At 34.2% G+C, this 72,089-nt stretch overlaps 1 pseudogene; it reads right to left on the bottom strand.

The window, feature by feature from the left end:
- Window positions 1-19,923: 19,923 nt before the first annotated feature.
- On the bottom strand, window positions 19,924-57,753 carry LOC105881207 (14-3-3 protein zeta/delta pseudogene; annotated as a pseudogene).
- Window positions 57,754-72,089: the final 14,336 nt, after the last annotated feature.

The following is a 72,089-nucleotide window of genomic DNA, read 5'->3' as shown; positions in this document are numbered from 1 at the left end:
AAGGTATTTAATACAAAGAAATTGGTAGTATGCTTTGGAAATTTTACAAGAGTTTGAATCACTATCACTACTCATTTCTCACCTACACAGGAAATTGAAACCATGCTGACTCACTTTTCTTCAACTAGCAATATTCTTAAATGTTAAATCAATTCTTTATACATTTAACTAATTGTTTATACTATGGAGTGACCACAGACAGTAATCTGAAGCTGAAAATTCTTAGAAGATGCATCTGTTTACCAAATCACAGTGAAATAAACAAAAATTCACAGAAGAGTTAACATGAGGATGAAAGCAATGGAAAGTATAATATGTATAGGAGGAAAGAACCATATTAAAATGAGCTCATTTTTATCAGAAGAAAATGGTTCTTATTTTAAAACAGATGCATGTCCTTTTACAATTACAGAAGCTGAAATATAACTATAATCTACAACCATAAGGTAAGATTTCCATCTTTATGTGACATGAAAAATGTACCAAGCCAAGACTTTCCCATAAACAAAATTGCTTTCTTCAACTCACACTTTAATGCAAGATATCAATCATATGGTGGATTTTATTACTCAGAATTTAGTGTTGTTTTTTGACAGATTGCTTGCATTCAGCTTGAAGTACAATTGTATATCATCCCTATTATATACACATCTGAATCTGTGAACTCTTTTTTATTTTAAAAAGAGTATTATAAATGGGAAGAAATACCTGGTGAGGCAGAATTAGTTTGACATCGAACATTTTAACTCAATGGTGTGGTTTTGATAACATGTCATTATTTATCCACAGTAGGTCTGAGGCTGCCAGCTTTATATTATATAAGACATCAGGGGACAACAATGTCTCATGACTATATAAAGGATCCCTCTATTCTGATATCTGTTTATTTTTCCTTTTTCACATGCCTCTATTTGCAATACCATGCTCATTTTTAATAAAAAGGCAGTAACTATATCAACATGATACACAGACTAGACAATACATTTATAGGATGCATATTCATACAGCAAGACAATCAAAAGTATATGAGTCTATATATATATTTTTTTATGTGTGTGTGTTAGAGCAAATTTGTACTTTTTTTTCAGCGTATTATGGGGGTACAGATTTTAAGGTTTCAATAAATGCCCTTTTCCCCCCTCCCCCCACAAGTCTGAGTCTCCAGCATGACCATCCCCCAGATGGTGCACATCTCACTCATTATGTATGTATATACCTGCCCCCCTACCCCCTGCCCAATACCCTATTACTGTAGTACCTATGTGTCCACTTAGGTGCTGCTCAGTTAATACCAGTTTGCTGGTGAGTATATGTGGTGCTTGTTTTTCCATTCTTGGGATACTTCACTTAGTAATATGGGTTCCAGCTCTAACCAGGAAAATATAAGATGTGCTATATCACTGTTGTTTCTTAGAGTTGAATAGTACTCCATGGTATACATATACCACATTTTATTAATCCATTCTTGGATTGATGGGCACTTGGGCTGTTTCCACAGTCTTGAGATTATGAATTGTGCTGCTAGAAACATTCGAGTGCAGGTGTCTTATTTGTAGAGTGTCACTGGATCTTTTGGGTAGATGCCCAGTAATGGGATTGCTGGATGAAATGGTAGATTTACTTGTACGCTTTAAGGTATCTCCATATTGCTTTCCACAGAGGTTGAACTAGTTTGCAGTCCCACCAGCAGTGTAGGAGTGTTCCCCTCTCTCCGCATCCACGCCAGCATCTATTGTTTGGAGACTTTTTGATAAAGGCCATTCTCACTGGAGTTAAGTGATATCTCATTGTGGATTTGCATTTCCCTGATGATTAGAGATGTTGAGCATTTTTTCATATGTTTGTTGGACATTCTTTTGTCTTCTTTAGAAAAGTTTCTGTTCAAGTCCTTTGCTCACTTTTTAATAGGGTTATTTGATTTTTTTCTTGCTGATTTTCGTGAGTTCTAAGTATATTGTAGTTATCAGCCCCTTATCAGATGGGTTATATATATATTTTTAATTTTTTTTTCATAAAAGTAAATCTACTATGACCTATATGGAGAACTGGAAGTAGTAAAAACTACACTTAGGCTCCTTGTGGTTGGGATTTCTCACACTCTATAGGTAGCCCCAGTTTAAAAGGAGCTACAATGACCTACCATTCACAATCTACCTGAATTTAGTATTTCTTGGGCATGCAAATAAAGAACGGCAATGCATATTAAAATGAAGATGTAGAAGCATGAAATGAAGAGTTCACAGCTAAAGTTGCCATAAAATTTGCAATCTTTTTCAAGGTAGGAAAAGTGTAAAGAATCTCTCTAGTGCTGTACTTTACAGAGGGCCACATTGGGAATGATATTTTCTGAAGTCATGACAGATAAGGAATCCTACTGGATTCCGGCTGCTTATGAATAAGCAGAATACTTTTAAAACCTCTAACCTATCTGTGATGAAAAATACATGCTGGTTCAAACTCCCTCAGTACTTTAAATTAGCCACTGCAGCATATTTGGCTGCACAGCCCAGCAGTCCCAAAACCAACAAATGCTAAGAAAAAAATAAACTCTGTGATTCTAAAAAAAAAAAAAACCCAAAAAAACAAAACAAAAAAAACCACCAAACAAAAACACCCTTAACTGAACCATTTAGGAGGCTTTTCTTCTTCCCTGAAAAATGCTTAATTTCCAGAGCTGTCTTAACTGTCATACTGCTGGATATGATTTTTGTTATTGAAAATAAAGGATAAAAGCCTGATCCCAGTGCAATCAAATTTAACTTAGGATAAGTGACTAAGAACCCATTCAAATGCTTAGAAATGCTTAAAAGTGGAGATACTTTTAGATAACTAGTCTCTGTGTAATCCCTACTTAAACGTGCTTATACAGATGAGTCTTATTTCCATGGCTTTACTTTAATATTCTTCTAACAACCCTAAAATGAAATGAAAGAGCCACTAAACATACTCAAAACATCATTGTTTTGAGAAGCCTGGTTTAAACACTCGCGTTGCGCAGCACCAGGGGCTCACTGTCTGCACGATCAAGTGTTAGCTTTTCTTATGGCTGAATCCCATCAAGCTTAATGTTCAGTCTTGCGGAAATTTGGCCATAAAGGATAGGTCCAGATTATCTACAACTGTTTTCCTTTCTACCCTCTGAATAAAAGTCAAGCAATTGTTCTCTTATCTAATTTGATAAGAAGTATGTTTCTTTTGTTATTTTCATAGTCTTTTGAAATCCTGATCTCCATGAGAAATGAATATATAGCCCTGTTATTAGTGGCCATAGGATAAAATTTCCACAACAATCTTATACCCTCAAGTTCATCTTAGGAAAAGCTCTCCCATTAACTCCTCTTGATCATACATGTTGTTATATATGATTTAACCAGAACACTATTGTTAGTGGTCATTTGCCAATGTTTGGAATGAGCATATGGTCTCTTAACGTTACCTGGACTAAGATATGATCTAGCTAGTATTGAAGTTGGAATCAACACCTGTTGCATATAAAGTGTTGAATAAATATAGGCCTTGAATGTTCACTTGCTAACTATAGTGAGTATTTTAACATAGATCTCAATATCAAATAAATCCACCTTCTCTGTTTGGATTTTGTAAAGATTATAAATAATATTCTTAGTGTCATGTTCATTATTGTGTTAAACACTGTTCTAAGCTTTTATACATATTATTTCAGTAGATATATAAAGTATCTAAATAGTACCTAACATTCAGAAGGAAATAAATAGTAGTACTTATCATTATCTGCCTACATTACACATTTCCCTTTGTAAATTGACCTGCTTAGAATTACTTATCTTCAAGGTGAGTTAATTACATACTGCACTGCACAAAGGCATTGGTGAAGTACCATTCTATGACAGGCCAGGATACTCACCAGTGGTACATGTAATTAGATTTAACCTGTAATGCTGTGTTTGGTATAAGTCTCTAACAGGGCACACCTGCATAAAACTATTCTTGAAGAGGTACAACAGAGTAATCATAATAGCAGGTATAAGTGCTATTATTTCCATTTTATAAATGAGAAGACTGAGGCCAAGAGGGTCTAAATAACTTGCCCAGGTTCAAGCAAATAACAAGTGGCATAATGCATTTCAAACCAACACGCCCTGACACACCCACCCTGGAACTTAACTACCATGCTATACTGCTTCCTATTTTTTAAAGCAGTGTTATAATTTGAAGGGCAAGGGCAAGTTCCTAGCCCTTGGAATAAGTCTAAAAGATTTTATTATTTTTAAAAATTAACTTTATATGACCTCTAATGTGGTATTGGGGAAAAAATTAACTTCAGAGAGCATTAAAGTCTTTACAATATTCAAAGATTTCCTATCTCAAAGCAAGTCTTAGTGAAAAATATTGCTGGAACAGTATCAGGGTTGGCAAATGACATTCCCCCTCTCCCCTATCAGGCCCATAGTAAATATCAGTAATAAATTCCAACACCATTCCACTGAGCTTCAATGTTGCCTTAGACTTCCTGTCAATACTGTGGTTCAGGCACCTCCTCAAACAGTGAGAACTAATACATAAGTGAAACCTTTTCCCATTCTGGCCTTAGGCCCTCTCATTTCTGTGAATAGACTAGAAGGAATTACCGATATTTATCCAGGTAACATATTTTTGTAGATCCACTACACTAAATACTGGACTAAAACCATATCAGGCATAGTACTTGCCCTCAAGGAAAACAGACTGAAAAAATAGAAATCAACCATTATAATGCTGCTAAAATAGTTACATAGAAAAAGCATAGTTGCATATATGGAGTGTAGAAGAAAATCAGACCTCAGAGCATAGGTGGCTGTAAGGAACAATTCCAAGGGAAGGTGATATGTGAGCTAATCTTCAAAACACAAACAAAAGTTAGTCCAGGAAAAATCTTGAGAAATGAGTCATCCGAGGCAGAGAAAACAGCATTCAGTAGGTTCCTTAAGGATGTATGACAATATGTCAGACTGGAAAGGTAAACAAAGCCAGATTATGAAGAGCTTTGCTTGACTTGTGAGAGTCTGTCTTTTTGTCTGAAAGAGCTGGGGAGACATTTAAGTATTTTAAACAGGTACATGACAGAATCACTTTTGTGTTTTATAAAGTTCTCTAACTGTGGTATGGCTAGATCCATTGGAAGGGAGCAATGTTTGAGTAGGGGACTTTTCTGAGGATAGACCTGTAATAGTTCAAGCGAAAAAATGATGAAAACCTGAACTAAGGAAATTGCAGTGAAAATGGAGAGGATAGAGCCCTATCCTCTAGAAAGATACTGAAGAAGTAGAATCTAATTTAAGTCTAGGACATTTAAATTACTGGGAGGTGGTGGAACATGAGAATAGTAGGAATTTATCAGGAAATGTATATCTGTAGTTTGAGCAAATTGACCTATGATGATTCCATTTAATAAAAGAGGGACACGAGAGAAGGCAGGGTTTTGAATGGAAGATGATGAAGTCAGTTTTGAATAGGTTAAGTTTGACATAGGCATTGTGCCTCCATATAGGATTACACACTTTGCAGTTCAAAATAAAGATCTGTAGCACAGAAGATAGATATGATACCTAATTGATAGTTCAAAACAAGGGCACAGAAAAACTCATTCAAAAAAATATGTTGAGCTGATGAAAGTTCCTATTTTAGATTGTAGGAGACAGTGTAACAGAGTTATGACAGTGATAACTGCAGCCAGACTGGCCAGGTTCAAATCCTGGTTCCAATTCTTGTTACGTGCTGAGGAAATTTCTTAATCTCTCTATGCCTCAGTGTCCTCATATGTAAAACATGGGTGATAGCACTTACCTAATACAATTATTTTGAAATGTTAATACATGTAAAGGCTTAGAACACACCATATCACATGGTAAGCATGTGATAAATATTCGCTATTACAATGATAAGGATGGTTGTTGGTCATACATAAAATTATACAGCCTTTCCTCACCTTGAGACCTTTCAATTTAGAAGAGAAATACAAACTCACATCTAAAGGAAATAATAATGAATGATAGGATAGCTAGTATCAAAAGAATGTTATGGTTTCAATTGATTAATGAATGCTAGGATGGATGGAGATGTTGGGCAATGAGGCTGTGCCTCAAGTGAGACAGTGGCAATTATTGGTACCAAGCATAGGCACCAATGTGGAAGCCCTAGAAAGTTTTTAGTAAAGACAAATTCTGCCTGCTAAATGATTTTGCTAAAGGTCCATCCTGCCCATAAAACCTCATTTCTTATGTGGTACAAAAGACTAAGCCCAAGATAAAAAAAGTTTTTCAAAACATGATGCCTTAAATGTATGACAGGCTGTCCTGTGGAAGATGGATTCAACAGCTGTTATTATAGTTCTGATAGATCTAACCAAGAATACCAGGTAGAAGCGATAGGAGACAGACACTTAAGAGAGCATCTAAAATCAAACCTCTCCATAGACAGAGTGGACAGTCTTAGAAGGTGATAAATAATGGCCCTTTCACTGTAGGTTTTCTAGCAAAGTTTGGGCTGTGCTTATCAGGAGTGTTATAGAAATGATGCAAACACTAATTTGTGGATCTGACTAGATGATCCTTTATGACCTTTTCCAATCTTAAGATTCTATGATAAATCCAACAATTGAATACACTTTATATCCCTAATACTCACAAAACAGGTTGGGGTTACTAGGGAATACTATTATCCCCTAGTATCATCACTAACTTTTTTTTATTGCAAACTAAGCTGAAAATGCTCAAGGTTCTTATAGGAAACCCTATCAAAGGAACCTACCCTTTCTCTTTCAAAAGAGATGAAATCCCCATGGATATGTGTTATTTTAGCAAGACTTTCCTGCAAGACTTTCTCTAATCTGGATTTACTATGTTTTGTAGAACTACTTAGACAGTTGACCAGATTTATGCTATTTCTGACTCCTTTTACATTGGTGACTCATTTTTATTGTTTTTTTTTTGTTTTTTAAGAAAATCTCTAGCTTTGTTTCCCTCTGTGCCACACAAAAAGGATATTATCCCAAGTACTTAAAGAATAGTCTAGGGCATATCTATATTTTTACATGATTACCACTATCCAAAGTCCCCCACTCAAAAAAAGGCATTCAATTAATGATCTATAGATATAAAGAGAAATATTTACTCTTTAAAGTTATGTTAAGTAAATAAATATATGTTGTACATGATATCTAGTGTATTTTATATTTATTAATGATTACATTATAGCATCACTTTTAGTGAAAAAAGAAATAAACATTCTTTTAGGGATAAAATAAATAAATGTAAATTACCAAAGAATTTAAGATGAGATTCTAGACTTTTTCACATTATAAAAGCTTTGCATGCTGATAAATAAATACATAAAATACGCATAGGCACAAAGAAAAATGTAAATAATCCAGGTTAACTAACTAAAAATAATCACTAAACATAACTGTTTTCAAATATATTTTCAATATGATTTTAGTGCCTGTATTGCACATTTTATAACAAATAATGCAGCTATGAACATCCTTTTAGTTATCTGTATTAGATTACTATCAATGAGTAAAATATTACCACAAATTTATCTGATTATTTATTTTTTCACAAATAATAAATTTTCACAAATAATAAATAGGTCTAGAAGCCCAGACATAGCATGGCTAGGTGCTCTGCTAGGATAAATCAAGGTGTTTTCTGGAGCCACAAACTTACAGGAGGCTCAAGAACCTCTTTCAAGCTCAATGGTTGTTAGCAGAATTCATTTCCTTGTAACTGTAGAATTTGAGTTTCTTATTTTCACACTTGCTGTTGGCCAACAGCCACTCTTAGCTATCAGAGACTGCCGATATTTCTTTGCCATGTGGCTGCCTCCATAGGCCCTTTCAGGCATTGGTTGTGTGCTTCTTCAAGGCCATCAGGACAACATGACACTTCAAATCAGGAAGCACCCAGTTCCTTTTAAAATATCCCCTGATTAGGTCAGACCAGCCAAAGATAATTTCTCTTTTGATTAACTCAAAAATAAACTGATTTAATCACAAAGTAAAATCCATCCTATTCATAGATTCTGCTCACACTCAAGGAAAGGAGGTGATACAGGGCCTGGACACCAGGCAGGGATTTAGGAAGCCATCTCGGTATTCTGTCTACCACAAACTCCAACTATTAATATATGTCTTTTTCCAAATATTTAACCAATTTGCCAACTGAGTATTGAGTAATCCATTCTTTACCCACTTATTCAAAATTCTAAATCTCTGATTGATTTGATAAATACGTATCTGCTAAACACATATGAGCACACACACTCACATATACATGGGCCCATTTATGGACTTCCTGTTCTTTTTAATTAATCTCTGTATGTTTTCATTTACTACATCACAATTTTAAATTATTATAATCTCATAATATATTTTAATATCTGGAGATTCTAGCTTATCTTTCTCACTATTCTATTTCAAAAATACATTAACTATTTTCTTGAATTTAGTCTGCAATGTGTTCTTTCAAATTATTGGTCTGTTCCCAAGAACAAATTCTATTTGACTTTAATAGGAATCATGTAGAAATTATAAAATAATTGTGAGAGAATGTATAGCTTCACAATATTGAGTCTCTCTGGGGCATTGAGTATCTAAATTTTTCCAAATCTCTTTATTTACATTCCACAGTAAAGCTTTGCACTAATTTTCATGAATGCTGTTAGTGATTGCTAAAATATTTTTTAGATAAACTTTTAAAAAATTATTACCATAAATATACTTTTCTCATGCAGGAGAAAATGAATTTTAAAAATATTCTATAATATTTATGAATTCTTAATATTTCTAATTTTGGTTGTTTTTCTTGGATCTTACAGGTAGACAAAAGATAGTTGTATAGATTAATAATACTCAACTAATTATATCTCTTTTGTTTCTCCTCTTATTTCATTGGTTAAATATCCAGAATAAGGTGAAAATATTAGCAATAGCAGCATCCTAGTTTGTCCTAATTGGAAGAGAAAAGTCTAGAGTGTTTCAATAGTAAATAAATATAATTTTGGAAATTGGTTTTAGATAAGCCATAGAAAACCAAAACTAAAAAGTAGGAATAGATATTGTATTCTATTATATTTTTATTATATAAATCAAGATTATCTTACTTTTAAAATTTCTCCATAACTTTTTCATATGCTACATGTTCTATATTATACCATTCTTATAGTTTTTGATAACTTTATTTGGTCAAAAACATATATTTAAGATATATATTTTTATTAATATATATAGACTTAATTACATTTGCTTATTTTATGTAGGGGGAAGGGAAAGAAGTGAGGTCAGGAAAGGATGTAATGACATTATATTTACCCAACTTTTTATTGGGATGATACTGGTTTCATAATATATTTTTAGAAGTTTAACATCGCTTCCTATGCCAGGGAACAGTTTAAACAGCATGGTAGTTAACTGTTCTTTGAAGGGCTGTGATAACTTTCCCACATAACTATCTGAACCCAGTGATTTTTTAAAGTAGTTTTTGACAATTTTTAATATTTTATGGTACTTTAATAATGAAGTTTTAAAGTTATTTGATTCATTGTTGGTAATTTTTATTCCTCTAATAAATTATCTGTTTTCATTAAAATTGCCCATAACATTTGCTTATGATAAAATCCTTGTATCGTTGTTTATATCTCATTTTCATTCTAAATTGGTATATTTGTATTTTCTCTTTTTCTTTATTTTTCCTGATTTACTTTATTCAGGGGTGGTGTGGAGAATTTCAAAAAACAACTTGCATTTGTTATATATACTTGAAGCATTTGCTTAAACACAGACATCATTCATTGTGCAAGTGTCGCTAAACAAATCCATTAAATATCTGAGAGTTTCTCTCATTTTGTAACAAATATATTCCAAAAAGAAATTCTCTTTGGTTCTTGGATATGCCTTCCAACTTGCCCAGTAGCATCTTTTAGTAATTCTAGTGATTTTGCTCCATTTACTGATTAAATAGGAAGTCCAATCAAGTGCCTTTCTGCTTATTTGAGCTACGTACTCCACCACAAATCTCTAGCAAGTCTCCAACTTTCTTTCTGTGTTCTATTTGCTAACCCAAAGCCTGCTTTCTGACCTATAAATCAGGAGCTGTTACTGTGGCCACAACAAGGTATCCTCCTCTTTGCAAAGCTTGTCTGCCAGAGGAAGGACCTGATTCCCCTTCTCTTATACCTTCTTTTGCCTTTAGTCTAGTCCATTCTGCCCTCTCTCTAGCAAATACGTTTTTACATCTGTTTGTGTTGATGACCTTTCTGAGTGCTCAGTATTGATTCAGGTTATCCCATTTTGATACTTTTTGGTTATTTTAATAGGAATTCCTAAAGGGAAAAGTAAAAATATGAGCTTACTTTGTCACCTTACTTATATGTTCAGGAATTAAAAATATAAATATATATGATGTAGCCACCTTAACATAGTCTCTAACTCAAAACTAATTGTTAATATTATTTCATAATTTAAAATTTTTCCATTATTTAAAATTATTATTAGGGAATTATATAACAAATAAATGCTTTCCCATTTCAAATATTGAAAACACTAATATTTTACAATATTTTAGTCCGTTATTTTGTCAGATATACAATTTCACAGATATTGTTAAGGCATTCTCCACTCCTATTTCCCCTCATGTCAGAAGTAACCACTGTACTGATAGATATATCCACTTCATATATGTTTCCATATTTTATATATGTGTGGACATAAATAATATATATATATATATACATGCCACTCTTTCATGTATATTTAAGATTTAAACAATGGTAAAATCCTTAACTATATCATCATCTTGCAATGCATTTTTTCAATCAATGTTATTTAATTAAGATTTATGTGTAGTAGCACAAGTACATAGTATATCAGTACATGAAGTTACAATTTGTATATTCATTTCCCTTTTGATGGACTTAAGTTTTTCCTAATTTTTCAATGGAGAACAATATTTCCTTAGGCATACATGGGAAAATTCTGAGGAATATACAAGAAGTTGAATTTCTGGATCTTTGTGGACATATCAATTTTACTTTCCAAAATGATCATTTCTATCTATGTTCCAATCAACAGGTTTCAGAATTATTTTTCCACATTCTCTCCAAAATTTTGATTGTTCAAACTTTTTAGTTTTGCTCATTTAAATGGTGTGAAATAGTATTTAGAGTTGTTAGAATTTTCATTTCCCTAATTGCTGTGCAGTTGCCTTTTCTGTTAATTTCTATGCTTAAAAACTTTTGTTTGCGTATCCAGTCATTGTCCACTCTTATCTAAAGCTTTCTCTATACCCAGATGGCTGAGCAATAGGGACTACATCAATGGACTTCTATGCCCTCTATTATCCAGTTGTTTTTTCCCAATGGGAGTAATTAGCAGAAAATTCAGAAGGGTAGTGATGCTGGATATTCGTCCCATTAGCATTCTCCCTGCTGGTTGCCATTGGTGGTTGTGTCCCTCTACCAGAGGGACAGGTAGGCCTGTCAAGTAGGCCCTCTAACCCTTTTACCCTTGTTATGTTCTAATAACTTCTCTTTCCCCTTACCTCTTCATCTTCTTCTCTTCTGCTGCTGGCCCCATGGAACTGGTCCATTCCTAGTTGGTTTCGTAAATCCTGACCTTACGTTTGTAAAGGGCCCCTGTATTAAACTCTCTTCAAATCTTCCATTGGAGTGTACCATATGATTACTGCTGAATCATGATTGATATAACATTCTTCAGTCAATTTTCCATTGTGTTTTTTCTCTTATTGATTTGTTGAAATTATTTTCATATGCTGGTTATCAACTTTTTGTTGGTTATATGCATTACAAATGTTCAATCTGCCACTTGCTTTGAATTTGGGGAGATCTTTTGTAATACAAAAAGATATAGGTATAGATGTAATTTAAGATGTGAACTATATTAAATGTTTGTCCCTTGTTTAAGAAATTCTTCTCTATCCCAATTTTATAAAAAGATGCTCTTACAATTACTTTTAGAGTTATAGGTTTGCTTTTCTAAATAGGTCTTCAATTTATTTTTGTGCATGACAAAAATATTTTTATTTTTTTTCCCACTTGGTTAGCCAATTCAGTAACATTTATTGAATAAACCATCAATTTCCAGTGTTTCATGAGGATCAGCTAAAACCCTGCCCCTTTGATAGTTACCATTTCACTTTTTTTGCCTTAATTAGATTGAACTGCTTTTCTGTTGATTGCAGTCAAAACAATCTTGATTCATATTGACCATATGATATTGTCTAAAATGATAAAAAAAAGGGGCTAAAAAATTAGTAATAATGAATAAACGAATAAAGTATGTAATTGATCAAGCCCTTAGGAATCTCCATGAGATCAAAGATTCAATTAAGTAGGAAAACAGCAGTAAAAGTGGTAGCCAATAGAACATTACGTTATTAATAACTTTAGAAAAACAGTAATTCTAAATGGTGACAATATCCAATATGCAGTCATGGGGCTGGGTAGTTGAGATGGCATGAAGGTGAAGGTTAATGGAATTGAGGAGAATAGGAAAGTTAAGGTAAAATATTTATAAATATCCACAGTTTAATGTTGACATTAGTCAGGAAAAAATATCAGAAATAGCTAGCTATTTACCCCATCATATAAGAACACATATTAATTAGGAAACTGGCATGGAATAAAGTTTATAAGTGGGATAAAAATATACATTTTCAAAATCCACTAAGATCTTCAAATTTACTCCAGATTTTAAAATGAGAGGATAAATACTAACCAAAAACATTTTTAAAACTTTATGAATGAAGAAGAAATAAAATTTTAAATACAAAAATAAGCAGTGTTATTGAGTATTTATCCACTTTCTTTACTGTGTGATATACCTTACATATATAACCTCATTACTGAATGAGGTAGGAATGAGGTAGAGCAAGGAATCAAACCCCAAACTGATAGACCACTATAACACGTCTCTGATACTTTCCCTACATTCCTAATTTCATCCACAATAAAAATGTTACAGAATAAGCTAAATATAATGTTTTGATAAATAGAATTTTCAGTTATTAAAACATATTTCCATATTGCCTTACAAGCTTATTTTATTTAGGAGTATATCAGAACAAATTGTAGCATTACCAAACATATTCACAATTATTTTCCCTATTACACCTCTATTGAACTTCTCTCTAATTAATTAAATTCTCATCAGGAGATAACCTTTACTTTGACACAGCATCTTTCAAAATATATTTCTGAAACTCCATTTATTATGTGTTCTAATATATCAAGTAAGAAAAGCTTAGACTAGAAATAAAACGGTTGAACTAATTAGTCAACAGTGATCAAGTAGACATTTATCCATACTGAGAATTCAATTCTCTTTATTCCCTTTACTTGATGCCACATTTTGTTTTTTAATGAGAACTCTGTCTTCTATGAAGCTATTAAGAATTTAAAATTATGTCACTTTGATACATACATTTATTCTGATAATAGTTGGCAATGACAGTAAATTCTATGTAATCTTTTAAGAAAAATACTACTTATTCCTGTTCTAAAGCACATCTTATGAGATTTAAGTATCTAAGATAAACTATGTTAGATAGTTGATCTTTTAAATAGATAAATTTGATGTCTAAGTAGATAAATATAGATCATTTTTCTATGAGTCAGTCTAATTTAGAGTAGTAAAACATCTTTTAAGAATATAATAGAATTCTTTTGACTTGATTTGCACAACTACTGCATAGATGATGAAATTCCTAATTACACAAACAATCATTGACTGAAGAATAGAAAAACTTTGTGCATAAAGATTGTTGTTGTGGTTGTTGACTATTTAATCTCACAGCTGTTAACATCATTTTGTTAATATCTTTCATATTCTGCTGAAACATTTACATATTTCATCTAAATATTTAGGTTTCAGGAAGAATTTTCCCTAGACATATTAAATGGTTGGCTTCCAAGTTAATTTTCACTTCTTAATCAGTTTCTGCTTCTAAGTTTTGACTTCATGATGTCCATTTATATTAATATTATTCCTCTGTCTTCAATGGTATTGGAACATAACATAAAATCAAGAGCTGTTACAAATTCAATAGTTTAAGACTATAAATATATATAAAAAATAAAAGTAGGGATGACTTATAATTTAGAGTTAATCCTCTATTTAAATAAATATGCCATAACTGCCTTTCTGTTTTAGTTTTTTCATTCTTCTGACATTTTAATTTATGCATAAGTATATTGGCTTACTAGAGCTGCCTCAACAAATTACCAAAACTTGCTGGCTTAAAAAATAAATAGAATTTTATGCTCTCACAGTCCTAGATGCCAGAAGTCAAAATCAAAGTGTTGGCAGGACTAGTTGCTTCTTGGGGCTCTGAAAGAGAATCTGTTCCATGACTCGTGCCCAGCTTGCTGGCAATTCTCTTCTGCCACACCTCTCCAATCTCTCCTTCCATCTTCACGAAGCTTTATCCCATGTGTCTCATAAAGACATGTTTCGTTGGGTTTAGGGCCCACCTGGGTAATTCAGGATGCTGTTATCCTGAGATTGTTAACTTAATTACATCTGGTAAAACCATTTTTCCAAACAAGGTTACATTCACAGGTTCTGGGATTAGGATCTGGACATAACTTTGTGGGGGCCACAATTCAAGCCACCATATCATTTCATTACAAATTATTTTAAACTACTTTTCTGAATAAAATGAGGTACCTAGTGTCAAACACATTATTACTATGCAGTACAAAACCATTTTTATTAGGGTCATTTCCTCTGTTAACTCTATATATGAATCACTAATCAAATAGACTTGTCCTAATTGATATTTCCATAGTAACACTCACAATATTGTTTCAGATATTTGTGAATAACATTTTGCCTGTAGATCATCACATAATCAGTTATTCTCTGGTTAATTTTACTAAGGTGGTGATGTGATCAAAATAAACACTCCAGAAGTAATATCATCTTTAAAAGCAGAGAACACGACTATATTTCCATTCTTTTTCAAAACAATCAAACATTTATCTAGCACTTGGATTATTTCAATGAATATTTGTTTCTATGCAGAGTTGAATTATCATCCAACTCTCTATTCAATCAATAACATACACTTTTGACATTGATTCATTTTATTAGTGATTTCCTGATATCTGGATAAAGAATTTGCAACTGTTGGCGCGGTGGCTCACGCTTGTAATCCTAGCACTCTGAGAGGCCGAGGCGGGCGGATTGCTCAAGGTCAGGAGTTCAAAACCAGCCTGAGCGAGACCCCATCTCTACTATAAAAAATAGAAAGAAATTAATTGGCCAACTAATATATATATATAAATTAGCCGGGCATGGTGGCTCGTGCCTGTAGTCCCAGCAACTTGGGAGGCTGAGGCAGTAGGATTGCTTAAGCCCAGGAGTTTGAGGTTGCTGTGAGCTAGGCTGACGCCATGGCACTCACTCTAACCTAGGCAAGAAAGCGAGACTCTGTCTCAAAAAAAAAAAAAAAAAAAAAAAAAGAATTTGCAACTGTTTATAATTAGTTCACTCAACACATCCATGAGAATAATAAATATATCCCTATTATAGACCAACCAAAGAGTGATGAGAAAATTAATTAGAAAAAGTAAGTGGCAACTAAATAACAAATTAATATAGCCTTAAAGTCAAATTCCTGGGAAAAAAATCAGGTTATGTTTTGTATGCTCTGTAGATAGGCACCCAATTTTCTTAGGGTGGAAATATGATGTTTAGTGGTCCCATGGGTATAATGATATTAAAGTCAAAGTAAAGGACTTTGGGGAAGCAAATGCTAGCTCACAGATCTAAGAAACCATATAACTAAAGGAAGGCATTAGGAAAACCAACTTGCTGCTTAGTATGCAAAATATTTATTTTAAAATTTTACAGGCTGCTGAGCACGGGTATGAACCCATTTGTTACGTGTGGATTTCCTGCTTCATTTTTTTTATTACTATTTCTACTTTATTCACTGTTTTCAGTCACTAGACCAAAACAAAGAATGAAAAAGTAAAGAATTCAGAGTCAATTAATTTATCCACACAAAACTAGGAAAATTAGACTAATCTCTGTTTTTAATAAAATTGACAAAAGGATTGGCTGTTTTGCCATCGACTAGTCAAACCTATTAAAATTTCTCATTTATTCTCAAGATAAAACCACAGATTGGCTTTAGGTATCAATAGATGTTTTACTAATCCATATGTGTTTGTATTTATTGTTACTGTGAAGACTAGAAAAAGATGAGAACCACTAGTGAATCCCTGGATTTCCTGATTGTAACGTACATGACCAGGTGTTTTCATTTATGTTCTTCTTTTACAGCCCCTAAGAAAGTTCTTATGGCACTGACTGATACAATTTGTATTTGAACAAAATTAAATAATAGTCCAGAAGAAAGCTCCATGGAGACTTTTATAAAGTTAAAGGCATCTGTTATTTTAACATAAGAAAATTAATGTATTACCACTATAATTGATTTTAAGACAATAAATATGAATGCAATAGTGTGAGTTTATGACTCTTAAGGCCAATCCACACTCTTGAAAAAAAATATATTTAAATATCAAATTGTTTCAGCTATACATTAAAATGAAACAGCATAGTGCCCCTGGCTCTGTAAACTCTAATCATCTTGGCATCTATGAAAAGATAATTGAATTCTTATCCAAATATTGGTATTCCTCACCAACTAACTTAAAGTCAAAATTCTTTTCTGAATAAAACTTTAAATTATCAAGTATGATCCTGGGTTAATGACTCAAAGGACCACTATAAATTATATACTGAAATAATTTTCAGATGATCTTGGCTACTTTTAAAAGTATGAATGTGAAAATCTATATTTCAACATCAAGAAATGGCTGGAAAGCTAGTGTCTATATTAAAACTGACTGATTCTCAATATCTAGCTGAGCTCCATCAAATTTTTACTGCCTGACATGAGATTACTTAACTTCAAGTACATTATACTCTAAAATTACTAAATATTTAGAAATCATAAATGAGATTGCTTGGATTTTGTAACTTTCAACATCCCATACATTTATATTTCCAGAAGTGAAAATATATGAAGACCACCCAAATGACAACAAGCAAAAGGCTATTTATTCAGAGCTGGCTATAGCCAGGGAGTCGGCTGTTATCACTAGCACCTGGCAGAAATTCAAAAGCCTGTGGGTAGGGTGTAAAAACTCTAAAGTGAAAAAAGGGTAAGGCTTCAGGTATGCCCTAATTGGATCTTGTTAAAGTAGGGATGCTGAAGGCTGGCTAACTAGAAGGGACATCCTATGTTGGTTATAGGAAAGCATATTTTTTTCTCTCTGGTTAGTCATAAGTTAGAAACAGGGCAAAAATTAAGGAAGCTGGCAGTTACTGACCAAGTCTTAACCATTCAGGGCTGATTGCTGCAGAGGTTGTGGTTTGGCTTCCAGGCCTGGTTACCAGAGAGGTCGTAGGGCAGAGTTCTATTTTTATTTACAGCCTGACCATTGTCCATTTACATATTCAGAATCTTACAGATATATATACATATATATATTTATTATAAAATTATTTTTACTATAAAGTCAATCCAATATTAAGCTGTAGTAAAAGCTGTTGTTTGACTTATCAAAATCCTGAAATATTTACTTATGTTTTATATATAAATTAAAATGTAAAATAAGGTATGGGTTTTCTTTTAGATCACATTTTTCAAATAAAATTCAGAGATCTTCCTCTAATAATTCACAAAATAAAAAGTCCTAGTATTAAAAGACAAAGCTGTTAATCAATTAACAAGTATTTAAATATTCAAAATATGGTTCAGAAAATTATCACTTAAAATACAATGACCCTAGCTTTCCTACCCAAAATTAGTCAGTATTTGCATCTCTTGGTCACCTCTGATAATTAACTTAAATGCTTAGGACAGGATTTTTCATTTTCTACACTGACTTGCTGGACTCAGTCCTCTCCAGAAGCTGCTCCTACTACTGTGATTCTAGCTTTAGCAGAAAAAAATATATGTATCTTCTATCTCTAAACCTTCTACTGATTTAATCCTCCAGTATTTATTTCTTAAATATATTCCATCATAATTGTATGTTCAGCTGCTCACCGATGAATAAGACAAGTTTTGAATCATGCATGAGCAGCACTAAAATTATTTCTGTTAGAGTTAATAGCTAAAATTTTAAAGATTACAAATCAATAAATAATATAGCAAAGGAAAGGAATAGCAAAAAGTATATATTAAAATCATTCCTTTCAAAAGTACATCCTGAAAGCAGGAGAAGAACTTAAGGGAAGTACTTTCTAAGTTAAACATTGACACTAAAGAACATAAAATATATTTCTTAACATTAAAATTGAAGTGAACAATAAAGTTAAAGGAAAATTGAAAGCGCATCTTTCCATTTTTTTCTATTCATAAAATGTTTTTCTACTTACATCAATTTAACATACATAGTCTTAAAATTATGCTTGGATTATTCATGTAATTTTAGCAAGGCAGTAAACAAAATTAGCCACCATCTCAAGTTATTTTCCTGTTAATTGTTTCTATAACATGTTCATATTAAATAAATATCAAAAAAATAACAAAAGCAAAAATCTAAAGAAAGTGAAACACATTGTTTGTTTTACTGGTACACTTGATATATAAGAAGTAATAGATATTGAGCAATTCATTTTTATTGCATCTTTATTTGTTCATTTGTTCTTAGGTTGCTTATAATATTTAAATATAAATAAGATTAGTATTTCAAAAATAAGAGAACAAACAGGGGATTTTACAAATAAAGGAATATGAATTATTTCTACCCTTCTCTAGATGAAACTAGGTCACAACTTTTTCTAAAGGAACACTTCTGCAGCTGTAGTCAAAGGTGTGCACATTAAAACTGTGTTCTACAGATACACATGGTTCAACACGTAGAGCCCATGGAGTATCTATTTCTCTCATGGCCTTGTAAGTATTACCAGTGTTGAGGCTCAAAATATGATACCCCAAAGTATGACGCCTTGATATTTTGAATACTTTGAACTTAAGGAAAACAGCTCAGAGACAAGATCTTCTGATCTCTTGCCCTTCTTTCTGCTGCTCCCTTTTCTCCACCAAGGCAGGCCATAGTTCCTGGAATTCCTCTTCCCCAAGGTAAGTCATAAAAACCAGAATCCTTTTTCCCCCAAAGCTAGCCATAAAACCTAGAAATATTACCCTAACCTTCCCCTGCCTTTCTGTGTAAGAGCTGGCCATGAAGAAATTCTCTTAACTACTTTGTCTGATAGTAGGTCATAAAATGCTCATTTCAGAAGGGATCCTTATATCTTGGAGGAAGGAATGCCACACTAATAGGCCAAGAAGATTCCAAACACACATACCTTGCTGGGTTTCCCCACTCAGTCCGTTAGCATTAGATCATTCCCCTTTTGTCCAATCATATTTCTACATGAATGTCCACTCTTCACTGAATGCAAGCATAGAAATGGAGTATTCTCTTGGGTCTTTGAGTCTTCAATCTAAAGGTTCTCATGTCAGGTAAAACTTTGATTAAATAAAATTGTTATGCTTTTCTCCTCTTAATCTGATTTGTCAGTTTTATTTCAGACCTAGCCAGGAACCCTAGAAGGGTTGAGGAAACTTCCTCCCCTACAGTATCCACAATAACCACATCTATGACTGGAACCAATTATCCCATTTATCCCATACTAGGACAAATCAAAATACAGTCACTTTTCTTTCTTTGTTTTGACACAGAAGTAGTTTTAACAAAGGTCTTTGTGAGGCTACAATGTAGCTTGTATAGAAATTCCACATACTTATATTGGCCACCTCAAGGTGAAAAATGTAACTCTCTAAGTCTTAATTGGCTCTATTTTAATATTAAACATAAAAATCATATAAGAAAATAACAGAAATTCAAATAGAAGTAATATGCCTGTCATAAATCATAAACAACCAAAAAAACTATTTGTGTTGCACTATGGATGACAAATAGTCCACTGTATAAGTTTGAGAATGATGCAGACCAGAGTTGGAAGGCCAGGCAATTTTGCCCTCCTTCTGCTTCAGCTCTGTCTCCCTGGGTATCTGATGTGCTAAATGTCAAGTTGTCTCCCAGTAGTTGCGTTATTAGCAGGCTATCTTTGTATGTATGACTCTACTTTATGTATTGAGTTCCATAATGGCTTCATCAAAAGCTATCTCTGCAAGACAGCAAGCTTTTTCCAGGGAGTTAAGAATCTCGCAATAGAACACAGAGAATTTACAGTCCAGACCCTATCTGATAGGAGGTGTTAATTACACTTTTTTTCTGATTTCAGAAGCTTCTTGGTAGGCTTGTTGTGACTGATCCACAATCCTGTTCTTATTGTCACCAGCAGCAACTTGAACCAAATAGCAGTAGTAGTCTCTTTTCATTTTAAAATAGAGGATTTTGCTCCGTGCTTGTGGAGTGTTAGGGATCAAAAACTCTTCCAAAAGAGAAAGTATGTCATTCGCAGATATCAGTTTCCATTTTCTCTCTGTATTCTCAAGCCATCTGTTGTTTTTCTCACACCTTCTATCATTTTCCCAATGCTTGACATGACACTCCAAGATGACCTACAGGCTCCTGCAACATTTTTATAAGCAACTGAGAGAAAATTCCTGTCCTCATTAGATATAATAATTCAATTCCTTGCTCAGGTTCAGAGGTTATGCAGTCCATCATGTCAACATATCTCTCAGACTGCTTGGTCCATCTAACTTTCTGCACCAGCATATTTTTACCCAGGACTGAATATTCTATGTCAGAAGTAGGTGGCAGTGGACAAACAGGAGCTCAGCAGTCTTTGGGTGGCGGCAGTGGGGAAGCTGAAACTCTTTCCCCAGATCTCCCTGCTCACAGGCTCTGTATTTTTATTAACAATTTGTGGTAAAATGTATTTAAAAAGTGCTATGAAAGAATTACTTGTATTAGTTCCTTATCACTGAGTTCATTACAGCAGCTTCTTTTCCCTTGAGTAAGAGAGTTCCAAAGTGAGCCTATGAATCCCTGCAAATATTTCGGCTCAGGAAATGATAAATGTTTATCCTAACACCAACCTCTTCCGTAAATTTTTCTCCAGTCTTTTGCAAAGCTTGGAAACAAGTTTTACTCATTCAGGAGTCTGGCTGGGTTTGACTACCTTGGGTCTCCCTGACTCTTCCTAAATCACTATTAGCACAAGTACTATTTTTGAATATAAAGCAGCCTCTTCTCAGTCTACACTTTCTTTTTAAGACAACCTTTAAATCTCCATAGTTACAAATAGCAAAGGCTATGTACAATCAGCAGTGCCTTTAACCACCTCTTAATTCTTAAATTGACCTAACTAATACAAATATTTCAAAGATATTCATGTTTATGAATTTTTGTGAAAGTAACATGTAGTACTTTCTCATGTTAGAACTGACAAAAGTTACTTTTTCAGAATATATAATTTTAATATAATTTAGCAAAATGCAGAATAAAAATATTGAGATTTATTAATATGTAATTTGCAATTTTGTACATGTAAAATCCACAAAATAAAATATTTTATAACCTTTTGAAGCTATTATAGTAAAGCCAAATATATTGAAAAATTAAGGTCAGATACATGAAAAGGACAAAAAAGACTGCAATTAAAGAAAATTAGAGTCCATTTAGCTACCAAAAGAAAAGAATGATCATAAAACCAAGTCATCATAAATCACAATGATGAACCTTAAGTAGAACCATTGCTAAGCAAATACAAAAGTCAATGTATTAACTTAGTCTTAACGATATGCAGCAGTAGTCCAGGTCTTTAGAATCAGTAAAATTACATGCCTTTTCATATAAAAAGATACCATAGGCCGGGCGCGGTGGCTCACGCCTGTAATCCTAGCTCTTGGGAGGCCGAGGCGGGCGGATTGCTCAAGGTCAGGAGTTCAAAACCAGCCTGAGCAAGAGCGAGACCCCGTCTCTACTATAAATAGAAAGAAATTAATTGGCCAACTGATATATATATAAAAAATTAGCCGGGCATGGTGGCTCATGCCTGTAGTCCCAGCTACTCGGGAGGCTGAGGCAGAAGGATCGCTCGAGCCCAGGAGTTTGAGGTTGCTGTGAGCTAGGCTGACGCCACGGCACTCACTCTAGCCTGGACAACAAAGCAAGACTCTGTCTCAAAAAAAAAAAAAAAAGATACCATAGACTCATCCTCTGAGTTACTATTTTCTATTATGATGATGAATCTATGTTAATTCTATCTTTTTTTATGCAGTAAAATCTAAATTCATGAAAAACAGCAAAGGCAAATGTTCTAGACTTCTGGATAATATACTCAGCAGTCTGTTGAAAAGCATAACCTTAAAGTTCCCCTCAGATTAACTAAATGTTAATTAAATAGGTTTCTTCCAGACTGTGAGACCCTGACCTCCCTTCTCTTAGAGCATGTACTTTAGAAAGGTTTCAGTTGTAAATTAATTCTTTTACTGCTTCTTTGAGAAGTATTTCTTCCAGTCTCTTACCAACCCAGGAATGTGTTTCTCAAGGACATGGAAGATATCACTTTGAAATATAATCATCATGAAAGCTACTAGCCTTATCTGCTAGTTTCTATGAGAAGGCAGGAGCCTAACTTCAATAAACACCAATTAGCAAACACAGATGGCCTAACCACAATGACCAACCTCCTTTAAATCCTCCAAGGCTTTTCTATTAGCTCACCTCAAGGCTTAAAATTTCCCCAGCCTTTTGTTCACTAAAGTTGGGTTCGATGCTTTTCCTCTATTGCAATGGGCTTAAATAAATTCTTCCTTGCCTGCTTAACTTTGCCCAGTGTAATTTTCCTTTGACACTGTGTAAAGCATTTTTCACTTTATCCAGGGAAATGTATTCATTGACTGCCAAGTATTAGCAAGGCACTACCTTAGGCAGTATCAAAATGAATGCTCCCCCTTACAGATTATAGTTGAATGTAAATGTGGAATGTCCTAATAAAAAATGTTATTTAGGGAAAATTTGTTTCCAGCCTTTAGATTCTTTTTTTATTACTTTCTCTACCTAAAGGGACTTTGTTTTTCGCTATTTCCAGGTGCCTCAGGGAAACAAATGGAGTTTCGGAATGAAAAAAAAAAAAAAAATCTAAATTCTCTAGCCAAACTGACCTATGTTTCCTATTAGAAGTTTTTTAGTTTTAGATTTTACATTCAAATCTATGATCCATTTTCTATTAATTTTTTATATGGTTCAAAGTATAAATCAGAGTTCACATTTTTCATCTGATTTTGTTTTTGACATACAGGTAATCCAATTATTCCAAAACCATTTCTTGAAAATGATAATCCTTTCTCCAGTGAATTGTTTTTGAACTGTTATGGGGCTCATACTGCAGGCTGAGAAAGAATTCTCGACTCAAACATAGAAACAAGCTTAAAGAAAGGAGTTTATTTTATTTTCCAAGGGAAACAGCATGGGATAAAAGGAAGGAGGTATGCTGGCATCAGCTATGAGCTGCACTGATACATTTGCAGTCCTATGTAACCTTGCTAAAACAAAAAAATATTGATTCAATGGGGAAACAAACTAATAAGCTAAATCTATTTCAGATTCAGACCTCAAAGAAAATTGGATACCAGTCCCTTGACCAACTTAGATAAGCATTTCCTCTTCTGTAATATGAGAGGGGTACATCAAGACAAATTCTTCCAGCTACAAAATCTAAATTTATCAGTACTTAAACAGTTTCTCTCTGGATCAAAATGGGAGAAAGTATACACCAGAACTAGTCTACCCACCAGCAAGAGTTACCTAAGTCCAGAAATTATAAGGCAATGTTAGTGATCCTAATAGGTACACAATGCACACACATGCTCACCTGCACACACCAGATCCCATCATGCATACTTAAGTCTTGCAGGTGTCAAAGGTAGTATGTTATATGGCTACTCTCTGCTCACTATTTTTTTAGTTTTTTTGAATTTTTATGTCTTCATGTTTGAATTTACATACAAAAAATTTACACTTTTTGACATAGAAAGATCTGAGTTCTGATGAATACATTGATACAGGTAACAACCATCACAGTCAAAATTCATAATAGTTCTGGCAGCCGAAGAAAATTGTCCCATGTTGCTCCTTTTTAGTTACACCTCCAACCCCTGCAACCCACTGATCTTTTCTTTGTGCTCACAGTTTTGCCTTTTCCCAAAATGTTTCACACATACACACACACAGTGTCATATATATGTATATATGTATGCGTAGAACAAGAGATAATATCATATAATATGTAGCCTTTTGTGTCTGACTCAATTTCACTTAATATAATTCATTTGAGATTCATCCATGTTATTGGTTGGTAGAAATAATTCATTCCTTCTTATTTCTGAGTAGTATTTTATTGTATGGATATACTATTTTTGGCTTATCCATTTACCTGGTGAAGAACAACAGGTTGTTTCCAGTTTTTGGCAATTGTGATTAAAGCATTTGCTACAGACATTTTTGCCCACATAGCCTTCATTTATCTTTGGTAAATAACTAAGAGTGGATTTCTAGATCACGTGTTACAAATATATTTAACTTCCGCCCAACTGTTTTTCACAAGTTAGACCATTTTGCATTTTCACCAACAACAAAGGAGAATTCCTGTTGTTACACATCCTCATCAAGAATAGCTATTTTCAGTTTTCTGTTTTGTCTTCTTTTGTTAAGCATTTAAATATGTATGCAGTGGTATCTCATTGTGATTTTAATTTTCATTCCCTTAATGACTAATTATGTTGAGCATCTTTATGTGCTTATTTGCCATTTTTACATTTTCCTTGGTGAAGTATCTATTAACATTTTTGCCCATCTTTCTCCTATTAACAGTTTATTATCATTTAACAGATTTACAAAATTACAGCACAAATGCTCTGCCTCCCCATTACAAAACAGATAGCAATGATGTTTCCTTATTTTAGAAAGGAGTGCACCACTGAGGTGACTTTGCCTTGTTCCATGGCTTAGTTCTCTGTCATTTTGCAGTCTTGGAAGCTGTAGGGACAGTTCTCCCTTTCTTTGACAATGGAAGTGGGCTCTACTTAAATAAAGAATTATGTTTCATAGTCATCAAATACTTCATTCTGGATGTGACATTCTCTTCTGGAAGATCCATTTGTGAAAGGAAAGGTTACTAGTTTCATCAAAAATTGGCAGTGACTTAGTATGTCAGCTTAAGCTAAAAAGAGACTGCAACAAAACTCTTCTTTAAATATTTTCTAGACAATGATGACTTTAACTAGCACAGTTACCTAGACCACAGTTTTTTTTTTTAAATTTCAGAATATTACAGAGGTACAAACACCTTGGTTACATATATTGCCTTCGTACTGCCCAGGTCAGAGCTACAAGCCTGCCCATCCCCAGACAGTGCACACCCCATCCATCAGGTGTGAACATATCCAGCCCCTCCCCGCCTACCTGCCTGACACCTGATGAATGTTACTATTATATGTACACATCAGTGTTGATCAGTTAGTACCAATTTAATAGTGAGTACACGTGGTGCTTGTTTTTCCATTTTTGTGATACTTTACTTAGTAGAATAGACTCTATCCAGGATAATACAAGAGGTGCTAATTCACCATTGTTTTTTTTATGGCTGAGTAGTACTCCATGGTTCACATATACCACATTTTATTAATCCACTCATGTATTGATGGACACTTGAGTTGTTTCCACATCTTTGCAATTGTGAATTTTACTGCTATAAACATTTGAGTGTAGATAACCAAGATCAGAGCAGAACTGAACAAAATTGAGAATAAAAGCACTATACAGAAGATTAATGAAACAAAAAGTTGGTTCTTTGAAAAGATAAACAAAATTGACAGTCCTCTTAATAGACTGACCAGAAGCAGAGAGGAAAGGACTTTAATATTAAAAATGAAAAAGGAGAAGTAGCAACTGATATCATGGAAATACAAGACACCATCTTTGAATACCATAAAAATCTCCAGGCCGGAAAACTTGAAAATATGAAGGAAATGGACAAATTCTTAGAAACACACGGTCTCCATAGGCCCAATCAGGAAGAGATAGAATTCCTGAACTGACCAATATCATGCACCAAAATTGAAGCAGCAATAACAAATCTTCCAATAAAAAAAAAATCCCAGACCTGAGAGGTTCACACCCGAATTTTACCAAACCTATAAGGACGAGCTGTTACCTATATTGCCCATTTTAAATTGAGTAGTTTGCTCTCTTATATTTGTGTTTTGTATGGTTTTTATATATCCTATGACCTCTTCTGAACTGTAATTACAATAGGCATGAAATCTCTATCCAGCATATTAACAACAAACTCATACACAGTTTAGGTGGCTTGCTGAGAATATTGTAAGAAGCCTTTTGTAGCAATAAAAAATTCTACATTTTATCTAATCATGCTGTTTTTCTCTCTCACCTTGTTCTGGAGATAATATAAATTTGTGCTTCTTTCTGGAAGTTTACTAACATCTATCAAAACTTAAAAATGGCCATGCCCTTTTACCTAGTAATGCCCTTTCTTAAATAGAACAATGTAAAAGAACTAAGTACAGAGGCATGCCATCAAATATTGATAACAGATGTTAAAAATTGGAAACTACTTAAAATTTCAAAAGTAGGGGACTAAGTAAATTAATTATGGTGTAAGTATACAAGGAATATGATGACGCTATGAAAGCTGGTATATCAGAATTGGATTTATTGATATAGGATGATATTCTTGATTTTCTCAAATTGTTATATGATAAAAGATATTAGCAAAATTATATGCACTGTTTGATCTGATTTTTAAATAAAAATAATGTTGGAATCTATTCATTCAGTAAATATTTACTACGTGTCAACTATTTGCCAGGAGCTGTGCTGTACACTGGAAATAGAGAGATAAGTAACTATGTCTGAAAAAAACAATTGCATGAAAACGTATTAGATCTTATAGATAGATAATAAAGTCACAAAGAAAATGATGAACTGGCAAAATATAATTCTAAAAATTCCAATAAATCAATTTATCATTTTCCTTAGGGACACCTAGATAGCTAGATAAATAAAGGACAAATTATAGCATAGTGTTTAAATGTGAGCAGGGAGCAGCTGGTTGGAGTCACTCAGAAAGACAAGGTTTCAAATCCTAGTTCTGTTAGTTTCTACCTATGCAAATTGGGGCAAATCAATTAACCTCATCTATAAAAATGGAGATATTACAATCATTGTGTGAATTAATGAAATATTCCAAGTAATGCAGCATGATACCTTCACATGGTAAGTACAAAATAAATGTTAGCTACTATTATTAATACTATTCTTATTCAAGTTAATAGAAAACTGATAATTTTCATGCAGGCATTTCATACCAATAGAAATTATAAAACAGTTAATCAAATAAAAACTATGTATCAGTATCAATGTTCTTCTGTGTATCTATAGTGGACCCTGACTTCTAGGCATTCAATTTAAAATATACATATTTCTTTACATTATTTATCATTAATTAAATATGAATATTTTGTGAGGACAATGAGGATGTGGACACCATTTGATATATTTCCTCATTGATACTATCTACTTCTGTATGAGTAGACTGATACCAGATTTAGCTATTAAAGACATATGCTTTAATATTGGAGCAGTAATATTAGCATCTTTGAAGTAAAATACTTGATTCGCAAAAATAGGAAGATTTCAAAGTACTTTGAAATTTTATGGTAGTTAATAGTTATAATTAAAAGGTCAATAATGACCACAATTGCATCTGGATAATATAAGAAAAAGAGTGATTTATTCTAATTTTTAATGATATTGGAAAGAAAAGATTATATATTGATGAATTTGTTAACATTTCATTACATTTCAAATCTGTCCATGAAAGGTAAGATAAGTGCAGCTGCTGCATAAAGAATTAAAAGATAAAAGCGGTCTTGGACTCTGTAAAACTTAAGATAAAGATGTTATCCCTGAGGTCTCCCCTCAGTGCATATGTGCTGTGCCTCATGATTAGCATTAGTAGTTGATTTTATAGAGATGAGCTATATTGTGGTGATGAGTAAGAGAATCCTTTAAACAGCATAAGAAGACAGAAGATATAAAGAAGGCAAGAGGGGACAATCACAGGGATTTGTAGGGCATGCTTTGATTGCCAGCTGGTCACCTAAGAGTGGCTTTCACACTGCCTGTTACGTTACATGTTGCTAAACTCAACTTGGAGAAGATAAATATATATCCACAAGACAAAGAAATTCTTCAAATATCTTGCTGAAATCATTAGATTATGTAATATAGAACAACTATAAATTTATTTTGTACTATTTCATCTTTTTATAGCCTTTTAGCTTTATTTTTACTTCAGAAAATTTTTAAAAAATGATTAATGCCACATCAGAAAAATAGTTTCAAAGATCTATCCCCTGTGGTCCTCCAATCCCTCCAAAATTCAGGAAGAAGCAAGCCTATCTGATTCATTCCAGCAAGGTAAGAGCTCTACTAGTTAAGCTAACAGACTGTAAAGTAAGTCTTAAGTACATTAGACAGAGAATATTTTGCTTCTGAGACTCTTCATTTAAAATAAATTTTATCGTGTTTTTGAGGTTTACAACATGATGTTATGGGAGACATATAGACAGTAAAATGGTTACTATAGTGAATGATATCAACATATTCATTTTGCCTGGTTACTTTTTTGTGACAACAGCAGCCAAAATATAGTTATTTTTAACAAACATCTCTAGTATAATAAAATTTTACTAATTTTAGTACTCATGTTATACATTAGATCTCTAAACTTACTCATGCTACATATCTGCTACTTTGTATTCTTTGACCTATATCTCTCCATTTTCTCTCCTCCTGCCCCTTGCCCATGGTCACCAGTGTTTCATTCTCTACCTCTGTGTATTTAAGAAATATGTGTATGTGTGTGTGTATATACACATACATATATATGTATATTCATTCCACATATAAGTGAGAACATGCAATATTTTTCTTTATGTGTCTGTCTTATTTCATTAGTATAATGTCCTCTAGGTCCATTCATGTTTTGGTAAATGTTAGGACCTCTTTTTTTAAAGTTATATAATATTCTTAATAATTAAATTTGAATGTGTGCTGTCCCTAAAGACTTTTCTTCTTTTAAATGTCTTCGAGTTTAGTTTCTTCAAATACAGTTAAATTTTCAAGAATGCTTATGCTATTAATTGCAAATGTTTTAAAGATAGAGGCTGTTTATCTTTTTATATCCTCCACATCTAACAAGGTGCCACCCACATAGTCATTATTCAATAAATATGTAAGGAAAAACAAGAGAAGGAAGAGAAAGAAAAGGAAGAAGAAGAATTCCTAGTGTGAAATAATAACTGGGTAGATACAGCACCAGACTGAACTTTTCACTGTTTCTGCTTAAGAAATTTTAAAAGTTAAATTGGACTTTCTGCTTTAATTTGGTCATAAACATGAATTTATTTGAAATGTTATAAAACTTATAACTGAGCCAATACATAGTTTCTGGGACTATTAATATTGTGTTCTAATGCTGCCTTTCATGTCATTATTCCCAACAATGCCATTTATTGAAATCATCATTATTTCTGTTTTAAAAAATAAAATTTGGAAATATTTTTTATAAATATCAAAATCATACATGATCAGTTTAGCATTTAGAAAATGTCAAAAACCTATTCTAAATGTATATTAATAGAAAAGTATAAAAAGGTACAACCTTACTCATAATTCCACTCCTAAGAATAATCATTTTATATATTGATACATTTCCTTCTTGAAACTTTTTATTTTTATTTTTTTTCATAATTGAGATTTTATATATAATTTTATATCTTGGCTTTTTACCTGGCATTATCCCTCTTTGTAAAAGATGGTAGCAATTTACATTCCCACCAGGAGCAAATAAGAGAAACCTTATCACACACTTAAATTCATAGAATACAATGAAGTTCTTAACTTTTGCTAATTTGGGAGAAATAAAAGATGTATACTTCCTAATGTTTATATTTTTCTCATTTTTAGAACATTTTTATTGCTCTACTTTAGCTTCATGAGGTCTCGTAGTTTGTAAACCATTTCCAAAAGACAAAACAGCCCTCAGATTCAAACATTACCAGAAAAAAAAAACTGTTTTCATTTGTTACATTTCATTTCAGCAGAAGAATGCTTTATTATTTTGATCCTGCAATACAGTAGAAACGGGAATGACAATGACTTTAAGGGTGAAACATCAAATGATCCATATGCATAGTGTTTCCATTATTCCTTGTTTTATAGAAAGTTTCTGAACATTTGAGATGAATATATAGGGTTGCTTCCTGCTGGTATGTCTCAATTCAAAGTGCAGCATAACAAAAGAAGTTGGTAATAAAGAGCTCAGTGTAAGATGGGTCAAATTGGCCCATGACTTACAATATGTTCTTTGCTATCAGAAGGGCAGATCAAGGAATCTAAATCTACCAATTAACAGAAATCTCAGAACTTTCCAAGTCACCCTGCTCAGGGTTAATAGGAACCAAAACTCTTGTTTCATTCATCAAAATTCCATCTCTGTATATTTATCTGGCTTAAGGACTACAGCACTTGGAAATCAAAGTAAAAACAGAGTAAACAAAAATTAGAAAATTCTATAATCATAGCTGGCCGTAATGCTAATAGATTAATAATTTTGTTTTAACTAGCAGATGGAAGTACTGAAAAACACTGAGTTTCAAAGAATGAAAAACTTATAATAGCCTTACTGTTTATGTGTTTGTACACAATAATGAAATGCAATCAACAAAGTATTTCTAATATGTAGGGGACGCAACAGAGAGCAGAAGTAATGACTTAATAATGTCACTATAAAGTAGCTTAATAAAATACATAGGCAATAAATAAAGAATAGTATATGATATATATACTTAAAGATCAAATTTTATGGGCTATATTTCAAATATAGAGAGAATTAAAGATGAAATACTTAGAGAATTCAAAAATGGTTACAAAAAATCTTTTATGAAGAAATAGACAAATTTCTTATTCTCAAACTTCAATGAAACAATGAAACAACATTTATCGGATATCAGACAGGTGGGAAGGGGTGGAGGGAATGGGTATATACATACACAATGAGTGTGATGTACACCAACTGGGAGATGGACACACTTGAAGCTCTGACCCGAGGGGCGGGGGGGGGGCAAGGGCAATATATGTGAACTTAACATTTGTACCCCCATAATATACTGAAATAAAAAATAAATAAATAAAAATAAAAAAAGAAATAGTGAAACAAAAATAGAAATTTTTCAATAATTTCCAAATTAATGAAAATTTGATAATTTAAAATTTCATTTGAAAATTTACCATTGTAAAATGATAGAGCATTTTGCTTACTTTGTTTGGCTGGTTAGGAAATTGCTAATAACCTAGTTATAGTTTGCAAATATACATTACTCTAACTATCCTTTATGACTTCATTCTGTTTATAGTAAGTATATTATAAAAAAAACTTTCTATTCCCTCAGTTAATTTTCTACAGAAAAACAAAAAATATAGGCTTTTTTAAAAAGTACCTTGAAATATACTATATGCTAAAAGTATGAATATGGAAGGATCAGTAAAACATTGATTGTTATAGTTTCTTCATTGGTGTTAAGTGCATAGGCACCGTTAACAGCAAATTAATCCTGGTATAACATTATGTTAAATATCTGCTCATAGTTATTTTCCCTAAAATTGTTTTATAAAGTACTTGACCTGTAATTGTTACCTCTCCTTTCTAATGATCTCTTCTATATAACTGTTAACTGAATACTCTGTATTTTTGATGTTCTTTTACTTTTCATCAATAGAATGGTTTATTGAGGCAGATAGCATCAACTGCAAAAGAATAAAGTCATCTATAAAAGTTACATAGCACATAGTTGATTTCAGGTAGAAAATTAGTCCTTGGGAAATCTCTCCAGAGATTTGTTTATTATTCTCTACTCTTTGGTTTAGGTTCATCATAATGATTTCATGATTTCTAAATTTTCCATCCCAGAAATAGTCTTTAGTGAAATTTGAATGTTTTAAAAATTAAAGATATTTTGAAACCTTCATCTATAGCCTATATTTCTAGTACAACAATAATAAATATAAATACTAAAATATTTAAATGAAATAATAAAAATAAATATGGGTCCTTTCTTGCATTTTTTTCTCCCAACTCTCCTAATTCTCAAGCTCTTATTCCTGCAATAGGTAGTGAAAAAGAAGCAAGAAGGAAAGGAATTTCTTTTTCTTCCTTGGTTTTCCTGCTTGCATCTATTATTGCTGAGGTAGGAGAATTTAAGAATTCAAACATAAAGACAACAATCCATATTTCCATTTTACTGAAAGCCAGTTCTTTCAATCCATTGCTTCTGAACCCATTATTCAATCCATACTTGATTGCAAACCTCTGCTTTGTCATATAAACATGCAGAAATAGAATCTTAAAGTTGAAAACAAAAAAGATAATTTTATTTTCTAATATATTTTGCTTAATATTAACTTATTCTAGAAGGCATGTTAATAGACAAATTGAGATTATAAATAAGATCATGGCTTATATTCATATTTTCATAAATCCTTTATTCATGATCTGTATTTTAAAGTTTATACAGAGTCCAGCACTTTGCATTTCACGAAGTTTGCCTGAGAGGAAAAATGCTGCATCTTAATTTTCTCAACTGTATGCCCTCCAAAACTAGCTGAAGGAAAATCTGAGGTAAAATCCTTCTGCTGGACTCAAGTATGTGTGAACCTCCTTTGTGACTGAATGACAAAGATGTCAATAATTTTTCAAGTCTAAGAACAACTATTTAACTTGGGCAAAATTGGTGTTATTTTACAGAATCAGTAGTGTCTCATGTCATCTTAGGAATTCAGGAATTCTCTTTCAGACCACTGATTAATTAAATGTAATAAATTCTCCACTTTAGTTCAAAATCTCTTTCTTTTGGTTCCTAACTATGTATACTAACTAACTAACTAACTAAATAAATAAATAAATAAATAAATAAATAAATAAATAAATAAAATTAAACTCATTCATAAATTCTGATATTTGGGCAGACTCATCAAAACTGAAAATTACTGATTTTGTATTTCCCATAAGATCTAGGCAACAAACAAAAAGTAGGCAGAGAGGGGTAGTGTGCAAAATGACAACCTAAAAGAGTCACTTTGGAAATTTCTTCCACTTAGAAAGAATACATACAAGTTGGGCCAACAGTTATTACTCTTAAAGAGAGGATTCTTGTTGCTAATGCCAACTAAAGAGGCAGAAATATATTCATTATATAACAGCAACATTATATGTTGCATCATTTTCATTAACAATTAATAACTACTATATATTGAGAACAACTTAAAAAAGATCAATTTTAAAAGAAGGGAAACAGAGGTTCTACTAACTACACTAAATTTAAATGCCTACAAAAAATTGATTATTGAAAACTGTCCTTTTAGTGATTTTGTAAATTCTAGTCTTGACCCATGACCTTATGTATGCTCCAACAGATACAATATTTTCTCATGTATTACAACTTTTTATTGCTCTTATTACTTGGTACTAGTAATGCATAGTTAACTATAAACTCTCTGAGGGCATGCCCGGGGTCTGCCATGCCTAAATGCCTAGCACTCCCTTAAGCAGCAGTAGGTGCTTAATTTTTCTTTAAGTATTGATAAATTGATAGAAAATTAAAAAATAATTTCGTTATACTGGATTATTTTTTATTATGAAAAATTTTCATAATAATAGACTCAGAACAATAGACTTTAGTTGAGAAAATGCAATCTAGGTTTCAGCTAATACCACCAAACTTTAATTTGCATCATTGTGTCAGCTTGGATTCGATGAAATATTGCAAATAAGGGGAAAAAAACTTTACTTGATAAAATGAAACCCCTGCATTCTTTTTAGTGGCCTAGAGTCACAGGATCTGTTGATGTCATTTCAGAATAATTTTTAGTTCTTCGTAAGCACTCAGACTATGCCATAACTCTGTGGTAAGCAAATGGTGCTCTGTCTCTGCAAATGATGGAGAAAGTATACAAGAAGCCAATTATTTGTTTAATGCTTTACTTATATAGCATATTTTTGTTTTAAAAGATCTTTCCTGTTGGGCCATATGATTAGCATATATTAAATATATGCTAATCACATCTATTACATATATGTCACATCTATTAGATATCTTAAACCAATCTAGTAAAAAGACTGAGCCAAATTCAAATAGTAATTTCCTTCTGTCAGGTAGATAGTAAAGGATTCCAGGTCTCCTAGGGACAGAAGTGGGGTGCTGTTGCTTTGGTGCAATTGCCCCACTTGGGAAGAAGGCCCCCATCTTGGTTCTGCACCACCCTAATCTCCCAAGAGACTGCCATACCTGGGGAGGATGGAATACCCTATGAATCTGCCAATCAACTTAGCACACCAACTGCAAAAGAGTACAGAGGGCTCCTTAGCCCACGAGCCAAGCAGCATAGGTACCATGGAGTCTGGAAATTGACCCAGAACAACCCATACGCATAGTAATGCACCTCTGAACTGTCCAATCAAAGTGGTTCCATGGTGCCATCTGAACCACTAGGAAAGTCCCAATCTGTGCACTATAAAACAAAGTGGAAACCATAGCCAAGTCCCTTTTTGTGCCTTTCCTTTTGCACTCCCTTTGCTGCGACAATGGATCTAGTCATCATCTGTGGGATATGTATCATTCTCTGTAAACCTTTATATTGTTCTTGCTTTATAATCCTATCTTTCTTTCCTCAATAAACCTCATTTTCATGCTTGCCTTACTTTGGTGTGTCTGGTCATTCTTTGGCCATGAGCACACTAAGAACTGACATTTCAGACTAAAACCTGACACTTCAAGATAACTCTCTGGAGTTATGTGCCTCCTTGCTTACTCTGGCACAAATAATCTGGATTGTTTTTCTCTACTACCAGGTGTGACAGAATGCTTCCTTTCTCTAAATATAAAAAGGACTACATAAATGAAAAACCGACAGAATGCTTCCTTTCTCTAAATATAAAAAGGACTACATAAATGAAAAACCCAAAAGAGCAAAACCATTTCCTCCAAAAATATCAAACTATAATATTATAATTTCTTGTTTTTATTGAGTTCATGGAGAGTCCTGCTGTATTTTGTGAAGAGAGCTATCAACTCAATGTTGTCATCTGCAGAATGAAAATATGAGGTCATATTCTTCTAAGCTATCAGATCAGAAAATTTTCGTAATTTTCTTAATTCTGGTTTTCCAAATACCTGGTGGACATCACAGAGAAAAAAATGTTTGAATTTTTGACTGAATGTTTTAGTTTTCAAATGTTTGCCATCATGCAATCAGCTGGAATGCATGAGAAAAGATTTGAAGTCAACAACCTTTAAATAGATAGTGTACACTTGTTTCCTGGGATAACTCATATTTTGCTAAAGAAAAAAGAGTGCAAATTTTAAAATCAGAAATCCTGGATTGGATTCTGTCTTTTCACACTTACTATGTAAATTAAGCAAGGTTCATAATCCCCGTAAGTCTCAGCTTCTTCACTTGTACTTTAATATTCGCTCTCAATTCACAAATTTAAATAATTATGCTACCTGTAATATGATCTGTAATACTAATGTAAATATTATATTATTTGTTTTCTGTTATTGTGTTGGGGCTCAGAAAATGACATCCCAAAGTATTGTGCTTTGGCATGCTGATCACTTTTTAATTAAAATAAATTGGAAGACCTTAGAATCTGCCCCAGAATCAAGGACTTTCTAACCTTTCCTTGTTTCTATCTACCAAGTGCAGAGAGGGGCTTTCCCTAGAATTTACTTATCTGACTGAGGAAACTTTTTTCCAAAAGAAATGCAATTGTCTTAAACTCCCCCCGTAGGAATCTTGTTAAATGACCAGGAAAGATCAATGACTAGAGAAGAAAGGAAACTAGAAGAGAAGAGACTAAAAGTCCTCATCACCAGACAGACTTTTCATCTGTTCTTCTGAGGGCAGCTTCAGGAGATTATGTGGGAGACTGCATAAGACTTTTGTTCATAGTGCAGTTTTGCCCCTCACCTTCCTGTAACTTGTTGGTTCTATTCAGTTTCCAAAGAAAATTATTTACAAACCATGTCTATCCTCTGGGCTCATTCATTTCCCCTAAAAATCATTTAGTATTCCTCAAAATTGCCCACATTCTCCCATTTCCCTGCCCCAATGAAAAGGGTTCTATTTAAGCTTCAACCATCTGGCCCTTCTTTGAGTCTCATATTTTACATGGCTCCCATGCTTGTGCATGTTAATACATTCATATGCTTTCTCTCCTGTTAATCTGTCTATTGTCAATTCCTTTCAGCAGACTCAAATCTTCAAAGGGAAAGGAAAGTTCTCTTTGCCCCATACTTGTTATTGTCATTTGTTGCATTAATATAAATAATATGTTACTTGCAATTATTAATACAAATCTGAGGTATTACTCTTTTTAACTATCTGCCTTTACTAGACTAAGGTCTAAGCAACTAACCTTTGATTGGAGGACCAAATATAAGTAAAATTATTAGTATTGGCTTATAATAAATGCTTCTATGATTGCTATGTTATTACAGCTTTGTGCCTGTGATATTGTGATCTGTAATAAGGAATATATGTTTTGGTCTTTGTCTCATGTTTCTGGCACAGAGATCCTAAAACCCTTGAAATTTCCTGAGCAAGAGAGAAGCTAGGAGCATTTTTGTTTTTTTGTTTTTTTTTTATTTTTATTTTGGCATATTATGGGGGTACAGATTTTAAGGTTTCAATAAATGCCCATTTCCCCCCCTCCCCCCAAAAGTCTGAGTCTCCATCATGACCATCCCCCAGATGGTGCACATCTCACTCATTATGTATGTATATACCCGCCCCCCTCCCCCCTCCCACCTCCCCAATACCCTCTTTTGTTCTAATATTTGGTCTTTAATCTCAGGTCCTAACATAGTACTCCTAATCCCTTAGAACTGCCTGGGTGATAGTAGTACATTTTGTTCTCCTGAGGTGACCCTTGGTGGGCTCCTCGATGGGGGCTGGTAACCAGTAAGATCAAGCCATGATTAAAATCTTAGAACTTTCAGCTCACCCCCCCATTCCCATCTTCCAGGAAGGGAAGAGAGGCTGAGGATCGAGTTAATAGTCAATTGTGCCTATGTGATGAAGCCTCCATAAACATCCATGAACTACCAGGCAGGAAGAGCTTTCTGATTGCTGAACACATGGAGGTGCTGGGAAGGTGGCACACCCACAGAGGGTATGGAGGCTCCATGGCCTCTCCATGTACTTTGCCCTGTGTGCCTCTTCATCTGGCTCTTCATCAGTGTCCTCTGTAATATTCTTTGTGAAAAACTGTCAAACATAAGTAAAGTGTTTCCTTGAGCTCAGTGAGCCATTTGTAGATGATCAGACCTGTGGAAGGGCTTGTGGGCACCAATTTATAGCTAAAAAGTCAGAAGTACTAAAGGTATGTACCTGTGATTCTACCCCAAAATGAAGTGGGGGCATTCTTGTGGGACTGAGCCCTGAACCTGTGGGATCTGACTTCAACTCCAAGTAGATAATATCAGAATTGAATTGAATTGTAGGATACCCATTGGTGTCAAAGAATTGGTTAGGGTGTGTGTGTGTGGGGGGGGGGGGGCACAAACATTTTGAAGACCAGAAGTGTTATGCTGAGAGTATAGTAAGGGAAAATTATTTATTTCTTCTACTATACAGTAGAAATGATGCACAAGACCACATGCAAGTCTCTAGAAGATGGTACTGAGAACACCCCCAATAGTACCTCATTAAAGAAGAATCATAAATAGGAAACATTGACTCTAAATAAATTTCACGAACTTTCTAAAAAAATTTCCCCTGTCAAGAAAGTTTTGATAAAAATAATGAGTGCAAATTTACTATTACATGAAAATGTCTCTTAATAAAGATCATTTACATACAAAAGAAATATTTCACTAGAAGTAATTTTCATTATATCTCCAAATACATCTTTAGACACAAATATTTTTCCCCCCTGGATTCTCACATCTTTTTCCCACTTCATAAGTGTCCTTTAATCCATCATAGAAAACTCTAGTTTAAAATTCTACTTCCTAAAAATAATGAAAACGAGAAATCAGCAGCTGTTCAATTCTCCTCAGTTAATTTCCCAACTATTCCTTTAATATGACACTTAAATCTTATTATAATATTCTCTCAAACATTCATTTTCTACAGTGAATAATATGCACAGAAGATGCCAATGCACATAGAGAAGGGCAGAAATGAAAAACAGTTTTTTGATACAGAAGCTTCTCATCAGCAGTGAGCATCTATTTCCCTTCATTATGATTTTCTTTTGCAAATTCAAATAGCCATATATATGATAGCATCACCATATACTGGAAATGCAAAAGGGAAGGATCCCTCTTTTCCCCATTGTGAGGGTCATGGTGCTCCTATAACAAAAGACAAGTTAGCAATTGAAAAGTATAACATGTGTACTTAAAGTTTTACATGATATGTGAGTCTTCAGGATGAAGACCCCAAAATAAGGAAAAACTATCCATTTTTATACTTAAGTTTGATGAAGAATGGATAGCTATGTAGAACTGTGATGGGACAAGAAGGGTATGAGCTAATGAGGATAGACTGAGTGAGGCAACTTGGCAAGGACAGTCTGTTCTGATCCTTCTTGGCCTCTCTGAGCAGTATTTCTTTTCCCTGATATAGGGCAAGACTCTTCCCGGAATGGGGATCTTATGACCTACTATCAGACAAGGTAGGTCGGAAAATTTCTTCATGGCCAGTTCTTACACAGAAAGGCAGGGGAAGTTTGGAGCAATATTTTTAGGTTTTATGGCTGGCTTTGGGGGAGAGGGGTTCTGGTTCTGGGTTTTGTGGCCTGTCTTTTTTTTTTTTTTTTTTTTTTTTCCTGAAACAGTCTTACTCTGTTGCCCTGAGTAGAGTGCTGTGGTGTCAGCCTAGCTCACAGAAACCTCAAACTCCTGGGCTCAAGAGATCCTCCTGACTCAGCCTCCTGAGTAGTGGGACTACAGGTGCATACCACAATGCCCTGTTAATTTTGATATTTTTAGTAAAGATGGGGTCTTACTCTTGCTCAGGCTGGTCTCGAACTCCTGAGCTCAAGCAATATTCCCTGCTCAGACTCCCAGAGTGCTAGGATTACAGGTGTGAGCCACCACCCAGCCTTTGTGGCCTGTCTTGGGGAAAACAGATTCTAGTTTCTATGGCTTATTTCAGGGGAGAATAAAGGGCCAAATATAGGACAGGAGAAGGTGAGAGAGAAACTTTGCTTTAGGGGCTCCTTCTGAGGCCTTCACTCTGAAGTACTGTTTTCTAAGCCTCAACATAAGTGTTCAGGAAAACTTTCGTAATACTCTGTAAAAAAGTACATTGGCTGCCCCTTATCTATGGTTTCGCTTTACACAGTTTTAGTTACCCATGGTCAACTGCAGTCCAAAACATGAAATGGAAAATACCAGAAATAAATAATTCAGGAATTTAAATTTAGAGTTTTAAATTGCATGCCATTTTTAGTGTGATGAAATCTCTCACTATCCCACTCCGTCACATGAGTCATCCCTTTGTCTAGTATATCCATGCTGTATACACTACCCATCATTAGTCACTTAGTAACCTGCTTGGTTATCAGCTCCACTGTTGAGGTATCTCAGTGCTTGTGTTCAAGTAATGCTTATTTTATTGAATAATGGTTCCGAAACACAAGAGTAGAGGTGCTGTCATATTATTATAACAGTTTTATTTTATTATTAGTTATTGTCATTAATCTCTTGCTGTGCCTAACATAAATTAAACCTTATATGTGTGTGTATCGGAAAAAAAACATAGTATATAGAGGTTTGGTACTACCCTTATTTTCAGGACCACATCCTTCTTGGATAAAGGGGGGACTATGGTAACAGTCAAGAGATAATTTAAAATATATTAAATAAATAAACATTAGGGACCAATATTTAAATGTATAACATCAATGCATGTGATATATGTGATTTCTTACAAATCAACCTTATTACCCAATATTTTTATGGCTTAATGAGAAGGAAGAATATAAATTATTTCACATATTAGTGAAATAATTTTAACTTTGAGAGGATGTAAAAATATCTAAATTTATTCTATTCAAACAAGGTAAAGCTAATTAATACAAGAGAGAATTTTACTGTTTGCTAAAAGGATTATCAAAGTTATATCTTCTATGTCTGAAGCAACTTTGGGCATAATCTAAGGAACTTACTTGGTAACTATGTCTTTTTAAATCTAGAACAATTTACCTAAAGTGATTACATAATTTTCGCTGTCAATTTGATTGACGATTTTGTTTAAATACTTTATTGTAGAGTGCATTGGCAGTCCCACAGAAGATTACATGATACAAATTACTTTTTTTTTCTGATTCTGATGTTAAATGCCAATCTTCCCATATTCTCCCTATCTATACCTTACATTACATTCAATCCAAAGTAGTCACTATTCATCTAACACCTTCCATGTGTTCCCATCTCTGTTCCTTGTTTCATGTGATCTGGCTGTTCCTGCTATGGTTTGTATGGATATATCCCTCCAAAATCCATTAGGTTGGAACCTAATGCCCATCGTGGTAGTATTAAGAGGTAGATTAGGGATGTGATGAGCATTGTGGAGGGGAAGGGCATACCTCTAACCCTTCCTATGAAGAGGCAAAGATATAAAATGTAACCAAAATGTCAGAAACAACAACAACAAACAAACATTTATCGGGTGTAGGGTTGGTGGAAGGGTGGAGGAGGGATGGGTATATACTTACATAATGAATGTGATGCGTACCACCTGGAGGATGGACACGCTTGAAGCTCTGACTCGGAGTGTGGGGGGGTGGCAAGGGCCACCCTTGCCACCCTTAATATATGTAACCTTAACAATATTTGTACCCCCATTATATGATGAAATAAAAATAAATAAATAAATAAAATAAAAAATAAAAGAGGTAGGGCCATTTGGGAAGTGATTAAATCATGACCGTTCTATTTATATGAAGGGGATTAGTCTTTTATAAAAGGGGTTGAAGGGAGTGCCCTAGTCCCTTTACTTTTTTGCCCTTCCTACCATATGAGGACACAGTAGAGCATTTGTCCCCTCTGGAGCAATAGGGCACGATCTTGGAAGCAGAGAGAAGCCCTAAACAGACACTGAATCTTCTGGCACCTTAATCTTGGACTTTCCAGCCTTCAGAACTGTGAAAAATAAGTTTATTATTATTTATAAATTACCCAGTCTGTGGTGTTTTGTTATAGTAGCATGAATGGTCTAAGACATACCTCATTTCTGACTGTTGAAATTCGATTCTATCCTCCAAACTCATCTTGAGAATCACTTTAACATGGAGCCTGCCTGGTTTTCTTTCCCTCCCCAATTTTAAGCTTATATGATCACTCTCTCCTTTGAACTCTCACATCACTTTGCACCTTTCTAAGGCACTAATATTTTTATGTTCATGTTGTACCATGATTAATTGTGTATTTTTCTTAGATCCATACCCCATTATATTCATTATGGATTCAGTATATTCAACATTTAATGAGCATCTTCTGTATATAGACTATGTTCCTTGCTCAATAAAAATAAATATAACATTATTACATTATCATGAAATTTACCTTGAAGGCATGACCCATTCATTTTCCAACCCTTCACACCTTACACAGTATTTTGCATATTTTAGTCATACAGACAATATTTATATAATTGAATTAATTTATTATATTTATATATAAACAAAAGAAATGCAGTTAAGAATTTTGTATTTATACTAGATGGAAAGTCACTGCTTCTCTCTAAAAGCTGATATAATAAAAGTAACTACATTTTCCCTTAATTTACAGGATGTTACCTAATATGAAGAAAAATTGAATGTCACACAAGATAGTATTTTAAATAATTTTTTACACCATTATACTTACCTAGAGGCAAACTTAATTTACATAATTGGGTATTCCATGAACACATTATATTTTATAACGCACCTTCTGGATCACATTGTATGTTGTTGTATAAAACAGAAGGGGAATAAACTAAATTCAAGTCTAATCACAAAAACACCAGCAATTAAAATTGTTTTCAAATAACTTACAAATACATGAACTGCACAAAGTTATTTTTTCCTGAATAGATACATAGCATTAAAGTTGTAATTAAGACAAAATATCTGGCAAAGTTAAATTAAAGGTAATTGCAATTATTCATGAGTGCTTTCTCCCTGATTATGATCATATACATGGGATATATACTAGAAAGTGTGCTGAAAAATCATTTGTACTCCTTTTAAATCCTTTTGGCAATTGGATTATCTAGCTTATGCAGCGCAAAAAAATTATGAATACCAATAGATAAGTGCCTGAAAAAAAATTACTTCACAAATGTGATAAGAGATAATTTAGCATTTGCATCCATACAAGGCCATAATTTACAGACTAAATAGAAAGGTAAAAATAACACAAAGTCTCTTACCTATCAAGGGAAGTATTTTTCACTTCATTAAGCAAAAAAAAAAAAAAAAAAAATAGGTCATATGTACACATTCACATATAACTACCCATCATTAACCTATTGAAAAAAATTTTTTTTAATTCTTTATACTTCCTGAATAGAGTTTATAAAGAGATCTTTTGACCCTATAATTTGAATATACATCTTAGTCAAATCTGCTTAAACTGCAGCTAGCTTTACATCAAATAATAGGAGAAATCTACCTTCTGACTAAGACCAAAGTATTTTCCTAAGTACAACTGCTATTTTGTTATAAAGAGCTAGCTAGAATTGTTTTAAACTAATATATGTAAAGAAATAGTGGAAATGGCTGTACTTATTTATTGAAAACTTATTTTTGGTAGATTAATAAGTGTTTTTTTCTATAACTTGAAGTAAAAATTTGGAGAGCATTTTTCAAACCAGATAAATTCTACTATCCACTAAACAGAGACAAATAATTATTAGTAAAGTTCTATTTTCCTTATTTTCTGTGAAAATAATTATGCTCAAAAACATATCCAGGAGTTTCTGGCAGGCAATATACTAGAGTCTGTTTAGACTGTGTGTGTGTGTGTATACAACACTCATACTACAGGTAGCATGACTTAAAGTATTTTTCTTGCTACTGAGTAGTCTCATGTTGAACAACTATGTCCTAAAATGGTTCTTCTGATAGTATCATAGATCTTGGAATAAATTTTGAATCAGGATTAATACACATTTTCTGCAAAGAGCCAAATAGTAAATATTTTAGGATTTGTAGGCCATTTATGATCTCTGTTGTATATTCTCCTTTGGTTTTTTTTAATCCTTTTAAAAAGTAAAAGCTGTTCCTAGCTCCTGGGCTATTTATAAACAGGGTACAGGCTGAATTTGGCTGATGAGCATAGTTTGGCAACTCCTGTTTTGAATTATCAGTAATCATGTTGTAAGTTACTCAGTATATTTCATTGAATGTTTACCGAATATAAAACCTCTTCTCCTATGATTATGAAATGGAATAAAATCAACAGACCTGGTGTGGCCTTACGGGGAGCTTTCAAATTCTACTTTTTCCATGATCTTCCCTTACACAAACTCTTTTGAGCTACTGCACCTTCAATGGAAGTTTAACCTGCGGAGATTTCAAAAGCTCACGAGCTCTATCGGCTTGCTGTATCTTCTCTTTCTCTTCCTCTCTGTCTGTCTCTGTCTCTGTCTCTCTCTCTCTCTCTCTCTCTCTCTCACACACACACACACACACACGCGCGCGCGCGCGCACACACGCACACACACTTGCACCATTCTCTACATCAAATAAACACAAAGCAGTTGGGTGGAAATTTTCTTCTATACCTGAGGAAAAAGAGCCTCTCAATTTGGTGATATTTTTAAGCTATATCTTTCTAAATGTATCACCTTTGCCTTAAGACAATCTATCCTTTTTGCTTTCTTCTGTCCAGATATTTTGGATAGCTAGGAATTTTTCTACTCAATCCAATAAGTATCAAGTACCTAATATGACAACACTAAGCTTCCCAATTTTAATGTGGATATCAATCACCTTGGGATGTTGTTAAAATGCAGATTCTGAGCCATTGGGTTTGAGTTGGGGCCTGTGATGCTTCATTTCTAAGGAATGCCTAGGTAGTGCTGATGGTGAGGGGTTTGTGAGCCATATTTTGAGAATTAAGATAGTGAAGGTATGATGAGTATAGGGGTGGTAACAATCTAGTAGTGGTGAGTGCTATTCAAGGGAGATGTGCCTTGGAAGCAAATAAATTTGGACATAATACATATTTGACAATTCAGGAAAAAAACTCTAGAGGGCACAAGAACAGAACTGAGATCTTAGGAGGAGGAGGGGTTATGCAGATAAAAAGAGCAGTGAAAGGAGGAATGGGAAGCTGGAATTCCTGGCAGAAGGGGACCTTACAAAGAAGATGTGAAGTGACTATTAGAAAAATTTCTGAAACATCAGGACAGTGGGTAATATAGAAGACAAAGAAAGATGTAGTTAAAGGGCAGAGTGAACAACAGTGGTTCAGTTTAGAAAAAGAGTTTAAAAGTATCCACTAGATTTAACAACAAGGATGTACTTAGTGAAACTGGTGAAAATAATTTTAGTAGTTATGTGAACACAAAAGCCAGAGAACAGGAGGTTGAAGAACATTTCAGGTAAGGAAAGTAGAGTTTACTATTTTGTTTTTTTATGCTGTAAAAGATTGAGTCTGGTTAAATCCCCTTAGAAAGAAGTAAGAAGATATTGAAGACACAGGGAAGACAGCAAATAATCAGTATAAGTGCCCCTGAGAAAGAAAAAGATGAAACCTAGAACCAAAATGGGAAGTTATCTCGGAAATTCCTAGGTATATTTTATTGTAACAGGAGAGAAGACATAAAAAATGAGTACAAATTTACCCAAGTCTATGTTTGTTAGTAGAAAGTTAAAGGGGTCCCCACCTGTGGTTCTATGATCATTGAGAATTAAAGGATACATTTATATTCTGAGGAGAAAGATAATAACAAAGACCAAGGACTTTCAAAAGTATGGAAAAGGTTATCAGCTATAGGAAATGGAAAAGAAATTTAGCTGACAAAACAACAAAAGATTTCCATGAGCATTTTAACCATGGTTGTACAGTGACAGCAGTCTTAGTCCTAGTTTTTTCCACACTAGCAGGAATCCTTTCTTCCTTTTGTCAAGGTGGAACTTCAGCCAGGTCCCAGAATTCTGGATGGATCTCACCTGACCTCTTCTGTTCCAAATCCAAAGGCCCTACATCCGCATCCTGCTCTTTGGGCCTGGATCTCAGGTTATTGGTACAGATCTGTAGTTAAGTCAGAGTTCATTATACTCCGTGGGACTTGTTTTTGTGTCCTCTTATTATCTGATGATTACTCAGTTCGCCACACACTACAAACACACTCACTCACTTGTTTGTCTAGGCTCAAAACTCTCCACTTAAATATCCAGTTTATAGTTCTTATAGTGAAGTCTTCATTAAATGTCTCCTAGAGGAATCCCTGATGGTCATACTCCTAAGGATATGAAATATCCCAAAATAGCCTTAACATTTTGATAAAGTCATGCCTCTCATTATGTGCAGAATATATATATTTCCACCTATTCATTGGTAGTTGACTAGTACAATCTCTAACCATCAGACCTAATTTGAAAGAAGAATTACAAAACATCTTATTTTTTATAATACCCTCCTCTGATTCAAAACCAAATCTGACAAGGATCTAATAAAATCAGTCAAAGATGTACGAGTGACTTCTCTTTCTGAGAGTCAAGCTCTGGAGAGCCTGATTCATATTCACTAATACTGTTACAAAGTTTCACAAAGGATGGAAAATTTCCAATATAGAATCATCTGGAAGAAATTAATTTACAGAATAATCAGATTTCCTCTGCCTGTATTAGCAGAAAAAAGTATAGTAGGGCAAGGGGGTGGGATGCGGTGTTCAATACAATTTAATGTCCAAACTGATTTAGGAAAGCAACATGGCATATTGGTTATGCATGTAGTTTCTGGTGGTGACACCTAGACTGATTCTACAATTCAGGCAAATTAACCTCTCTTAGCTTCCATTTCTTCCTCTGTAAAGTGAGAATATTGATAATACCTACCTCAAAGGTTGTTGCAAGGATTAAATGGGACATTCTATACACAGTAGCCTGAAAGCAGTCTGCGCTGGTAAAGAGGTATATTTTATTACTGATATATGGAATTGCCCAAGACCTTCATGATAGAATAACATACTGACTTTCACTTTATTTTATATTTGCTTTTAAACTCTCTGCAGACAGTTCACTCCCTTGTTGCTTGTCTCCTAGGGCAGAACACTCTGTTATATTTTAATGAAATGCGTATTCACTCTGAAGTTACAATCATAGAAGAATTAAGAAAATAAATAAGGTTGATGACATCACATTTTAAGTATAAATTTATGAAAATTAAGTATATTTCATATTATTAATTTGTTTTACTTAATATTGAGCTTGCTTATGCCAGAAAAATGTGTGACTGTGCAGTGGAATTGAGTGTGCTGATATCCTAAGTACAGATATATGCTAATTTCATGAAGACTTAGTTAACTCATCAATATGGATCAGGTTCAAAGTTATCTATGGACAGTTAGAAAGCTCCTCACATTTTACAAATGTTCTGTGAAATTTCTGGACATCTCTTACTCTCCATATATTATTTATTTCACACTCAGGCATTTCCCAAGTTCTAGGACACATAGATGTCAAAAGTAAATATTAGTAGTTGAGCCCAGGCACAAGTTTCTCATTTTCACTCTTTTCTCCCAGCAAAGGAAGGTGGGGCACCTCCCCTCAGACTATACAATCATGACTCAAGATCTGTTGAGCCCTAAGCCTTTGCTCCCCAAGATGGGCTTCTGCATTCAGGGAAACATGCTAAACCAAACCTCCTACAAGGAAATCTCTCTCTGTCTTTTTGTCTCTGTCTCTGTCTCTCTCTCTCTCTTCCTCTTTTCTTTCTCTCTTCTTCCTTTTCCCTCCTTCTCTCTCTCTCCCTTTTCCCTTCTTTCTTTCCTTCATTCCTTCTTCTCTTCCTCTCTCTCATTTTCTCCTCTTCTTTCTCCCCTTCCCTTACTCTTTTCCTCTGTCATTTTACTCCCACACACTTACATTGCTTCTGCTAAAAATAAATTTCCCTAGCAAGCATCCAGGTTTAACACCTAAACCATGAGAATATTTCTCTAAAATAACTTGTGGATAGCTATGTTTTGTTTTTCATTTTTTTAAACACATGTTTTCTTGACATATCTATTGTTTTGGAAATCTATAATTAGTAAAACACAAACCCACTATTTTTATTTTCCATCTGCCAGATGCCAAGTTTTCTCTAGAGTCACTCAAAGAACAGAAGACAACATGGCTCCTTTCATTTGCATTCTTGTTTACCAGAGTGGGTGACGATGACAGCTGTAATGAATAGCCACAGCTTAGAGAAAACGGTTTTGTTTCTTAATTGTTACTGGGCTGTGATCAGGGAAAGCCCAGGGATAAAGCATAAACTACCTTTGAAAGAATGGTGGCTTGCTGTTCTTTTAATTTTTCAGAATCTACTGTGATGAATTTTAACAGCTATCTTTAATTACTGAAGCAAATTCATCCAAAAAAAACCCATCATAAATTGAAAATATCATAAATCAAAAATGCATTTAATGCACCTGATCTATTGAACATCACAGCTTAGCTTGGCCTATATTACATGTGCTTAGAACACTTACATTAGCCCACTTTTGGGAAAAATCGTGTGTCACACAGCACACTGTAGAGTATAGGTTGTTTACTCTCGTGATCAATCACATGGTTACCTGGGAACTGAAGCTCATTGTCCAGCATTGTGAAAGAGTGTGTACCACATATTGCCAGCCAGGAAAAAGATCAAAATTCAAAATTCAAAGTATGGTTTCCACTGAATACATATTCCTCACACACCATCTTAAAGTCAAAAAATCTTAAGTCAGGGAGCGTCCATATAGTCTCTATTAGCTAAAATGAACACATTTCACTCTTTCAATACACTAGATTTCACTCTGATCTACCCTTCTGCAAAAGCAGACAATTTTAACATTTAGGGGGGCTACCTCTGAAACATGAATTAATTAGTTACAGGATTATCTCTACAACCTGCCCTTAAAATACACACTCCATTACTACATCATATGTGAAGTAGAATAATATATTTTTTGGTTCTTGTAAGAATTAATCAGCTGCAAGGGCTTTAAAGCAGATCGATGTCCTACACCAGTGATTCTTAAACCTTAGCCAACATTAGAAAGAATTACCAGGAGGACTTACTAAAACACGGATGGCTGGGCATCTACCCCAGAATTAGTGATTCAATAATAGATTAGAGGTCGGGCTTGAAAATTCACATTTCTGGGTGCTGCTGATCAGCACACATTGGGAACCACTGCTCTGCATCAATCTTAGTAAAATTATGACTTTCCAAATCAATTTTAAAATGCCAAATTAAGCTAACATCCTCAGTTCTAATTCTGTATGTCTGAAGGAAAGGATATTATTTAATATGTATTACTTTATTGTTATTTTAAACTTTTCTGTCTGCCAGGCAATAAAAGAGAGAGGAAAGTATATTTTTTTTTCCTGACTTTACTATCTATCAGCTGCAATACCATCTACCAAACCAAATGGAACAAATCCCTTCTTCCCAGAACCCAAACAATAGTCTATTTGCCTGAAGATTGTATCACATTCCTATACTTACAGTGTGTACTTCAAAGATGCTCATGGTCACTCAAGCGGGTTAGCCCTAAACCCAGCAAAAATTCACACTCCTCTTCACTGTTCTCAGCAACTGTAGAAAATCCATTCTTTTTTTATAAGAACCTAAAACACCCTAAATAAATATAAATTGTAAGTTTATGGATAGGAAAAGCACCAATAACTTCTTCCCAAGCATGAAAGACTCTAATTTCAAATCCTTCTCTCTTGGTCCCTAAGGAATCTGGTGTTCCATAAACAAACAGCCCTAATTGATGGATGAATTGATATGACTGGAAGCAACAAGTAGTTCAGTGCTGCTTACGGGAACCTGGTGAAGTGAAGCAAGGATAGCAAGTTATGTTTTGAACAAGCTGTGAGATTGTCTCAGCTCATTTTTGTGGAACCGAAGCCTTTCCTGTAAAGGTTTCTTAGGCAGAAGTGAAGCACCACTCCTATCACTACAGAAATAAGCTTTATGTGCTATAGTTGTCAAGGTCTGCTGGATATGTCAGAAAGATAGTAGCAGTAACAGAGAAAATGCTTTTGTCTCCTTATAAATGAACAGGGGCAGTTGTTGACCATGAGTAACTAAAAATTCTTTTCCCTCGGTAAAGTGAGCATGTGTACTTTATAAAGTCATATTCTCCAAGAATAAAATGAGATGGTTATTAAAATATATAATTAATCATCCTCTTTAAATCAGAGAAAAGATATTGCAGCAAAGGGAAAAGACTTTGTCAAAATACACAGCAATTCTACCTGCTGGTTAAATAAAATTATCAAGTGAATTATTCTCCACATTCTACTGCTGGGTAACCTGAGTTTACCTAAGCCACATTTGGATGTTTCAAATGCGATCATAATAAGAGTATTGACTGGATTTCACTGATCTTGCTATTCAATTGCTAACCACTGTAGGATCTCCAGCTCCCTGTAAAAAATCTTTAATTATCTCAGAGTCACTGAAGGTGGTCTCATCTATATTTGTGAACTGGTCCTGCTGTTAGCACTTGAAACTGCCATTTTTTCCCTCTTCCACTTTGTCTGTTTTAATGACAGCTCTCTTCTTGGCACTTCTGCCAGAGCCTCTGCTGCTGGTTAAGAAGCATGAAGACACTTCAACCCTGCCTGTAGTGCTCATGCCAGTAAAATTTAGACTTAAAGCGAGCCCCTTACTAGGTGTAAAATTACTTTTGTAAGTGTAAAGTTTGTGTATAGCTGACACCACAGATGATGCCTTGTCTGATGCATTTTACCATTTCGCTTGAAGGGCATAAAATGAGAGTTATAATAAGCTGAGAAAGAAGAAGCTAAACAGATTATAATTTAGCACAGTGATCCAGGGAAGTTATTGCTCTATCAGTATTTCCCCTCTTTCCTTATTGGAAGCTAATTACCAGGGAATTTCCCTATTTCCCTGAGTTTTATATTTTACAGTTGTTAGATATAGTAGGCAGAAAGAAAAGATATTGGAGGGTGCAAGCAGGGACTGAGGAAAGAGAGAGAGAAGGGGCGAGAGCTGTACCCAACTCTCTTGTGAATTGTGTTCGATATTATAACAACCTAAGGAGCAAAGGTAGAGGACCTTAGATTAAATATAAAAGCTCTTTGGCTGGGAAAATCTACCCCTGAAAAGATGAATTGGTTCTTTCCTCCCCTTTCTACCTCAGAATCTAGAACTCTAGACTTTGTAGCTAAGACTAGTGAATTAAATGATTTCAAAAGAGGAATGACAATCTGCCACCTCCTACCTCTACTCTCCAAAAGAGCAAACATCTATGAACACAGCTAAAGTCAGGCTTGATAGTGAACAATTAGATGCTTTCCCTCTGAGACAGGGAACAAGGAAATTATGGCCCTCTCGTCACTGCTAGTTAACATCTTATTGGAAGTCCTACCTAGTACAATAAGAAAAGGTATACATACTGGGAAGGAATAAATAAAATGATTTTAATTCACAGATGATATAATTTTCCATACAGAAAATTCCAAAGAATCAAAAAAAGAACTCCTGGAATAAGTGGTTATACCAAAGTTGCAGGATAGAAGGTTAAAAACAAAAGTCAACTGATTCCTATATACCAGAAATAAGCAATTGGAATTTGAAATTAAAAACACAATGCCATTTACATTAGAACCAAAACAAAAATTAAATACTCAGATATAAATCCAACAAACCTATACAAATCTGATGAAAGAAATCAAAGAAAATATCAAGGGAGAAATATCGTATGTTCATGCGTAGAAAGACTAAACAGTGTTAAGATGTCATTACTTCTCAACTTGATCTATATATTCAACAGAAACTCCAAAAATTCTAGCAAATTATTTTGTGTATATTGGCAATCCAATTCTAAAGTTTATCCAGAAAGACAAAAGACCCAAAATAGCCAGCATAATACAGAAAAAGAATAATATTTAAGAACAGACTCTACCTGACTTCACAACTCACTATATCAAGATAGTGTGGTATTGGCAACAGAATGCACAAATAGGTCAATGGAACAGAATAGAAAGCCCAGAAGTAGACCCACACAAATATAGTCAACTGATCTTTAACAAAGAAGCAAAGGCAGTACAATGGAGAAAGGATTGTCTTTTCAATAAATGGTGTTAGAACAATTGGATGCCCACATGTAATAAATAAACCAAGATGTAGATCTTACACCATTTACAAAAATTAACTCAAAACAGTTTATGTAACTAAATATAAAATGCAAAATTACAAAACATCTAGAAGAAAATATAGGAGAAAATTTATGTGACCATGGGTTTGGTGATGAGATTATAGATACAACACCAAAAGCATCATCCATAAAAGAAAAAAAATTGATGAATAAGACTTTATTAAAATTTAATACATCTTATCTCCAAAATACGCTGTTGAGAATATCAAAAGACAAACCACACACTTGGAGAAAATGTTTTCAAAATACATATCTGATCTAGGACTAGTAATCAAACTATGCAAAAGCACTTAAAACTCAAACATAAAAATACAACCCAATTTTTAAAATGGGCAAAAGATATGAACATATGCTTCACCACATAAGATACACAGATGACAAATAAGCTCATGAAATGCTATCATTTGTCACCAGGTAACTGCAAACTAAAACAATGAGAAAGCACTATACACCTACATCCATGAGAGAATCATGCTGCCTGTCCCAGTGTAAAACTTTATAAGCAGAAAAGGTGGGGGAAATTCTCCTGGACATTGAGCTAGACAAAGATTGTTTTGTGTAAGACCTCAAGAACACAGGTAAGCAAAGAAAAAATTGACAAATGGTATTATATAGCAAAGGAAACAATCAACAAAATGAGAAGAAAACTTACAAAATGATAGAAGATATTTGCAAACTGTTTTATCCATCAAGGGGTTAATAACCAGAAAACATAATGTGCTCAAATAACACAACAATGAAGAAACAAATAATCTAATTTAAAAATGGACAAAAGATCTGAATAGACATTTCTCAAAAGCAGACATACAAGTGGCCAACAGGTATGTGAAAAAATGCCCAACATCACTAATCATCAAAGAAATGTAAATCAAAACCACAAGGAGAGATCATCTTACTCCAGTCAGAATGGCTTCCATCAAAAAGACAGAATATTAGATGCTGATGAGGATGCAGAGAAGGGGGAATGATGCCCATACATTATTGGTGGGAAAGTAAAGTAGCACAGCCATCATGTAAAACAGTATGGAGTTCCCGCAAAAAAATAAAAATAGAGCTACTATGTTATCCAGAAATTCTAATGCTGGGTATATATCCAAAAGAAAGGAAATCAATATTTTGAAGAGATATCTGCACTCCCATGCTTATTGCAGCACTATTCACAATAGCCAAAATATGGAATAAACCTAAGTATCCATCAATGGGTGAATGAATAAAGAAAATGGGGTATATAGACACAGTGGAATATTATTCAGCCATAAAAAAGAATGAAATCCTATCATTTGCAGCAACATACATGGAACTGGAGGTCATTATGTTAAATGAAACAAGCCAAGCACAGAATGTTTTCACTCATATATTAGAGCTAAAAAGTGGATCTCATGAAGATGGAGAGTAGATTGGTAGTTACCAGAGGCCAAGAAGGGTAGCCAAGAAGGGGGATAAGGTTGATTAATGGGTACAAATATACAGTTAGATATATTAAATAAGACATGGTGTTCAATAGATCAATAGAGTGACGATATTTAACATTATTTGACTTTACCTTTCAAAACAGCTAGAAGAGAATAATTTTTTCTTTTTAATTTTTATTTTTAATTATTATGGGTACACAATAGTTGTATAGTATAAAGAAAAGGGATAAATATTTAAGGTGACAGATATCTCAATTACCCTGATTTGATTATGTGAACCTATCAAATTATCATGTATACTCCAAAAATATGTACATCTAATATGTTTCAATAAAATAAACTTTTAAACATAAAATAAATTAAATCGGAGAACAAGTTTATGTGATTCAACCAAGGCACAGTTCCTCTGATAGCAGCAAGTCCCCTGGCTGAACTGTAGTGGCCAGCTATGCAATGATCACCTGTGCTACAGATCAAGGGAGCCTTGTAATGTGTAGATCCCTGTGAACAGATGACTAACCAAAATAACATTACTCCTACTTTGAAACTCTGGTGTTTTGTTATTGAGAAAGAAGTCTTTGGGGGCCCCATAGAGGAAAGAGACTGTCACAGGATAATCCACCTATTCCCTTTTCCTGAATGCTTCCTGTATAGTCGTGAGTTTGGTTACCCTGGAGATGAGGGACAGATCCCAATATTTGGACAAATCCTAATATTTGGACAGATCCCAATATTTCTATTGCAGGCACTCAGGCAGCTGACCATTTTCAACTTAAAACTCATTGTTTGCAGAGTATAATATGATGGCTTAAGATGTAAGTAGTACCTAAACATGAGCTAGGCTCCCTCTGAGATTACTATCATCAGTATCTCAGAAAATATTTAAGGCATGGATTTTTTCTTTGCATGCTAAAGGGGCAATGTTTGTGTTATTTCATGAAAGCAAGTACCTCTCAAAGTGGCAAGCATTAGGAAGCAAAGAGTAGGACCACATTTGACACAGTGAGTTTTATGTTTTGACTAATAATGCTGGGCAGGCATTTCTCTCCCACTCTCGAACTGAGATCTCTGGTGGAATTGGGTACAAATTCTACCTTCAGGGAGATTTCTCTGAAAACATAAATATAAACTGGAATATCACCACTGAGGCTGTAGCTTCTTGAGACAGCTTGCTGTGTTAGCATAATTTTACGAGTACCTAGGTGTCACAGGAGAACTTCAAACAATGTTTTTGCCTAGCAGACAACCAAACATGTAAACAAATCTACTATGACCCACTAGAAAAGTGTTTGAAAGCTCCACTTGTAACAGAACCACTATAAAGAACTAGAATGCCCAATAAGAAATTTTTTAATGCACAAAAAAGTCACTGATAACCCAGAAAACCCGCACTATTTTCCAATTTGCCAATTTTTTCAACACAAACCTCTATAGAGCCTGTTGTTCTGCCTGTTTTTGGTGATTTACAAGGGCACACTACTGTATTCTTCTCTGCCTTAGCTAAACTACTAGACTTCTATAAATCAGAGAACATGAAGAATTCAAGGAAGATTTCAAATGATAGCAATTTGAGGTTGAACAATAAAATATTATCTTATATGCTGATTTTCATTTGACCTTGGATATGGATAAATAGCTTGCATTGCTTGGATCAAGAACACCTGGATAGACACAAACTTGAATGCTCACTTGACCTCAGATGGTTCTGTAGCCATCATCTTCTATCCCCAGAGATCAATATGATAACAAAGCAACAGTTATTAGATCCTTCCTGAAGAAAGACAGTCTGGATTATCCCCAAGGGGGAATGACAGACCTTGATTGGTTAGGTGGGAACCCATCCAAGCTCATAAAGTGTGTTATGGGTTGAAACAGAATTAACAACTGTCTTCTTTTGTATTTTAAACACAATAAAAGCTACTCTAGTCTCACTCAGACTCTCCCAAGCAATAGCTCACAACTCATTTTCATATAGTATTTGTCATTCATAACCTCACACAGGTTTTCCATAGCAATTTCACCAAAACAAAAATGCATATTTGTTTGTTGTTGATTTGTTCATATGCCTGGATTGTTAACCCTGACCACTATATATTAACTACTTTCAATTTTTAGAGAAAGTATCTATGTCTATGCTAGGAAATGTTATCACTATGTTGAATAGTATGTAGATAAAAAAAAAACAGCCCTGCTGATACAGGTTTTGGCACTGCATGACAAGTTACTTTGTTTTGTGAAGTATTTTGTGAAGCATAGCTTCCATATTAGACTTACTATTCTTCCAATAAAAATTAATAATGTTAACAATATTAGCATTATTAAAAATTATTTTACTTACTCATTCCTTTAGTAAACATTTGTTGGGAACTTATTATGTTCCAGTGTTCTTGGTATTAGGGCAGTGAGCAAAACAAAGTTCCTACTCTTGTGCTTCTTACATTCCAGAGGGAGGAGATAAACAATAAACAAATAAATATGTAATATACCTGATGGTGATAACTGATATGAACAAAATTAAAGTAAGAATAGAGAGTTTGCACCAGAGTTGGAGAGAGATTAAAATAGCTGGGGTTTTATTTTAGATAAGGTAGTATCTGAACCACTTTCAATTGCCATAACAAAGTACCATAAACTAGGTGGCTCAAAAACAACAGAAATTTATTTCTCACAGTTCTGGAGGCTAGAAGTTCTAGATCAGGGTGCCAGCATGATTGGGTTCCGATGAGGACCCTCTTCCAGGTTGCAGATTGCTAACTTCCCATTATACCCTCACGTGGGGAAAATAAGTCAAGAGTGCTCTCTGGGGCCTCTTTTATAAGGGCACTAATCACATGCATGAGGGCTCCACCCTCATGATCTAGTCACTTCCCAAAGCCTCTACCTCCTAATACTATCATACTGGGATTAGGATTTCAACATATGAATTTTGTAGGGATCCAAATATTCATTCCACTATACATAACAAAGAAAGACCTCAATGATTAAATGACATTTGAACAGAAATTTGAAGGAGATGAGGGAGTAGGCCAAATGGATAGAGAAAGAGAAAGCAGCATTCCTTCCAGGAGGTCAAAAAAATATATAGAGAGAGAACCAGTTGAGTTGGAGAGTTTGCCTGCAGAAGACAAAATCTGTAGGACCTTATAGGCAATGGGAATAGCATTGGATTTTATTTTGAGTGAGTAGGAAAGTTATTAGAAATATTAAGCAGAACAGCAACCTGACTGACTTAAGATTTTCCAAAAATCACCATGGCTATGAAAGAAGCATTTACTGGAGGGCTGCGGGAGACGGGGGTGGTGCAGAGAAGGGCGTTGAGATGGAAATGGAGAAAAAAACTGGGAAACTTTAGAAACAAAAAAAAAGTCATTCAAATGGAATATAGCTAGTATTTAGGAGGCAATTAATAAGAAAGTAGTATTTAACAAAATTTAATTTAAAAAATTTGCTGTGTACAAATACTCTGTGATGCATTTGTGTTTTGCAGAGAAAGAAAGGTCGTGTAACTGGGTAGGCCCATAAATTGTTCTAAATTGAAAGGGAAATAAATTATTATTTCCAATTTTTTTAAAAAATGCTATTATGTCAAAAGGGCAGATCAGTAACAGAAGCTATAAATCAAATCAAATCATTATTAGGAAGGCCATGCTTACACAACATCTCATCTCACAATGCACAAACAGCTGCCAGCTACAGTAGGATTACCTCCTTATCATTTCACAGATTTAAAAAAAAAAAAAAAGGCATTCCCATGGCTGTGGCTTGACTTATGTTATTCTTTCTGCAATGTTTTTTCAACTCTGCTTCTCTAATTAATGCCTACAACTTCATTCAAATCCTTTTGTAAGACTCATTTTAATCAGTATAGTTTCTGTGATTAATGTCACCACATGCTGAGCATACCCCGTACTTTGCAAGTATAAATACTAAGGCAAATGCAATTTATACAACATTATGCATTAGGTGAGAGGCAGCAGACTGAAGCAAAAAAAAAGAAAAAAAGAGAAAAAGAAAGTGCAGTCTGTACAATCAGATATCAGAAGCTTAATCTACCTCAACTGTGAAATCTTGTGCAAGATATCTAACCGTTCTAACTAAACCTTCCTTCTTTATGCAATGGGAATGACAATGTCTATCCCATGTGTTTATGAAAATCAATTAGATGACAACAATTGCTACCATGTATGAAGCACTTAGAATCTGGCTCCAGAGACTACACTCTTAATCATTACCCAATACTGTCTCTTTGATAACATTTATAAAACACCGAGTCCAGTGTTTGATACATAGTAGACATTAATAAAATCAATACTTGTCTTTTCATCTTTGTTCTTCCCTAATTGTTGTGCTATTTATCATTTTCTTGCAAATAAATGGATAATTTGTGGTAGTCAGAAAATGTAAGTTTTCTAAATTTCCCCATGGGGACTTATAAAGTACTGTGCATGTCACAGCCAATGGATAAGTGACTACAAAATAATAAATGAAATGAAAACATGTTTTAAATAACTAATTAGTAATATAGTTAGTAAATTGATAACCTTTGCCATGAAGTAAACACAGAGAGTAAACAGTGCTATAAAATGTTCAACCTCAGTTGTGAAAACTTTGATAAGTACCTATATTTTCTTAAACTCTCATTCCAAAATTGATCAAGTGATTTAGCAGATGCAAGCTGATACTCATAATGAACAATTAGTCAAATGAATCCATCATATAGATGCTACTAACCTCAACTAATACTTTAATGCTTACCTGAAACTCTACAATTTTCTCTTCCTTTGCTCCTCTTAATATTTCCACCAATATTTTTCTTCCAACTTTCACTGTACATGATGCCTCCTTTTATTTCTAGCAAGCTTCTGCATGGCAAGAAAATCCAAGTGGATCAAGTAATAACACCTCAGTTTTGCCCTCTTCATAAATTATCCTTCCCTCATTGGAAAGGAATCCCTCTGCACCCACCCCATTAAGGCTAATGCCCCTTCCTCTGTGTCATCATCTCAGTTCCCACCACCTCAGGGGCCTTGCCTCATCTGTTATTACCTTCCCTACCTGGGTCCCAACTTCTTCCTTTCTGTTTGCCCTTTCTACTGAGCCTACAAAATTCAAATTAGTACTGTCATACCAAAATGAAAAACATCAAAAATCTTGGACCTCCCACCAAATTTCCAGAAATACAGTATACATGTGCTATCTCTATTTTCTCTATTCAAAAATTACTGAAACTGTTCCTGCCAAAGGTGTCAACAACATTCTTGTTGCAAACTATTTTTATTTTCCTGCCTCCTTGACATTTATGCATACTGAACATTAGCCATTCCTTCCTTCTTTAACACTGTTTATCTTCTGTCAGTTTCTATTCTCTGTTTTCTTCATCTTTTAGTTCTCCGTTATAGGTTCTCTTTCTCAGTCACTGCAGTTATGTGCTAGATCCTCTTTCCCTGTCCTACTACTCTTTTCTTGTGACCTCACTTGTTTCTATGCATCAACTTCCATCTATCATAAAAACTGGAAAATACACAACACTAACTTATCACTACTTAGCTTCAAACCACAAATTCATCTGCCAATAGAACATATCAGGTAGCCATGCACCCCCAGCTCAGTATATTCAAAAGTGACCTCATTTGCTTCCAGTTCCAAACCCATTCCACTTCCTCTATAACCAGTCCTAATATTGGTGCCTTATTTACTCAGTCATCCATACTAGAAACCTGTAAGTCATCCTTAACTCGCCCCATGATAATCCTGTATTACTCAGACTGTGCTCCTTTCAATGTTTGGAGGTAGCTTACGAATTTTAGATAATGTGTGCTTTATGAAAAGAGCTGGCAATAGAGCCAGCTCTCAGACTATATCAGAAGTAACTCTGTAGGAAACTTAACAAACTCCCTTTAAATAGAATACTTAATTCTAATGAATTCCCCTCTGCTTTCATCTTTCCTTCCAATTCCATGCCCTTGATAACAACTGTCTGTACTTCTTATTCATAGTATTTCCTTCATGGCACTTGTCACAGTTGGAATTATTTCTGCACGGTTTATTTAATATCTGTCTCCTCTGTTCTCAATGAAAAAATTTTTAAATAGATGTATAATCCTTTATCAATTGTCCATTTTTAATTAAGTATTGAGTCCATTCAGTGAGTTTCTATTCAATTTAAATTATTGTGTTGTTCAGTTCTATAATTTCCATTTTGTTTTTTTAATAACTTTTATATATTTTGATGAGGTTTTCTAATTTTTCATTTGTTTCGAAAGAATTTGTCAATAGTGGTTGAAGCATTTTCATGATGGTGGCTTTAAAATCCTTGTCAGATAATCCCCATATCTGATTCCACTTGATATTGAAATCAGTTGATTATCTTTTCTTATTCAAATGGTGATTTTTTTTTTACTATATTCTGATCATTTTATTTACTATGTTAGAAGACTCTGGGTCCTATTTGAATCTTTTGTTTTAGCAGGCACTTTGCTCAATTTAGCATGTGGATCTTGGCCTATATCTGTGGGCCCTGGTTCCATTGGCAGTTTAACTTGCAGAGACTTAAAGGTGTTACTTTGTCTGCTTGGCCTATATGGTGCCACTAGGGCTCCCACTTGTCCCTGCTGGTGCTACTTGAGGAAGTTGAAAGAAGGCCCAGGAAGGCCACTGGATGTTTTAGTAGGAGAGGATCATACCATACCAGTGGCGCCTGGTTGCCCCAGGTCTCTGAGAAGAAAAGGCTTCCCTGGACCAGGCTGCCTGCTGTAACTGAATCTCTCCTCCCAGCTTCACCTACCCCCTAAGTATTTCTCTGCAAAAAAAGGGGACTTTTCGTTTCACAGAGGGAAGAATTTCTCTGACCATTAATTTCTGGTGGATCTTCTAACTGATCCCCTTGTGGGTGGTGTTGGGCTCATCTGATGTCAAAGGTCCTCCCATTCAAGCTGGGCAGACAGGGAGGAGGAGCATACTTGGGCTACCTTCTGTTGTCAGTTCAGTTATCTGGAAACACTGCATCTGGATGCCATTGTCTATTGGGTAGGGTAAGGGGGGACACAAAACAAAGTGCCTCTGTGCTGTTCTTCAAATCCTGGGGTCTCAAACCAGCTCGCCGCCTTCTTAACATCTCTCAGAGTTCCCTTGGTTTTGTGTCATGCACCATTTCAAGGTTTATAGTTATGGTTAGCAGGGACCAGCAGGGATAAAAACACATCTAATGCCATCTTGTCTGGACCAGAAGTCCCACCATTACTTTAACAAACTACTTAACTACTTTTTTCACAGTTTAGGGAATAGACCACAAATATCACTGAGCATTGCTATCCTGTCAGCGACACAGCGTGTATGTATAGTCAGGGGCTAAGGCGTTCTACTCTCCAGTTCCTGTTACTGATGTACCATAGATGCCCTTCATGCTACCCAAGATATGTTCTAAAACGTGCTATCAGAAATTCTCTGTTCTAAAACAATCAGGGGCCTAAATGTTAGGCACTTGGTTATTGTAGCTTTCAAAGCAGACTTTATATCAACCTTAACTGAACTGTACAAACTTAGTGGTTAGCTTCTGGTCTTCCAGAGTGAATGAGATTCTATTTTTATCTCCTTGACATAATTTCCTGAGTGTCAAACACTTTTATAAATCATTTGATAAAGCAATAAAGAAAACAAAGACCCATCTCTCATTGAGTTTACGTTCTGTTCAGGGAACAGCAAATAGTAAAAAAATAAACACATCAATCGTCAGTTATTAAAAAGGATTATAAGGTGAGGAAACAGACTATGCCTAGAGAATATGATAATTCATAGTTCATATTCTCAAGAAAGGCCTTTTTGAGAGGACGATATCTGTGTGAGCCAAATAGTTATGGAAGAGAATTACCAAGAAAATAATTCAAAGTCATGAGAGGAAGGTGCAAAGAGGACAGTTTGGCTATAACAGAGCAATAAAGTAGGTGACTGGTGGGAAATGCAGTTGGAGAGTAAGTAGTACACCTCTAGGTACAAATTTATCCACTTCCTTCTAGTAAGTGGGAAAAAAACTAGACACTCTTTGTGTCTAGATGTTTGGATTTTTGGTGTTTCCAGTAGCCATCAAGTTTTTCTATGGACTATATAACATCCTATAGATTCTGAGCCAATAGATCTAAGGAAGAGCCTGGTAAACCATATATTTTGCATAATCTATAGGCAATTCAAATGCATAATCTAGTTTGATATTGTCTAGACATGAGCTATCCAATGCAGTAACTATTAGCCACAGGCAGCTAGTGCCACTGAGGAACTGAATTTTAACTTTTATTTTATTTAAATTTTTTTAAATTGATACTCAGAATTCAGTTATTGGAAAACTTCTAAGTATATTTAAAATAATTCTGAGTATGTGAATCTACTTGTTCAACTATAAATTTTATGAAGTTGAAATAGAGATCAAGTATTACAATGAAAATTTAGTGCCCAAACTGAGATATGCAACAAGAATAGAATACATACTATATTTCAAGATTTAGCATTAAAAAGTATAAATAGCTCATTAGTAATTTTTGTATTGGTTTCATGTTGAAATGATATTTTATATATATGGAAATAAAATGCACATTAAAAGCATATGCTAAATATATAAATAATATATTAAAATTAATTTTACTCATTTATTTTTATTTTTATTTGGCTAGTAAAAAATTTTAGAAGACATATGTGGCTAGCATTATATTTTAATTGGACAGCACTGCCTTAGATTAACAGTTCACCAATATTTTCATCCTTGCACTAACTTACCTGAAACAAAACTGTGAGCCTGGGGAATGGTGGGAAATATCAGAATTAATGGAAGTTTTACTCACATATTTGAATAATATTAAGTACAGTATTAATTTATAATGGGAGCATTTTAAGAACTAATCCTACTATAAACTAACAAATCCCTAGACCATTGAAAGGACTGAATCTCTCACTATTTCCCTCAATATTTATCATTAGTAGATAGAACCACTATTTTATTATTGTCTTAAACTATTAACAGTAGGGGAAAGTGAATGGTTTCAAGGGTCATTTCTTAGTCAGATCTGGCTGCTGTGAGAGAACACCACCGATTTAATGGTAAGTACATGTGGTGTTTGTTTTTCCATTCTTGTGATACATCACTAGGAAGAATGGGCTTCAGCTTCAACCAGAATAATACAAGAGGTATTAGTTCACCATTTTTTATGGTTGAGTAGTACTCTATGGTATGTATATACCACATTTTATTAATCCACTCATGGATTGATGAGCACTTGGGTTAGCACTTGCAATTGCGAATTGTGCTGCTACAAACATTCCAGTGCAGATATTTTTGTTGTTGTTGCTGTTGTTGTTGTATAGAATTTCTTTTTTTTTTAACTGTGGGTAAATACCCAGTAGTGGGATTTCTGAATCAACTGGTAGTTCTACTTTTAGTTCTTTGAGGTACTTGCATGCTACTTTCCATAGAGGTTGTACTAGTTTTCTGGTGTCACCAGCAGTATAAGAATGTTCCTTTTTCTCTGCATCCATGCCAGTGTTTGTTTTTCAGGGACTTTTTAATAAAAGCCATTTTCACTGGAGTTAAGTGATATCTCATTGTAGGTTTGATTTGCATTTCCCTGATGATTAGAGATGTTGAGCATTTTTTCATGTTTGTTGGCCATTAGTCTATCTTCTTTTGAAAAGTTTCTGTTCATGTCCTTTGCCTACTTTTTAATGGGGTTGTTTAATATTTTTTCTTGCTGATTTCCCTGAGTTCTACATAGATTCTAGTTATCAGTCCTTTATCGGATGTGTAGCATGCAGATATTTTCTCTCATTCTGTAGATTGTTTGCATTCATTCTAATGATTGTTTCCTTGGCTGTGCAGAAGCTTTTTAATGTAATCAAGTCCCATTTATTTATTTTTGTTGTTGCTGTGATTGCCTTTGGAGTCTTCTTAATAAATTGTTTGCCTAGGCCAATGTCTATAAGAGTTTTCCAACATTTTCTTCTAAAATTCTTATAATTTCATTCCTTAGGTTTAAGTCTATTATCCATCATTTGATTTTTGTGAGAGGTGAGATGTGTGGATCCTGTTTCAGTCTTCTACACGTGACTATCCAATTTTCACAGCACCATTTATTGAATGGGGATTCTTTCATCTAGTGTATATTTTGTCTGCTTTGTCAAAGACCAAACGGCAGTATGAGGATGGGTTTATATCTAGATTTTCTGCTCTGTTCCATAGGTTTATGTCTCTGTTCTTGTGCCAATACCATGCTGTTTTGGTTACTATAGACTTGTAGTATAACTTGAAGTCTGATAAATCACTGTCTCCCAAATTGTTCTCTTTCCTTAAGGTTGCTTTGGTTATATGGAGTCTGATACTAATCAATCAATACTTATGTGTACATATGGAAGTAACATTCATGGGGGATCGGGCAGGTGGGATGGGGCAAGAGGTGATAGGTAAATTCACATCTAACAGGTGTGATGCAAGCTGTCTGGGGGATAGGCATGCTTATAACTTTGACTTGATTGGTGCAAAGACAATTTATTTGACTAAAGGATTTGTAGCCCCATAATACTCTGAAATAAAAAATATAAATAAATAAATGTTCTCTTTATAAAAACTTAAACATTTATTTCTCACAGTAATAGAAGCTGGGAAGTCCAAGATTTCCATGACCTAATTAAATTCCAAAGGCTCCATCTCCCAATATATTAGGGCTTCAATATAAATACGTGGAGGGGACACAAATGTTCAGCACATAGCAGGCCACATGTCTGTTAACAGCTTGTATTGTCAAACATGTCTCTTTATTTTCTGTATTTTCTGATGTTTTGATATTTGGGCCCTTGCTGATCCTGGAGAGCTTGCCCCTTCCAGGTATAGCAAATTCCTAGAGATATCAAACAACTTGCCTAGGAGCATTATCATTCTTATGCAGACTAACCAATCCAGAGCCCACCTGCCCCCTAACCTCCTCTATTGAGCTTGTACACTCGAGGCCACTATCCACCTTTCTTAACCACACCAGGGTCAGATGACTAGGGACAACCCTGGAGCCAAAGGAAATTATTCAAACTAGCCAATCCTAAACCTGCTTAGCCTGCTTATGCTGCCTTGCCCATTCCTTCCCATGAAAACCATAATTAAGGCTCTTCTCCACCTTACTCCCTTGTTCAAGCTGCCTCCTGATGGACCCTAATACTTCTTCACATGCCTCTGAAGGGTGTGGTGTGTCCTTTCCCCTTGAAACTGTGAGTAAAAAATTATCTTTTAAATGGCAATATTTTCCTGATCAGGCCTTACTATAGCTGAATAACAATAAAATCTACATTTTTAAAACACAGCCTCTTGTCGAATTTCTACTCTGATTAGAAATTGTAACTGGTTACAATAGTGTGGATGAGCCTCTTGGCCTACCTAATTTTTCCTGACATGATATAATCCTACTTTTGAGTTACTTGTACCAGAAAATACATTGCCTTAGATTTTGGTTGGTCTTTTAAACTTTATTTTCATTCTAGATTGTAAGTTTTTAGGAAGTGAGGCCATTTCTTACATATCTTGATATATTCCCAAATGCTCAGTAAATAAAGTATCCTTCACACTACAGGTTCAAATGGATAAGACTAAGTATAAACTACTTAGCGAAACAAATGATATAACTACCAATTTCATTGATGTACTTGATTTCTTTTACATCTGGCTATCTCATTTACTAAAACAAAAGCAAAACAAAAACAAATGAATTTAGGATTTGATCATAGGCAGTTATGTAAATTAGCATTGACTAGAACAACCAAAACATTGTTATGATTAACTCTTTTTCTGCAACATCTTCCCTCTTTAGAAAAAAACAAAACATCACTCTACATCCCATGAATATGTATAATAATTATTTGCCAATTAAAAAATTTAAAAAAACTGTATGTGACTAATATAGTCTGTTCAGCTAATCAATTTGTATAGCATAATAAAAGTTGACTTGTACTATGACAGGGAAAATCATATTTGAAAATACAGCATCATGTTACTGAATATCCTAAAATCTCTGGATCCTTTATTTATCTATATTCTATTTATGTTTTCTGATGTATAATAAATGTGTCTTATAACTATAGTTATTAACCCTTTTGAGTAGTATAGACTTCTTGAAGAATGTGATTGCATTGCTTACCATAAACAACATTAGGACTGTGTAATTTCGGTATATTTACACACATTGTGAAGCCCATTCATGAACTCCAGAGGGGTCACTATTCCCAAGTTAAAAACCCTTATCTTAAAGGTAAGATAATTTAATTAGATTTCTAATCATTAATCCAAAAAAATTTTGTTAGAACATAATATTTAATTAAGATAGTGAACTGGACCATTATTAAAACACCTCAAGTGGATAGGCTTCTGAAATCTTTTCTGCCACATTTCATCTTGCTGAGCAGGTTAGAAATGCTCATTTACTTATACCGTAAGAATTGTATATTATGTGGTACAATATTAAGATAATAGCTATAAATGTTACAAATACATACAAAATATAGGTAGTTCCATGATAGGCACAGGTGCATGTGCACACACACATAAACAGAGACATACACACCCCTTGATCCAGAACACTAAGTATGTATATTTTGCTATAGAATCTTCTACTTTTTATAGCTTTCAAAACCTTTAAACAGCAAACAAAATACCAACCTGGGAATAAAAGCATTTTAGCATGGATTATTTCCCAATATATCAAATATTTTGGTCCAAAAAAATGAGACTAGCATTCCCAAAGTGAAACAATATAAATTTTATCACTTTTTTTCAAATATGGTCCCTCAATCAAACCTAGAGAGCTTAAATTTGAGCTGATAAACTAATGACAAAAATATAGAAATTCAAAAGTAAAGTAAGCACATATACGGATGCTTTTTAATTTATAGTAGGATTGCATCCTGATAAATCCATCATAGGTTGAAAATATTATAAGCCAAAAAAGTGCATTTAATGCACTTAACCTACCAAACATCATAGCTTAGCCTAGCCTACCTTAAACAAGCTCAGAACACTTACATTAGCCTACAGTTGGGCAATATCACCTAACACAAATCCTATTTTATAATAAAGTATTGAATATTTCATGTAGTTTATTGAATATTGTGCTAAAAATAAAAAATACAGTGGTTGAATGAGTACTCAAGGGACAGTTTCTGTTGAGTGCCTATCACTTTCTCACCATCATAAAGTTAACAAATTGCAGGTGAGCTATCATAAGTGGGGGAACATCTGTACTCTATACTATATATACTATGTATATACTTTCTTAGTTTTTATATGTGTGTGTCATTTATAAAACACACACACACAACAATATACTTAAATTTAAGTTCATTCAAAAGGCAACAATTATAACGCTGAAGATTTTTAAATAGAAGAACTAATGACTTGCTTGTATTAAGGTGCCCTATATGGAACTGCAGCCTGGAAATTCACAAAACAACTAAATTCTGAGATCATCATCAGAAAATATCACCCTACTGACTTGCAATGAAACATCAGTATATAATGGATTGGACTAGCCATGGGAAAGAATAACATCTTTCTTGCTGATGCATAAGACAAAATTCTTCTACAAATGGATGCCAAGGAAAGAATCAAAGATATAACTAATATATATTTTAAAAGAGACTTTCATTATGGCCTTATTTGTAACATTAAAAATTTAGGAAGAATCTAAATTTCCATCAATAGGATCTAATAAATTATGATGCATCAACTAACAACCATTCTAGAATAATATGCATCAACTAACAACCATTCTAGAATAATATTTATTGCCACAGGAAAATATAGTATTCATAATATAATTAAATTTAACACATAAAATGGTATGTTCAACATATAACCATTTTTGTAAGAGAAACAATATGAAAGAAAATATTTTCAATTGTTATCATGTTCCAGATATTTTTTAATTTTTAGTTTTTTTGTTTCTTTCTGTTTCTGCATTCATCTTAGGTTTTCATTATAATGGTGGGAAAAGTCAATAAATGGTATTTTCAAATGATGCAAATACATATGAAGAAATTATTTGTGATTTTTTACCTAATGAAAATAAGGGACATTTCTTAAATATTAAGACTATTGTCTTTTAAATGGTATCAAATATCTAATATTTAACTATTGTTAAGGTAAATAGGATATAATATCCTATTTGTCCGAAAATGTTTTCATGACAGAAGGATGGTAGTTTGTATAAAGCTGGGGAACAAAGAGAGCCAGAGATGACAATTTTATCAGTGATTCTACAGGGCTATGCACAAGGCAACTGTCTAAGAGGCTTTTGTGTTTCAAGCAATAGGAAAGTGTATGATGTGAGAGGAAGGTCATCACCCTCCACATCAGCCAGTCCAGATTAAATGTCCTGAAAAACCACACCAGTCCCTTTGCTCACCAACCATACTTCTGATTAATCATTTGATTGCACTAGTAACTTGATGGAGGAAAGCATGGGCCCATGAGATAAGAGAATGCTGATGGTCGCTAGGAAAGCACTGCTATCCCATGGCATCCACACATGCTTGAGCTATAAATTTAAAAGCTGACATGCACTTATAAATTATTTCCTTATGATGTTTTTTTTAATTGTTTTGGGGGGATTGTTTTAGTTTTGATTTTTGGTTTTTGGTACTATGAAACTATTCTGTGTGTTCTGATTATCCATAGTTAACAAAGAAATTAACCACCTAGGGTGTCATTACCAAGTTATACATTTGCCTATAATTTTATCCAGGGAAGCCAGCCAGCCTCCTGGGCTCTCTTTACCAATATCTCTAGACACCTCAACTAAAACAAAGACTACAACTCACTTTACAAACCCCTGATACTTTAGTATTTTTCCCCAAGGCCTAAGTTGTCCTGCTTGCCAGTTGGTTTGACCAATGATGAGAATGGTAAATATGATATAGATACAGGTAGAATAAATTTTTATAAATTCATGGTTAGATAAAATATGTAGAAAATATTTCTTAAGGCTCTATGTATAAGTTTCTTGGATGTTATGATGAATAGGAGAGCAGATGTTAATCTATGTACAGAAGGCCTTCCCTGGGAAATATCATTATGAACTGCCTACTGAAAAAACAACCAAGGCTATATTAATGCTTATGTTGATATGGAGTCTTAATCTGTTTTGTGCTGGTATAACAGAATACTACACACTGAGTAATTTACAATGAATAGAAATTTATTGGCTCATGGTTCCAGAGGCTGATCAAGTCTGAGATCAAGAGACCAGCCTCTGGTGAGAGTCTTCTTGCTGCATGATCCCATGGTGGAAAGACAAAGAGAGGGAAAGAGAGAGCAAGAGATCACAAGCGATCACATTTGTAGCCAACATTCATCCATTCATAAAGATACACCCGTCATGACCTCCCAGTAGGCTCCACCCCCCAAGACTGTTGCATTGGGGATTAAGTTTTCAACACATGCCTTTTGTGGGACACATTCAAACCATAGGAGATAGTATGTATGTTTGGGGTTACATTTATTCTAAATTAAAGAGGTCTTAAAGAAATGTTCTGATTTCTAGGATTTCTACATCATCTCTTAATAATTAAAGAGACAAATCTTCAACCTCCATTTCCAATATTGGAGAAAGGAAACCATTAAGAAGCTAGCCTTGGTCTGATGGGCAGTAATTGGAAGAGAGGAAGGTGGTACTTTACAAAGGACTGTTATTTTTCACAAAGCCCATCTTACTTGATCAAATGATAACTCTTGCTGAGCATTTATACCTTCCCATTAAAGTCAAGCCATGAATCTGAAAATCAAAACAAACTAAAGAACTACACTGGCCCTTCACTCATCACCTGCTTTCTTTTTTCTTTCTTTCTTTCTCTCTTTCTTTCTCTCTTTCTTTCTTTCTTTCTTTCTTTCTTTCTTTCTTTCTTTCTTTCTTTCTTTCTTCCTTTCTTTCTTTCTTTCTTTCTTTCTTTCTTTCTTTCTTTCTTTCTTTCTTTCTTTCTTCTTTCTCTCTCTTTCTTTCTTTCTTTCTTTCTTTCTTTCTTTCTTTCTTTCTTTCTTTCTTTCTTTCTTTCTTTCTTTCTTTCTTTCTTTCTTTTTTTTTCTTTTTTTTTTTTTTTGACAGAGTCCCACTCTGTTGCCCAGGCCAGAGTGCCATGGTATCAACGTAGCTCACAGCAACTTCAAACTCCTGGGCTCAAGCAATTCTTCTGCCTCAGCCTCCCAAGTAGCTGGGACTACAGGCATGAGCCACCATGCCTGGCTAATTTTTTCCATATATTTTTAGTTGTCCAGCTAATTTCTTTCTTCTTTCTTTTTTTTCTTTCTTCTTTCTTTCTTCTCTTTCTTTCTTCTCTCTTTCTTTCTTCTCTCTCTTTCTTTCTTTTCTTTCTTTTCTCTCTCTCTCTCTTTTTCTTTCTTTCTTTCTTTCTTTCTCTTTCTTCTTTCTTTCTTTCTTTCTTTCTTTCTTTCTTTCTTTCTTTCTTTCTTTCTTTCTTTCTTTCTTTCTTTCTTTCTTTCTTTCTTTCTTTCTTTCGTAGAGAGAGGGTCTTGCTTTGCTCAGGCTGTTTTCAAACTCCTGAGCTCAAACAATCCACCAGCCTCAGCCTCCCAGAGTGCTAGGATTACAGGTGTGAGCTGCCGTGCCTGGCCCATCAACTACTTTGGGGTTCAAACTCCTCTTCTACCCTGCTACAATCATGTTTTTATCATATGTTCCAAATATGTTCCTCCTGTTGGAGTTTTTAATGGCTTTCCTACTACCTACAGAATATAAATTCCTTGATATGGCATACAAAGCTTCCAATGATCTGGCCCCAGTTATACATGTACAGAATCCCCCTAATTACCCTAACTACACACATATTCACATGCACATACCTAGCTTATAAATGAGCATTTCCATAGTTCCCAGAAAACACAAATTGATTTTCTCTGTTTCCATGCTGTCATTAGTGTTTTCTCTTCATAGGATGGCATTCACCCCTTCCTGTGTATTTGCCCACACACTCACACTCCTCAACTCAAATGCTTCCTCCACTGACTCCTTGAACTTCTTCAGGAAGGCTTGGGTACAGTTTTCCTTTTTTATCACTTAATTTAATACTAAATTCAATTAAAGTCATTTCCTTATTTCCTTATACTTGTTTCCATATCTGCTAATCTGCTAAACCCTTCTTTAAATGTGGTCCTTGACCAACACCATCAACATCAACTAGAAACTTGTTAGAAATGCAAACTTCCAGGATCCACTTCCAGATCTACTGGATCAGAAACTCTGGGAGTGGGTTCCAACAATCTGTGTTTTAACAAGCCCTCCAGGTGATTCTTTATTATTACTATTAATATTGTTTTAATTGACAGATAATTGTATACATTAATAGAGTACAATATGATGTTTTGAGATATGCATCTATATATCTATATCTATGTGTACACACAAACTGAAACAATTAAATCAAGCAAATTAACATATTCATCACTTCACTTATTTTTCATTTCTTCTGGATATTAGAAATTTACTCTCTTAGCAATTTTGAACTATTCAATGCATTATTAACAGTCAGCCTGCTAAAGAATAGATCTCACAAACTTATTCCTTCTGTCTAACTGAAGGATTTGACCAATATCTTTCTCTTTCCTCCCCCTGTCCAACCCTCTCCAACCTTTGGCAACTACGATTCTACTCTTTACTTCTGTGAGTGTGACTTTTTTAGATTCCACATAAAAGTGAAATCATGTAGTATTTGTCTTCAGTGCCTGGATTATTTCACTTAGCATAACATCGTCCAGGTTCATCAATCTTGTCTCAAATGACAGACTTTCCCCCCTTTTTAGAGCTGAATAGTATTCAATTGTGTATATATATCACATTATCTTTATTATTTATTTGGTGATGGACACTTTGATTCCTTCCATAATTTAGCTATTGTGAATAATGCTGCAGTGAAGATGGCATTACAGATATCTCTTGGCATACTTGTTTCAATTCCTGTGAATATGTACCCAGAAGTGGTATTACTGGGTCATACTGTAGTTATCATTTTAGTTTCTTGAGGAACCTCCATACTGTTTTTCATAATGGCTGTACTAACTTACATTCCTACCAACAGTATACAAAGGGTTCTTTTCTCCACATCCTCAAAGCATTCATTGTCTCTCATCTTTTGAATAATGGCCATTCTAACAGGTGTGAGGTTATCTCATTGTGATTTTTTTTTAATTTCAGGAAACTATGGGGGTACAAATATTTTGTTTACATGTTATGACTTTGCCACATTCCAACCATGATTTGAGACATGCCCTTTCCTCCCCTACAATGCTCACCACGTCCATCAGTTGTGAGTTTACCCACCCCAACCCCACTACCCCCAAAGAATATTACTACTGTGTAAGCACCTTAGTGTTGATCAATCAGTGCCAGTTGGATGGCGAGTACATGTGCTGTCTATTCTTCCATTCTTGTCACACCTCACTTTGGAGAATAGGCTCAAGCTCTATCCAGGAAAATATAAGAGGTGCTAGATCACCATCATTTCTTATAATTGAGTATTATTCCATTGTATACATATGACATATTTTATTAATCCACTCACGGATTGATGGGCATGTGGGTTGTTTCCACATCTTTGCAATTGTGATTTGTGCTGCTATAAACATTGGAGTGAAGATGTTGTTTTTATAGAATGTCTTTTTTCCTTTGGGTAGATGCCCAGTAGTGGGATTGCTGGATCAAATGGTAGTTCTACTTTTAGCTCTTTAAGTTATCTCCATATTACTTTCCATAGAGGCTGTACTAGTTTCCAGTCCCACTAGCAGTGTAAGACTGTTCCCATCTCTCTGCATCCATGCCAACATTTGTTGTTTTGGAAACTTTTGATAAAAGTCATTCTTACTGGAGTTAAGTGGTATCTCATTGGTTTAGATTTTCATTTCCCTGATGATTAGAAATTTGGAGCATTTTTTCATTTTTCTTGGCCATAAGTCTATCTTCTTTTGAAAAGTTTCTGCTCATGTCATTTGCCCACTTATTAATGGGGTTTATTTTTTCTTGCTGATTTTCCTGAATTCTATAGAGATTCTAGTTACTAGCGCTTTGTCAGATGCATAGCATGAAAATATTTTCTCCTATTCTGTAGGTTGTCTATTCATATACTTATTGGCCATTGGTATGTCTTCTT

This window comes from Microcebus murinus, chromosome 6 (assembly GCF_040939455.1).
Source record: "Microcebus murinus isolate Inina chromosome 6, M.murinus_Inina_mat1.0, whole genome shotgun sequence".
NCBI classification, from domain to species: domain Eukaryota; kingdom Metazoa; phylum Chordata; class Mammalia; order Primates; family Cheirogaleidae; genus Microcebus; species Microcebus murinus.
This window is presented reverse-complemented; position numbering and strand designations above follow the sequence as displayed.